Genomic DNA, 72089 nt, shown 5'->3' with positions numbered 1-72089 from the left:
GAATGCTTTTAACTACAGAGATGCAATCAAGTACCAATTAGACTGACCTACAAGTTACCTGGGAAAAAACCCAGAATTTGATGTTCAGTTCTTGAAGTAACTACCCGGCTCTAACAGGCAGGACTTGGACTGAATCTTGCCTCCGGCAGGCTTTTCTGACACAACAATTAGCACAAAGTAAAAAAACCAAACCAAAACCAAAAACCAACAGATACATGCAATCAGAAGAGGGAAGCTAGAACTAGAGTGAAAGAAAAGAGTGCTCAGGATTTTTCTGTCTCAACTAGACTAATTTTTCCATGTCACCGTGCATGCAGCAACAGTGCTGTGTGCCACAAACAGCTTGGTGGTGACGCTCACATAAGCCTTGAACTTTTAATTTGATTCTTTTTCCTATATAGAACTTCACTGAATTCACGGAAGTAAGGATCTGTTTACATGAAGCTAAATACAGAATCCCAGCCACCATAAAAGATGTTGATATGTATTATTTTCAATACAAACAAAGAGAGAAGAAAAATCCCTTTCCAATCATTAACATTAGATGGAAAAACAGGAAGAAACTTTGGGCAAGGACAGTCTTCATTTTATGTGTATGCAATACTGAGTGAGGATAGTGGAGCATAGATCTCTAACTGATGCCTGAAGGTGTTGCAATGATTCAAATAATATTGATAAAAAATAGCTGTCACTGACTTTTTTTTTTTTTTTACTGTGGAAGACCCAAGGTCACAAAGCTGTTTGGTAAGCTGCCTCCAAGCATATGACTAGTTGTGAGATTTTGATTTTTTATTATTGTACTTCTCTGCTTGTAAGTTTTAAAGACATGTAAGGCCAATAACATCACAATCTTGCACAGATGAAGACGGAATTTCATACAAGGATGAAATTCCTGTATGCAGAAGCTGGCCAAAACTCAATAAAACCATAGTGTCTGTGACTAATACCAGATTTGTTTGCAAACCTGAGTTGAAAGGGACTGGTATTCTCTAAATGCATGGATTTGTTACAGTTTTCCATTTGTAATTTCACTTTGTTATAAAATTCATAATACTCTATAGGCAGTCGCGTTGATTTCTTACTCAGACCAATGTAGATGAACACTGGTATTCCCCTAAAATTAAGGGCAGTATAACTGCTTTAAAAGATCAGAATCCTTTGGGTGCTCCATTTGCTGGACTCCATGAGGGTACAGGAAGAATTAAGACAACTTTGCAGCACTACATCATATTTCCCAGGCCACTACAGTAGCAAGTATCAGTTGATTGCCTAGGCATACTCTAATTTATGGCAGGTATTTTAATGCACTCTTAGACATTAAAGTAAAGTTTGGACTATTGCCATTCCTTCATACTCCTGCACCTATGGCAGAGGCAGAACTGGAGAGTATTACTAAAGAAGGGTAAGGGGCTCAGGCAGAAGTGGTATTCTAGAATGTAAAATATGATTAAAAATAATGGGTGAGATTTTGAACACAAGAAGTCTCTACAGATGAAACTAACTGCAGGACCATTCTGTGGTGTGAAGAAAGACGCACCGATTCTGCAGTCAGAAGAACTTGACTTCTAACATTGTCCCAATAGCTGCATAAACTTGGAAAAGTAATTTGTCAGCTTTTCCATTTATAACTGAGGATGATGATTATATTGTTATAATTTCACAAGTACAAGGAGACAAGTAATTTGTAAGTTTTTATAAAATATTTTGACTATATAACTACGATGTCTGATGGGAAGCTGATGCTAGACAGCTCTTAATGCAACAAAGTACTTAAACAATTACCTATGTTTAAACATGGGATGTTATGCTGATGAAGGTTTCAGATCTTCATGTCTAATATACAAGGCTGCTAGACACTTCTGATGTCTAAATAATATCAAATTTTTCTGAGAATTATGTGAACAGAGAATTATTTTAAACTGTTTTTATTGCATTGCCACAACAGTTACAAAATCACTTTTATTTAAGTCTCTGTACTTATAAATCAGGCTAATTCAGCTAATTCAATGCTGTAAAATAACTTGTTTGAGTTTTACACTGTAAGAGTAGAGTAATGCTTTTCCTATCTGCTAGTTCTGTGGTAATTCAATATCACCACATCTCACCCAGCATGGTTTGTCAGTGGATGATTACAGAACTGCCACAGAGAGGAGGGAGAGGGAGATTTAAAAACCCTCAGGCTGAGAAAGACATTAGTCCTCCATCTCCTATGTCCTAAATAATGTCATTAACCATTATCACAAACATAACCGACGAGTCACCTTCTGTTTTCTGTGTAAGAACGAGTATAGGATCATCTCTTTTAGAGGAGGCTCATGTTTCTGGAGTGTTAATGGACAGAGACTGAATTTTAACATACAGTCTTACTGCAAATCCTACAGATGGACAAGGTTTCTGGAAGATCCAGTAGAACCAGAGCAAATATCGTGGGAAAACACTGAGAACATGGCAGTCTGAGCACTGAGATTTGTAGTTCATCTTAACTCTCTTGCACATGGCAAGAAAGAAAACCTATAGAAATATTCACCATAGCAAACCATCAAGTGTCACATGGCTTAAAGCTGCTTAAGGAATTTAAGAGAACTGCAGATCATTAGCCAGTTGAATCTAAGTCCATGGCTAGCATTTACTGTTGTATTTAGTTTTAATAAGGCACAGAAAAAAAGAATATATTCCTCCTCTTCCTTTTTTTTTTTTGTAAGGCAGAAGAGACAGCATTCCCTCTGTAGTTTCAACTTTCACAAATGCCAGAGTCTTGTCAACATATTGCATTACTTTAAGTTACCTAACAGCTGTTTTTGCTGCTCCTCTAATCACTTAAAATCTCAAAATTACACCCCTTTTAGTAGGCTGTCTTTCATGATTGATTCTTGCAGATTTCCATTTCCTTTTCTAGGTATCTTTTAAAGCTGCTCCTAAGTAGAATGTGGGACCTTGATTAGGTCATTACACTCTACAAAGTAAACTGTCCTTCATGAAATACAGATAGGCAGAAAAGTAACAGAATTCTGTTCTGAATCCTTTTAGGTGAAAGTATTGCCCTTTTTTGCTAACTATGTTGCCACGGGGCAATTATTTTAAAGCCATCCTTCCATTTAGATAAGTGATCAACTCAATGGAATCAGCTAAATCTAGTCACACATGTAAGCTTTATGAAATGAGAAAACATTTGCTACACCAATGCACCAGCACCTCACTTACTTAAAATGATAAAAAAAAAGGTGAGCTTTATATAACATGAATACAAATTAAAATGGTAAAAATGGAAATTTTTAAAGTTTAAAAAAATCGTGCAGGTAGCAAGTGTTTTCTGAAAAATTCCACCTAATGCTGGCAATTTAAGGAAGTGTAAATTACTTCAACTTGTAATAGCAACTTGTTAAATTAGTTGGCCAGTTAAAGGAGCCTCTGAAATTTGATCCTTAATTAAATGCCGAGATTAATTATTCTGACAGTATTAGGATATCTGTATTTTGGTTTTGATCTATGTTACATGATGCAGTAAATACTTTTTCTGCACAGAGGTTATGGTAAACTGTTAATGGTATATATGCATGGCTGCCAAAAGCAGCAAGTGAAATGCATAAAGGCTTTAATTCCTTGTAAAATCTGACTTTTACACTCTAAATGGATCTGCAAACTGTAGACAAACACTAGGTTAAAGGAAATGCTGATTTGATATTTTCATTGTGATGAATAAATATAGGTACTTGCACTGGACAAGTGCAGCCCTTGTTGTTATCAAAATGAATGCTAACGATATTCTTAAGTACAGAGTTTTTCCCTTCAGTAAATGTAGCTTTAGCTGGGTTTCAGATGCTCCTGTAATTCGCCCTGTATAATCTAGTAATTGCCAACAACAAAGAATAGAAGACAAACCAAGTGGCATGGCAACTTCACAGCTAAGGGGGAACAACGCGTAGTGGTAATAATGCAGCACCGAAAACCATGTCTCCAGCTGAGTTCTCCCTTATTGGTTTCTGCTCGTTTGTGTTGCCTCCTTGCTTGCCATCAGTCTGACACAAATCTTCCCAGCCAAGGTTTCCATCAGAACATATTGATTGAGTACCAACTGACAGACACAAATCAGGGAAGGTGCACTCCCATTGACACTGAGGAAGCAAGGTATCTGCCGTAACTTTTCTCTGAGCTGAAATTGTCACTAGACAAGTGCAACTGTGTTCTATGTTTCATCAGCTGGGGACAAGAATTGAGATGATTGCCTGACATACCTTTTCTTTTGTGTCCTCGAGTCTTATTTTAGTGGTGCAGGGACTGGCTTCTCCTGGAAACAACCGCATGGGAATGATTTAGCCTACAAACTATAGAACTGTTACTTCTGTCCTGAAACTGGGGACTCAGCAGGCTCATCCTGAGAAGCTTTAGGTAATATGAAGTTGATTCCTTTAGACTCAGACTTCTGTCTTCTCATGGATTGGCGAAAGATATTTTAAACTGGAATATGTAACTTTGAAACCAAGTAAAATAATGTCTCCCGTCATTACAAATACTCATGGAAATGTGTGTGGAAAAAGATGAGGACTCTAAAAAAAAGTATGAAATCAGCAACTTAACAGCTTTGGAATCATCTTATTCTTTGTTTTTTTTTTGTTTTGTTTTGTTTTGTTTTTACAAGAGTCAGAAAACAGGTATAAAGAGAAAATCATTGGTAACAATATTAGAATCATAGAATCATTTAGGTTGGAAAAGACCTTTAAGATCATCAAGTCCAACTGTAAACATAACCCTGCCAAGTCCACCACTAAACCATATCCCTAAGTGCCACCTCTACACATCTTTTAAATATCTCCAGGGATGGTGACTCAACCACTTCCCTGGGCAGCCTGTCCCAATGCTTGACAACCCTTTCGGTGAAGAAATTTTTCCTAATAGCCAATCTAAACCTTCCCTGGCGCAACTTGAGGCCATTTCCTTTTGTCCTATCGCTTGTTATCTGGGAGAAGAGACCAACACCCACTTTACTATAACCTCCTTTCAGGTAGTTGTAGAGAGAGATAAAGTCTCCCCTCAGCCTCCTTTTCTCCAGACTAAACAACCCCAGTTCCCTCAGCCGCTCCTCATAGGACTTGTTCTCTAGACCCTTCACCAGCTTTGTTGCCCTTCTCTGGACACACTCCAGCACCTCAATGTCCTTCCTGTAGTGAGGGGCCCAAAACTGAACACAGGATTCGAGGTGCGGCCTCACCAGTGCCGAGTACAGGGGCACGATCACTTCCCTGCTCCTGCTGGCCACACTATTTCTGATACAGGCCAGGATGCCATTGGCCTTCTCGGCCACCTGGGCACACTGCCGGCTCATGTTCAGCCAGCTGTCAACCAGCACCCCCAGGTCCTTTTCCTCTGGGCAGCTTTCCAGCCACTCTTCCCCAAGCCTGTAGCATTGCATGGGGTTGTTGTGACCCAAGTGCAGGACCCGGCACTTGGCCTTGTTGAATCTCATACAATTGGCCTCAGCCCATCGATCCAGCCTGTCCAGGTCTTTCTGCAGAGCCTTCCTACCCTCAAGCAGATCAACACTCCCACCCAACTTGGCGTCGTCTGCAAACTTACTGAGGGTGCACTCGATCCCCTTGTCCAGATCATTGATAAAGATATTAAACAGAACTGGCCCCAATACTGAGCCCTGGGGAACATCACTTATGACCAGCCACCAATTGGATTTAACTCCATCCACCACAACTCTTTGGGACCAGCCATCCAGCCAGACTTTTACCCAGCAAAGACTTTTAGCCCATCCAAACCATGAGCAGCCAGGTTCTCCAGGAGGATGCTGTGGGAAACGGTGTAAAAGGCTTTACTGAAGCCCAGGTAAACAACATCCACAGCCTTTCCCTCATCCACTAAGCGGGTCACCTTGTCATAGAAGGAGATCAGGTTAGTCAAGCAGGACCTGCCTTTCATAAACCCATGCTGACTCGGCCTGATCACCTGGTTGTCCTGTACGTGCTGCATGATGGCACCCAAGATGATCTGCTCTATAACCTTCCCCAGCACCGAGGTCAGACTGGCAGGCCTTCCAGCCCTTCTTGTAGATGGGTGTCACATTTACTAACTTACAGTCAACTGGGACCTCCCTGGTTAGCCAGGACTGCTGATAAATGATTGAAAGTGGCTTGGTGAGCACTTCCACCAGCTCCCTCAGTACCCTTGGGTGGATCCCATCCAGCCCCAGAGACTTGTGGGTGTCTGAGTAGTGTAGCAGGTCACTAACCACTTCCCCTTGGATTATGGGGGCTTCATTCTGCTCCCTGTCCCTGTCTTCCAGCTCAGGGGGCTGGGTACCCAGAGAACAACTGGTCTTACTATTAAAGACTGAGGCAAAGAAGGCATTAAGTACCTCAGCCTTTTCCTCATCCTTTGTCACTATGTTTCCTCCCACATCCAATAAAGGATGGAGATTCTCCTTAGCCCTCCTTTTGTTGCTAGTGTATTTATAGAAACGTTTTTTATTGTCTTTTATGGCAGTAGCCAGATTAAGCTCTAGTTGGGCTTTGGCCCTTCTAATTTTCTCCCTGCATAACTTCACGACATCTTTGTAGTCCTCCTCAGTTGCCTGCCCCTTCTTCCAAAGGTCATAAACTCTCTTTTTTTTTCCTGAGTTCCAGCCAAAGCTCTCTGTTCAGTCAGGCTGGTCTTCTTCCCCGCCGACTCATCTTTTGGCACATAGGGACAGCCTGCTCCTGCGCCTTTAAGAACTCCTTCTTGAAGAATGTCCAGCCTTCCTGGACTCCTTTGCCCTTCAGGGCTGCCTCCCAAGGGACTCTGTCAACCAGTCTCCTAAACAGGCCAAAGCTGGCCCTCTGGAAGTCCAAGGTAGCGGTTCTGCTGACGCCCCTCCTCACTTGTCTGAGAATCAAAAACTCTATAATTTCATGATCGTTGTGCCCAGGAAGGCCTCCAACCATCACATCACCCACAAGTCTTTCTCTGTTCGCAAACAACAGGTCTAGCGGGGCCCTTTCCCTAATGGCTCACTCACCAGCTGTGTCAGGAAGTTATCTTCCACACATTCCAGGAACCTCCTAGACTGTTTCCTCTCTGCTGTATTGTATTTCCAGCAGACATCTGGTAAGTTGAAGTCCTCCACGAGAACAAGGGCTAGCGATCGTGAGACTTCTCCCAGCTGCTTATAGAATATTTCATCTGCCTCTTCATCCTGATTGGGTGGTCTGTAACAGACTCCCACCATGATATCTGCCTTGTTGGCCTTCCCCCTGATTCTTACGCATAAACGCTCAAACCCTATCATCACCATCATTAAGCTCTAGGGAATCAAACCACTCCCTAACATACAGGGCTACCCCACTACCTCTCCTTCCTTGCCTATCCCTTCTGAAGAGTTTATAGCCATCCATTGCAGCACCGCAGTTGTGCGAGTGTCACCATGTTTCTGTGACTGCAACTATATCATAGTTTTCCTGCTGCACAATGGCTTCCAGCTCCTCCTGTTTGTTGCCCATGCTGTGTGCGTTGGTGTAGATGCACTTCAGTTGGGCTATTGATCCTGCCACCTTTTTGGGGGGAGAAGCCCTCATTCCTATGCACTTCTGTGGTTTCTAACATATCAATAACCCTTGTGTCTTTGCTGCCGGATGGATCTCCATCCCCTACCTCCACTCAGACGGCAGACCAAAGGAAGCCGCTAGCACACTGTCCTTCAAACATTGGTGTGCCGCCCCCAGGCCTATCTCTAGCGAGCCTGGTTTTATCCTTTTCCCCCTTCAAATCTAGTTTAAAGCTCTTTCAATGAGCCCTGCTATGTCTAGTGCAAAGATCCTTTTCCCCCTTGAGACAGGTGTACCCCGTCTGTTGCCAGCAAGCCTGGTGTCGTGTAGACCAACCCAAAATTCTGCTGGTGACACCAGGCTCGGAGGCAGGTATTGATCTGCTGGCTCTTCCTGTTTCTTCCCTCATCATTCCCTGCAAGTGGAAGGATAGAGAAGAACACTACTTGTGCTCCTGATCCCTTAACCAGTTGTCCCAAGGCCCTGAACTCTCTCTTGATTGCCCTTAGACTTCTTGTTGCAACTTCATTGCTGCCTACCTAAAAAATCAATAATGGATGATAATCTGAGGGCTATACCAGAGTAGACGTTTTCTCTTCTCATCTTTAACCCAGGCCCCAGGGAGGGAGCAGACTTCCCTAAGAAGTGGGTCCAGTCTGCACATTGGGCCTTCTGTTCCCTTCAGAAGGGAGTCTCCTATGACAATGTCTTTTTTTTCTTTATGAAAGCAGTTTTGACGCAAGGCGTAGGCCGACTTAACCTCAGCGACACCTCCAGGCTAGAGGAACCATCGTCCTTGTCATTGTTCGGTTCCACTTGCAGAGCCTCGTACTTATTATGCAAGGGCACTGGGGAAGGTGGGGTAGTCGCAGTCCTGCTGTGCCGGGCAGGAACTTGTTGCCATTTCCCCCTGTCCCTTAAGTCACTGTGTTCAGCCAGGCGGAGAGAGGATAGGGAATCCTCCTTATCGTGTATCCTCTGCCTGTTGGGCCTGTCTCAGGGAAGGTAGGGTGCGATTCCAGTAATCTATCTCTCTCTTGCACTCAGCCCGCTCACCTCCTCCCAGAGCTGTGTCACTAAGCAGAGTTGCTCCTCTGCTGGGGCGCAGCTCCAACAGCTGTGCTCACGGCTGCCGCCTGGTACCCGCGTAAGAGCAGGGCACAGCCCACAGCCTGGCTGCCAGGCGGCAGCGTGTTGCCACCGGAGCTCTGTCTGGGAAGCTCTGTCAGTCGTGGTAGGTGCAGAGCTTAGAGAGGACATGGCTCTCTGCTGGGTGGATACCATTGCTCTCCGGTCACGCTGGCAGAGCTTCAGCGCCCTTCCTGCACGCCCTTCCGCGTGAACTGCCATGTAAACTGCCACGTGAACTGCTGCCCCACGCCCTTGCTGCCGCGCCACGCCCTGTTTGACCGCCTGGAAAATATTATCCAGGTTTCATTTGACACTACACGGTAATGAAGTCAAACAGTGCAATGTAGTTAGTCAAAAAAGCCAGAGTAGAAAAGAAACAAGGATGGTGTAGAATGGATTGTAAAATAGCTCCACTAACCAAAACCTGATAGGTAGTTTTTTTTACCAATTATCCAAATTGCATACAGGATGCTCATAGCACAGTGTAGCTGAAGTCAGTCTGGGGTCAAAGATTTGAATATCTTGCTCCTTAGAAAGAAAAATTCAAAGGATTTTGTGTGTATATGTGTATGTGGGGGGGGTTAAACTGACTTCAGTAAGAGATGTTTTGGTCTGACATAATTACAGAAATATGATATAAGAAAATGAATATAAGACATTATTGCATTGATCTTATTTTTAATGTGGGTGGCAATCCTCCTTTTATATGGTTACTGCCTTATGGTTTTCTATTTTTGCTTCAAAGGTTCCATGAAGAAAACAGAAGTGTCTGTTCTAAGTCATGCAGACTGGCTACAGGTCAAAAGCATCCTGCCAAATGTGAAAAAATTAAGGCTGCTGTTCTTGGTGTTATTTGTCAGTCACAATATTAATCTTGGGAATTCAGCTTGTCAGAAATGCAGTTCTTTGGTGCTACAAAAGAATGAAAAGATGGCATTTGGCTGCTGCGGAATGGTAATAACGATATGCACAATGGAATCTCAAGTCCACTTCTTGGATAAGTTTTGCCTCAGGAGAACTTGAAAATTACTTGACAAGAACAAATAATGGTAAACATCAAGTGCTTTTCAGTGAAGTTGGCAATGCTTTGAAATAAATCTTTCCTGATACACGAAAGAAGGGGAACATGTGGAAGAATTTCAATCCAATAAGAAGTTCATTCAGAGTAGTTTTCAATACTAGCACCAGTTGCTTAGACAATCTTCATGAAGTTCATGACAGTTACTTTTTTCTGGTAACAATTGCAGACCTTTTCTGAAAAGAAAAAAGAGAAGAGAAGAGAAGAGAAGAGAAGAGAAGAGAGAAGAGAAGAGAAGAGAAGAGAAGAGAAGAGAAGAGAAGAGAAGAGAAGAGAAGAGAAGAGAAGAGAAGAGAAGAGAAGAGAAGAGAAGAGAAGAGAAGAGAAGAAGAGAAGAAAACTATATGTGGGATGCACGAAGTCCTAAATATTTAAAGCTAGATCATTACATAAGATGCAAACTAAGAAGAATGAAGGTTTCTGACATCTCATATACATTTTTATATACAAGTCTATGATTTCCATGTGGAGGTTTAGAAAAGTCTGATCTTTAGTCTTCTGGAGTTTGAATTAATGTACTTTACTTAATTTGGCTTGGGTGAGGAGTTAGAGCCTTCCTCAGAATGCAGAGATATTCCAACAGTCTTGCCAGGGTATCAGAGCCCATATTTCAGCATGTCTAAAACTAGACTGAATACATAATAAACATAATAAATAAATATAATTTGGTGATTAAATTTAAAAGTAAATATAATTAAGGAAGAGCTTGAAAGGGTCCAGACTAAGTAAGTATTAGGATTTTTCCCCAAGTTGAATTTTTATGTTTCTATGAGTACAAAACTATGAATGAATGAGATTCTAAGTCTCATCATCTTGTCTTGATTTTAAAATAGAGTCTGTGGTAAAAAAATGGAATCAGATTTCAGACCTTCAACAAGGCACATATATGTGTCTTACTATTGCCATCTTACTTGAACCTTCATCGTTCATCTTCCACCGTTTTGAAAGAACATGTTAAGCGCTTCCTGGGGAGTGCTGAGCACCTGGACTGCCCCCAAACCAGGACTCAATATACCATAGTATCATAGGGCAGCAGTTGCTTGGACTATCATAGGACTATCAAGATCAGGGCCTACTTTGTCCTTCTGAAAGCACTTGATTCATATAGTGCTAAAAATTAGATTCCAACTTGAGGAAGAAAAAGGAATACAATAGTAATAAAGAAAATATTACAAGTTTGGTTGATAAAGGTTAATAACATTGCTAGAACAGTTTTAAACTTTTACAAGGCATTCAACTAAATACTGAAAAAAAAAAGAAATTAAACAGTAACAGATTGTTCTGTAAGTACCACAATTAAAACAGGTTGGTTTTCTGTGGATTTATACATTGATAGATGTATAGATGTATGTTACCTCCATACCTCAGGCTCCTCCCTACATCTTACAGCATATCATTGCTCACGACACTTTCTGTAGCCTATAGAACTATGCGATTAATGTATTTCCTATGTCTCTGCTTCTGTCCAGGATATCTTCTGGCTATTTTTTCCTAAAAGGTACACCTTAATTCAAACAAGAATTTGGTCAGTCAGAGAAGTTCTCTGTATCATTAACAAAGTAAGACTAGATGATCATAATAGTCCATTTGAATCTTAAAAATTTCTGAATCAATAAATCTGGTCACTGAAATATGTCATTCTTCCAGTGAGATCAACTGTAATTATCAAAGAAACTAAAAGTGATTAGTAAGAAACTGGAAATATTTAAGAGAGGGAAATTATCTTTTAATAAAAAAACAATTTATTTTACTCACACACACTACAGAATAATATAGAAACTTTGCTGTTTGAAGTGTAAGGAACTACTGAATCCTAAAATTATCTGAAGAAACATTTGCAAATGTAAAATCCCCAGAAAAAAAACAATTTCCTAAGGAAGGAAGTTAGGAAGAACAAGCACAGAAGAGACATATGAATAAAAACAAATATAGAAAGTACTATTTTCAGATACTCATGAAAAAAACTAAACCAACAAATGAGACACATCTCATTTTAAAACATGATAGCTCAATGTGAACAAAAATACTCCTGCACTTGAAAAAAAGAAATTAAACATAATTATAGAAAACTTACCATTTCTTAGCCTGATATATTTTCAGGAGAAGAAATAGTGGATTTATGTAGATATAAATTCAGATGCTAAGAAGGAAAAAAGATGTTAAACTAGTAAAAGCCAGTAAAGAAAACACTTTTTCAGAAAATGCCTCAAAGTAAATCACTGAATTTATTCCACTGTCATGCCGTACATGATCAATAGTTACTTAAAATAAAATAAAATAAAATAAAATAAAATAAAAGGTATTAATGGATGTTTACCAATGCACTGCCTTCTAATTTAATGGTGTGACAGAAACCCACAAAACAATCAGTGAAAAGTAGGCAGATTATAAATGTATTCTGTGCTGAGAGATAGCAACTAAGAACATACTTTAAATTTATACTGATTCAAAGATTTAGAGGATAAAATCCTGGATGCACTGAAGTTGGTGTCAAGTTGCTATTGATTTTGATGGAGCAAGGATTGATCATTTGTTTTAAAGTCTTCATGGCACCAGAAGACTTTTTTAACATTAAATTTTTAATATTAAATTCAATCTTTTGCATGATACAGCCATGGAATTTAAACATAGAGAAAACCTTAAAAACACAGAGAAAGATAGAATACTTTCCTCTAACAGCTTATAGCCCCATTTTTGAGGAAAGGGCAAACGAAAGAAAGAAAAAACAGGGGAAATAAAGAGAACAATAACAAATCCAGCTGTTTTTTAGTTATGGCAGTGTACATAGCTTCAGGCTTGTATCCTTCAAAGGAATTAAAAAATATATGAAAATAAATAACAGTTCCACAAATATGCAAGCTATATATTTATGAAAAAACACTTCCTTAAGAAGCATTAGAGAATGAAGAAAGATTCGGTGTTCCAAATCTACAAAGTCATTGCAGATTATACTGATGACAGAGGTGACATGGAAATGAAGAAAAAGTGTAAAGAGCAAAGAACAGTCTGTAAGACCTCCCAGCTTCCACTGTCAGTTCTACCACTTGCTTTTTTGTGTGGCCTTTTGCATATGGGCTCCATTTTTTTAACCACTAAAGGGTCTATTAGTACCTGATTTTTTGCTTTTGGTATGTGGAAATAGAAATTAAATTCCTTAGTTGAAGCTATAAGATAAACACAAGAAAAGCTTTCGTCTTAAAGCTTTTTTCCCCCTGAATGTTCCGTGCCCCACACTCTGTGTGAATCCATAGTCGAAACCAAAGAATGACATAGGCAAACCTGAGACCCACACAAAAGTGAAAGGCTGTTAATGAAGTTTCATGCTTGTGACCATCAATAACTGTCTGATGAATCCCAAAGTCATTCACATGCTCTGGATGACAGTTGAGAGCAGGATTTGTGTAAAATATCCTATTCATTAATATGTAATACAATGTTAAATGAAAAATTATCCCTCTCCCACTAGAAAAATATAGATTTATGGAAAATAGATTTCAATAGCTGAAGTGTGTACTGAAAAAGTGTGATAGAATGTGGATACAAAAAAGTGTCTTTTGATCAAAACATGATATTTCATAATACCCAATACAATAATACGTGACACATGATGCACTGGGATGTTCTTTGTAGTAATTAATCAGTGCAAAAAGCATTCATTATTTCTCTCTTTTGTAGATACTGGAAAGCATTTTTAAAAATAAATAAAAATGCCTTTTTTTTTTAAGATGTTGAAATCTCTCTGCATTATTTCTACAGCATAACATCTTCTTTTTGTTTGGTTAGTGATTTTTGAATTAAACTAATGAAGATGATCTTCATAACTTGGAATGAACCACAGTGCTTCTTGGTAGGGCCAGTGGTATTTTGTTTATGAGTATCATAGTTTATTGCCAAAAGCCAGTGGAAGCTAAATTCAGAACTTGTGAAATGTTATGTACAATTCGTTCAGCATGCAGGCAAAGAATATTTTCCTAGACATCAAGTAACTTAAAGAGGAGTTTTCACTAGGGACAGCTACATACTACAGAGACTGGCTAAAAACAAAGTATCACCATAAAATTAGAGGATTATTTTGTACAGATCAAATGTCTGAAAATTCTCCTTAATGCAAAAATAATTCTACTCACTTTACTGAACTGAACTTCTTTTTTACCATCCAGTTTCATTTCATCCCTAGGAAGCTTAAGGACTTCATGTAAATGCCCTGATCCCTTATGGTGAATTTCTGGTTCTGCTTGTCCTAAAATACTTGGTAGTTCCCAGTCAGTGATGAAGCAGGGAGAAACAAATGAACAAAGAAAAAAATCAAAGGGCTCTCACACAGTTTGTTCCAGGCAAATGCTGCTGGCTCAGGCAGAAAAATAATTGCAAGTGTTCTTATGAAGACAAATGATAAAATGCTTAAGCAGACCCCTAAAACTGTGTTTCTCACACAGAAACTGTTCTGAATAAAAAGCAAAATCAACACAACATCAGTTCATGTAGGTACTTCTTGTGATAGATGGACATTCTGCATTTGGTTTTACTTTTAAACATATCACCCAAGATGGTACAAGAATAGGATTGCAGATTCTGTTTCTCTGCCTTTGCAGAAGCAGTTCAGAAGACAGACTAGACCCTAAAACAAGCCAGGTTTTTACTGGTCTATTCCTTCTCTATATCAAGCCATGTTAGCAAGCAACTCTAATCACAAGTAAAGTAAAAGTATTTCCACTTTAAAAGGTTCTTTTGTTGTAACTGTGGCTAACTCTCAATTCTATTATAAAGTGGCTATTTATAATGCATGTAAGCAAAAAAACACAGCAGGATGTGGGTTATTGGGAGATAACCACATGCCCAGTGGCTTTCCTTTTATACCCATAAATATTCATTTAGGACGATCCTTTCTCATCTAAGTCAGTGACAAAACTCCCACTCATTTCAGTGGGAGCAGACTCGGGCCTTAGTGCAAGACACACATAAGCTGCTATCTTCTTCCCATTATGGAAACCTCATGGAAGCCTATGGGATTTTTAAGAAAACTCAGGACCAAAGTACACAGATTGAAGTGATTTAGTTTGTACTAATAGGATGGGAAGTTCTTTCTAATCACGCTTGAGCTGAATGAAAATCAGAGCGTCATCTGTTTGAGACTAATACTGCAATACATTCTTTCATGTCAGAGTGAAACAAAAGCTGAAATTCCTATTTATTGTGTTGAACAGAATATTTTGAAAAATTTCAGTGCAGAAATAAGGAAATACTTAATTTCAGCATTTTCACAACTGAAATATTTTCATATGGCCAAACTGAAGTGTTTTGCTTAACACACAGGTCATGTGTCTTTGATGAAGCACCATCCATCTCATTTGAAAAGAGAGAGTTTGGCCAGGAAATACTAGCTCGCAAGAGGGAACATGGGTATGAGACATATATAGCAAAGCAGCTGCAGAGGGATATGCATTTCAGTATGTGCTGACTTAAAATGAAACATTTCAGATTAGTTCAGCAAACCAGAATATTTGGTTTCATATTCAGCCGACTGGAAAGAATCTATTTCTTTTCTTGGTTTTCCTGATGGGAAAATGGAGAGAATCTACGCAAAAGGTTTCTCTTGTGGAAAAAAAACCCAGAAGATATTGTAACAGTATATTTTCTATAAGGAGAAAAAGAAAGCACAAACCACTTTGCTATACAACACTTTGTATATACAAAGTCCTTAACCAGCTCTAAGGTATATGAAACCCCATGATAGTTGTGCAGGCCCAACCTGTTGGTAATAGCACCCAAAAGAAGTTGCTTCTTGACTGCCGCTTAAAAGTTTTCACCAGGCTAATGAAGATACAAGGTTGTTTCTTTCTAAATTCTTTCTAAAAAGAATTGAGTTTCACAGCTTCATTTTTTTTGTGTGAGCAAGATGAAATATACCAGGAACTTCTTTTTAATGGCCAATAATTTTGATGAAATAACAGGTAGAAAAGCTGGAATTAATTAGCACTTTTTTTCAGAGGTGTTAGTCACTGGTCAGTCACTGGTCAGTCACTGCCTTGGAGACCTTTCTATGGCAAGAGATCCTAGGGTAATTTTTTTCAGGTAATTAGTAGACAATATCGCAAAAGGTTGCATTTCCATGACTACTGCTTTGATTCATTTATCTGAATAATGGCTAACAAAAGAATTTGTGTCCCAAGGATTGTAAATCTACTGGCAACAACTAGCATTAAATATATTTATAGATAATCTGAAAGGTCAAAAGAGAAGAAAATAGAATAGATGGACTTTTCATTTGGTTATGCTCTATAACTTGGTGAAACAAGGAAGACCCATTCCTTGCCCTTTGCAGCTCTTTAGGCCAGATGAGGATTCTTTACTACAGTAGCATCGTATTGGTTGCATCATTTGGTTTCTTAAATGCTATCTAAATCTTAGCTCTTTTTTTTTCTTAATCAAACTCTCCCCTCCTTCCTATACCTCTACATTACAAACACCTAAAAAGAATTGAGTTGATCACTTGAAAGTATGACGGAAGAAGGAGAAAAATCAAAACAATCAGACAGCTTTGCAGCCACTAAAATTTGCAGGCACTTGTATAGTTGGACAGCACTGCCTGTATTAAATTCCATTAGAATTCACTGACTGTGTCTGTGCATCCTGCAAGTATAAGACTGCCACATCATTGGGGCTTTCTTTAGCAGAAAGTGTTATATGTGAATTTTGTTTGGACACTTGTGTGAGAGATCACTGCTTAGCAGCCGTGTAAGTGTGTGCCTTTCAAGTGCAGCCTGCAGAAGGTGGATTTCAGGAATAAAAGTTCAAATACATGTGTGTGTATGTGTTTATGTCTAAATACAGGAAATGGGAGTATCAAATTGAAATAATGAAGGATAAATCAAACATCCATGGGTTGTTTTCTTCAACTGCTTATTTGCAATTTATCTTCACTCTTCTGGAGGCTGGTTCTGAAGGGTATAAAAGTTGATTACCCAAATAAGGGTAATCATTTATGCAAATGATGAACCCATTTCAATTACGGATGAGGACCCTTTATTCCTTTATAGGGAATATAAGAAGTGTAATAGAAATAAATCAAAAGTCAGAAGTTTTAGGCAATATCACTGTTAAAGATTATTCTGCAATCTTGGCTTGGAATGCTGATGCAATTGTTTCAAAAATCCTTATTCACACAACTAGAGGACTTCCTAATATAGGACAATGTTGCCAGGTAAGGTGTAACAGGATTCTGCCTCTTGTTTGCTGTAGGATACATGATTCAGTCAGTAACAGTACTCTCAATAAATCTAGCTATGCCACTTAGTCTAAGGATAAGTATACTACAACTTAGAGCTAGGTTAAAAAGTGCAGAAAAAAACATTTGTCAACAGTCCAGTAATCTTTCTATGCAATTATGTGCCAGCTAATTTTTGCACTCCATTCAAATTGCTTTGTTCTTTGGAAAATGCTACTGGACAAATTATGTTTGGTCAGTAAAGAAACTAAGGAAATTATTGTGTGGAAATAGCTAGATCAGTCTACCTAGAATAAAATTAACATGAAATTCAAACCAACAGGGAGCAAATCTAATCTCTTAAAAATGTTTTGTAAGCTATTGCAAAGTTATTTCTCATGCCTTGGCACTTCTCTGTTTCAGCCAGAACTGAAATCGGAAATGCCAAAATACTGTGAGAAAGGCTGTTCTTGCACTACAGCTGACCTGAATGAAACAAGGAAGTACTGCAAAATCACAAAACAGACTGTTTTTAGGAGATTGCCATCTAATTTCCAGACTGGAGAAGATGAGATCAGGTAAGCTCTGGAAACTGCTAATGTATGTATATCTGAACTGAACCACCAAATCTTTGTGACTCATCCTTTACTGACATCCACATTTTGTGGAGATGAGTATAAATAAAATAGTTTTTCTTTGGGAAGGAAAGGAGGAAACACAACATACTACAAAAATCAGAGGTTTGCTTGCATTATCCTTCAAATTAGAACTGTACCGTACATCCAATTGCACTGATCATAGTAATTTAAATAAAGAGTATGTCCCTGAAGTCACTGGAGCTAAACTGGTTCAACTGGGAGAAGATTTCTGCCATATTTGTTCATGACATGTAGTTAAACTGCAGACATACTAGGCCTTATTCATCCATGATATAAACTTCCATTCCTTCAATGATGCTTCATTAGGAATAAAGTTGATCCACTAATCCTAGCTTGACTCATCTTTCTCTTTAATCGCTGGCTTCTGGTGTTGTACTGGCACAGTTCATAATGGTGACTCTGTGTTGAAATGGTGTTTATGGTCATGGTGGCTTAGCCTCTTTCAGCCATATCTGTTGTTTATCTACAAAGCAAAGCCTGACTTGCAAATCTAGTACACAGGTACTATGTAATTTAGAGCTTGAAAATGAAAGTTGTGACCTGGTTTTGCTCATTAAAGAAACAGATGGGTTGGAGGCTGGCATGAGTTCTCGCTAAGAAGTGTTAAGCATTTTATGAAGCTTTAACAATTTTTGTAAATTTTTCATCAACTTGAAGTCTGAAAATGAACAAACACTATGAATAAGCTGTTCTTTTCTCTTTAAACACCTAGTTTATAACTTAATCCTATTTTAATTATTTAAATCAGCAAATGTCTACATTAATTTTCTTAAGCAAAATCATAAACTAAAGTAAATTCTTTTATGTGCATAACCTAGGAAATAGATATGGGAAAATACCTCATTTATATACTTAGTTTATGAAGTCACAGGGGGTGGGAACTTTCAAGGGACTGGACCGAAACAACACAAAAGTCAGGAAATGACCCCTGCAATGGGGTTTCAGAGGTGGCAGATTAGAAACAATGTCCTCTTACAACGTTTGTAACTTTGGAACATACCATCCTAGAACACAGTTGGGATAGTGGAACCAGCCACCTGAGCTCTAATGAGCAATAGTTTCGTTAAGTACGATCCCAAAGAATACATGTCTGTATGTAAAGTGCGGGGAAACAAAAGCAAGTCACAGCTGACTCTCTGCGCTCACGCCAGCGCTGAAAAGGAAGTCTTCATCCCACTGGACTAATTCAGGACGCCGAACGGGCGTCCTTGGGGAGTTTTGTTCAGGCAGCAAATCCCATGTCGGTCAGATAGCGTGCTCCAGCCAGCATCGCCGTGGCCAGAGAGTGGTGCGGAAGGGAAGCTGCTCTCCATGCTGAATGGCGTCTTTGTTCGCCCCGCCGCAGCAGTTACATTCTGCAGGCCCTGCAGATACAACAGTGGCTGTATGAGAGCGGAATGGAAATGAGATGCTGGCTTCCCCGAAAAAGTCCTGCTTCTTTCCATTAAAACTGCAAAGGAATTCTGGCAACCGAAAAATAACCCTTCCTATCGAGCAATATTTTCCTGCCTCTAAAAGCCGAAGGAGCCAAAAGCACAAAGTGAAGCTAAAATACAGCGTAAGATGGGCATACGTGAACATTTTATAGGTTGGTTACCTTGCAAAACAGAACCAAGGCCTGCTGGTAAATTAAAGGCAAAGATCATACAGTGGCTGCAAACTATCTGCAAATCTGTAAATTCAGCTAAGCCCTGAATATCAGTAGAATTGCAACGCACCCAGGACTGATCTGTTTGCTAAACAAGTTCTTTAGCATGTTCCAGTTACAAAGGTAAACAGTTTAGCCCTTGATCTGTACATCTTTTTCGATCTCTTTCTGGGCCAAAATCCCTGTCTGCTAATAAAGAGGGCTGTCATAAAATGACCATAGATTGAGTTCTTTCAAGTTGGGGTAAGCTGCCAGCAAGATATGGGATGTCATATTATCTTCTAACTAGAGGTAGGGAGTCTCCTCCTGCTTCTGTTTAGTTGGAATTAGCCTATTCATAAAGAACCCTCTCCTCTGTTTTCATAATTCATTTCAGAAAAGCAATATTGAAAGCTCTTTTTCATAATTCTCTTTTTCCACACAGACCTTGCTCATCTTCATAGTGACATAAAATATTAACATTTCTTTAAAAGTGAGACTTTGGGATAGTCTTGTCAGAGAAACCAGAACTGTATAGCAAATGTGAAGCAGGAACTATATCATACATTATAACTGAACTATGTTACTACTTGTGGCCTCATTTGCTTTTCTATCCTATTTTATGTAGTAAAAGGGCAGTTTGTTTGCATTAGCAGAGCTATTTGCTGTTGTCATCATTGGTTTGCTCACCACATAGCTGTGATTTGCTTGATTCCAATGTGTGTATTCTAGTTGTAAGGCTCACAGTAGTTTTTCCGACTCATAGTCGTTTCTCAGCCTGTATGATTTCTTTTCTAAATTTTTCAGTTAAGAGTACTCATGAAAAAAAACCTACAGTGACATGGAAAACCTTACAATTTAATTTTGGAAATGCTTATGTTACCAGCCCTTATTCAAACAAGAAGTCCCATTGGTGTAAATAAATACAGGATGTAGTATAGTTAGAACTCTTGCTTTGTAACAGTTCTCTCACAGGCCCCAGCTCTGTGTTTGCTCAGGGAAATAAAGGCAAAGTAAGAACTCTTATATTCCCCTGCATGGCCTAAGTATTTCGCTAGAGCAAGCACAACTACTGCAGCAGTTCTACTTTGCAACCTTTAAGTAGCCATCAACATGTTGACCGGAGCAAAGGCATTCACCACCTTCAAGGAGGTGCTCAACTGCCCAAAAGATCAGGTCATAAATATTTAACTGTTCATAAGCACAAAATAACTGAAACCATTTTATTATGTACCTATAGGAAATACCATTACAGTGAATGCTCTTAGTTAGAGGTGAATGGAGTGCTTGAGAGGAAATTTTTCTGCCCACTAGACATCAGCGTTGTCAGTGAATGTGAATTGCCGGAGAATTTGAACCTGAGATGGCAGAATTGCCAATGGGGTTTCTGTGAAACTTTAAAGCTATAATCAAAAAGAGAACTTTTCAAAGGTAACTGGTATGTTAAATGCTAAGTCTTGAAAATCTGGAACATAGCAATCAGAAATGTATTTTGAACCAAATCCATTGAGGTAGCTATCAACAGACTGCAACTTAAACACATATGTTCATATCCATCCCTGGTTAAGTATTAATGTCCTAAGCTATACATGGATAGAAGTTGAAGTGAAATAACAAAATAAACAAATGGTAAATATCCATTCTTTCAACTTAAGGGTAAGCTGGATGCTAAACATTTGTAACTCAATGCTAAGCATTTGTAGCTCTTAAAGACACATAAAGATAAAATACAACCTGAAAGAATTAAGCAAAGCATTCTTCATAAACTGGTGCAATCTGTAATATATTCATGATAACATCTGCTACAGTATCTAACACAGATAATTTTTGAAAAGTTAAAAGCTTTATTTTCTTATTAACTTGTGGGTGCTTTTCTACACTTATTATTTACCTGGAGGCTAGAAAAGTAGAACAAAGCCGAGCCTTTATTTGCTTAGCAACCTATCAAGCAATTGCACAGAATTATTTTTAAGTAGGTCCAATGGCAGCTCTTTTGAGTTGCGTGTTGAGTTTTTGTTTACTTTGCTGTTACAGCAATAATAGCAAGGTGGGGTCTTATTCACTCAGTAGGTAGGACCCTAAAATTCTGAATGCTTCACTGTTTACCAAGTCACCGGACACATGAGTGCTGGGTTGGACCATGTTTACCCAAATCCTGGTCCACTGACAACTAGGTGTGGCTTTAGTGGACTGTTACTCACACAGCTTTGACAGAGAAGCTCAACTTCTTAGCTGCAGTGCTTTAAGGAAATTAAAGAGACGTGCAGGATGAACTAATACTTATTTATGGCAATAGGTATTAATTGGGAATGTTTTGCTTATGGAAACTATATCTGGATGCAACGACCAGAGGCCGGAAATTAACAGGCTGTGACAAAGGAAAAAAAATCTATTTGTGCTAACTTTGCGGGCAGCAGTTAAATAAAGGGAACATCTGTTTATCAAAGGCAATGTGCTGCTTCTAATTAAACCATCATCTTGCTTGATGCTAAATTAGTAACTAGGGATGCAGATCACACCCTTAAACAGACAAACTTTAAGACTTCTCTCTCCAGTCTGCTATACTGTCAGAGAAAAAAAAAATATCCTGTTTCATATTTTGAATAGGTGTTGTCTCATAATTGTAGTTGTAAGACTGAGAGAGACATTATGTAATGCAGTTCTTGCCGCAATGTATGTTTAAAGTTACAGCTTAATAACTTAAGGGAAAATTTAACTGAGTAGAAGTTTAGCTGCCATGACCTTTAACCAAGGAAAGTTGTCATATTGTTTACAATGACAATAATTTTCAAATACTTTGAAGAATGAGGAACAGTTTGAAGTACTCTAAGTATTAGTTATGATGATAAGGCCTGAGCCTTGGAAGTAAGTTATTACAGCTCTGAATGTCTCATGTCCTTCAGCTAAAATAGTTTCATGGCATGGCTGATCTATTCCAAAGGAATTATGGCATTTCCAAGAAAAAAGGAAAATGTTTTTTTAATAGTCATCATCTACAGCAGTAAATCATGACAGATTTTTTTTTTAATTCCCAATATGCTTATTCATTCAGAAGAAAAAAAGTTATGGAATCTGTGTTCTGTTCTCTAGCAGTATTTGGCAGGCAGGTGTGATGTTCGGAAAGATTTTAGAAGGCCTCTGTTTGGGCAAAGCTGATATAAAGTGGCTACAGAACACAGTAAACAATCCTCTTTTCCCCGTCCCTTCCCTCACCATGAGAAATGTCCTGCATAGCCAAATCTACAATAACACAGGTCATAGTACAGAACATATCTTAGGGGCACTACATGTCCAAGAATACAGTTTTCAAGATGTTGGTAAAGTCATTAATTTTAACGGTATGATGTCCTGATCTACAGCTATTTCAGCCTGCTTTGGAGACTGCCTGCTTCAAACCCTACCCAAGCAATGATGAACTTCTCCGCTCCTGTGCCTCCTATTTTTAAGAGGACATGTCTGTCTTGAAGCAACAGCCATATACAAACCTATGATTGTCTTTTGTGATGCTGTTGCTGTTTGTAATGACAGTACCCAACCAATACATGCAACACTTCCTTCAGTAGGGTCAACCCTTGGGATCTCAAGCAATTATTAGGTTTTCTTTGCCTTATATGTGTCCATAGCCATGGTGATCAAGACAATCATTTTCCACCCATGTTGGCATTCTTGGATTTATTTTCTGAGTTTGTGTAGTTTCTACTTTTTTTTTTGTTTTAAGAAACCATAATCTGATACCTTTAAAGAACAGCTCACACAGTGTTAAGAGATCCTTTTAAAACTATCTGAAGGGGATAGAAATATACTGCACAAGTACTAGGTATGAATAATCTCAGTCTACTGACTCCAGAAACCTCTTCTCAGTAGCTGCTCTGGTGGTCATAGTCCATGCTTTGTCAAACCTTATAGGCTTATTTGAAATCAGATTTTTTACTAGACTCTGTTGCTCTGTTTATATTTGTCAAATACTCCAGAATGGCTACCTGGAATCATAAAGTCTCTCCCATCCTTGTATTAAATTTACAAATCACACCTTTTTTTTTAGTTTAAAAAGAACCTGCTTTCTTGGACACAGTTTACAGTTCAGTAACTGGGTTAGCATTCTTCTCCTACAAATACACCCTCCTCCTATAAATGAAAGAGGAATAGTAATAATAAATGAGGTGAAACTTTCCATGGTCAGGGATTAAGGCCAAAGTCATCATCTTCTCTGTGAGTATACTGACAACTAATTATTATTAATGCCTGTGATGCATAAAGTATTGGCCTCCACTTCTGATGAAAGAAAGGTACTATAGCCTGAAATTGAAGTATCCATGGACAATTTAGTTTTGAACTATCCAGTACATTAGCATTACCTTCTTGCCTCTTTGAGTGCTTCAAGACAACATTTTTGTTACGACTAACTCCATATCTGTTGAACATCTTTGCATACTAATACTCCCAGGTTGCTAATTTGATGGCTTTGATTAGACACATCTTTTCTCTTTACAGTTCATCACCCCAAGAAATCTTTTTCCTTGTTATGTTAGTTTTTTTAGATGGTCTACTTTTGCATTCAGAACACCATTTTTGTTTTGGTACTATGTGCTGTTTAGAAATTACTCAGAGCCAAGGAACTGAAGGATGTCTGCTTCATTAACCATCTCAGTTCTTACTAATACACATTGCATAATTTAAGTCTCTGCACAATATAAAATCCATTCTCACTGGCTTATGCCAGAGCTTTATAAAGGTGCTATTCCTCACAGGATGAGAATATATATATTTACTGACTATCTTGTAATGGAGAATTCACAAGGATGCAAAAATGAGATTTAGAATACAAACTTACATCATTAAATTATTCTTAGAAATATATGATGGCAGCTCAGAATTGATAAATACCTGCCTATTCACTTTTTTCATAAAAGGAAATTTTACCTTTGTTCCATGGATCAGCAAACATCCTTTGGAAAGTGGGACTTGGATGGAGTGAAAGGTGAGAAAATATATTAGAACACTGAACTTCTAAATCTCACATGGTCCAGGAACTAGGCAGGTGATTGGTAGCATTGGAAATGGTGAAGTTTGAGGTGGACAGGGTTAATAGCATAGTTTAGGGGAGTCTTTTTATATGTAAAAGCCTGTCTACATATTTTCCAAAATGTAAAATGGTAACTCAATTCCACAATGTACCTTTGCTAGCATGCTTCCTATTACTTCTCTTAATGGTGGGCTGATTATTTTTTTGTACAGTATAAAATACATGTCATTTGTGTCACGCCTATTGAGCTGAACAGCAAAGGCGGGGTTAGCAGACACAAGATCACAGAAGACATGTAAAATTCACAACTCAGTTCCCAAGTGCGGGTTCAACAACAATAACACTACCTTCCTCTTTCCACTTCCTCCATATTTTTGTTTCCTTGGGAAGGAGTGTATAGGCTAGAAATCACAGCACATTCCAGGCTCTGATCTGAATTGCTGCAGGACCAGGATTGTTGGGTAAGTTGTGGAGCATGGTTCAGGCTAGACACAAAGAAAAGCTCCAACCAGTTCAACAGCAAGTGAGATGAAATGTTTCTTCTGGGAGGAAGGGACGAAGGATTCATGGAGAGATAGTTAAGCACGGTACACTGTGCAAATGCACCAGTACAAAAAGCTGCGCCAAAGCAATTGATGGCTGGATCCTTATTATGGCTTTGTACACCAAGATGAAGAGAACAAAAGTACCATGGGAGAAGATAGCAAATATTCTCAATAGACAGACAGTACTGCATACCATGAACTGTTTGCATGAATCAAAAATAATTTTTTGTTAATCTGTAAGTGATAGCATTGATTTAGCTCACAGAAAGACAAGCTGCATGTAAGGTACCACATAAAACTCAATGGATAAAATTTCTGAACAAAAAGTATTCACTGCAAGCTGAAATCTGAATTTGAATGAGCGTTAGTATTGCTGGTGTCACAGGGAAACACGTACTGAAACATACACTGAAAAACATGTTGATGGATAAGCTTTCCATAAATATGTTCTCTCACTGTTAAAGACAGTGTTGAAAAAAGCCAAATCAAAAGCAACAGATGGCCAAACAATCTCACGTGAGGAAAGGGAACAGCATATTTAAAGCAGACAGGAATTTACTTGAAAACATGATAAACACTGTTCAAAGCTCAGACTTGGACATTAAAGAATTACTGGTATGCACTACCAATCCTCTACCTGATGCTAGAAATGTATGGATATGTACAAAAAGTAACCAAGGGAAGCATAAGTAGAGAAAGAGAAGAACAGTTCCACTGAAATTCTCCCCATGCTATTTGTATTCTTGATGGAATGAGTCTGGTTCAGAGAGGGAAGAGTGTTCCTGACACATCTGGAGAATATGAAGAATTTGTTTAGCATTTAGTACTATGTAAAGGTACAGAAAGCCACGGAACTTAGGCTGTGTTTGATATTTACTGGAAAAATACATGTAAGACCTAACATCAGATTTGCTTCAGGAATGTAGCAGTAGAGAGAAACCTCACCAAATAATTATTTAAAGAATGAAAAAAGTTTATAAACACAGAGTGCATGACAGTTCTGTACACAGGAAGCAAGCTTCTACATAACATGCTTCAAGCTAACGAAAGACAGCTCTGAGGGATATAAGAACCTCAGGCATGAGCTTTTCCTATCTACTGCTGCACATATGCCCATGTTTGAAATTAAAAGTTAGTCACACTTAGCGGTAAGGACAGAGACATCCTTGTGTGCTGCCTTGGGTTTGACAATGAAAGGTCTTGCCCAATCTATGACAAAGAGTTGGACAAGACTCATACACTGAAACCAGTATGATGTCTCAGGAGTCAGAGAGCACTGACTGGACTGCATGGCCTTTTTGTTTTGGTTTTGTGTTTTTTGTCGGGGTTTTTTTCTTGTTGTTTTGTTTTGTTTTCTTCAGGTTTGGAACTATAACTTTTTTAGGTCTTTTGTAGGCAAAAAAATGTTTATGCAAAGGGAGCAGAGTCCATACTTTAGTTTGGGCAATGGGAGTTCTTACCACATCTCTTTTAGAAATGGCAGGCATCAACATGACTTCAGCATGTCTGCAGAGGTCTGACGACTGATTCAAAGTATACTATTATCAGCTATTATCAGAAGATGTGAAACTGATTCTACATAATTATCACTAAGCAAAAACTGTCTATTTTACCATGCATTTATGCAAAAGCTCAAGCAGGAATTTAGAGACAATCTCTGCAGTGATATACACAAGATATGGCTGGATAACTCAAGCAAAAGTGAATTTCAGAAATGTGGTAGATGACTGCATTTTCAGTACCCAAACTAAACCTGAAGCTTAGAAATGCAAGTGTGTCCATTTCTTTCAAAGCAATACATTTCTATGCATTAGTAATAGACTCAAATGTACAGAAAAGTATGAGCTTAAAATAAGTTTCATCAACATATCAGTGATGAAAACTCAAATGTCCATACACTCAGCACAATAATTGCAGTAATCTGTCCTCTAGTGTACTGAATATGCTTTTATGATGGGATAATATTGTGTTATGTATTTATAGCTTTTGGTACAGCTAAACAATGAAAATATTTTAGTTCTTTATTTCTTATAATGCAAAAACATTTTTAGCATGATAGGTGGTTGTTGTTGTTAATGTCAAAATTACCACTGAGCAACCACTCAGCCGAAGTTATTACAACTAAGAAATCCTGCAAGCAGACATCTTCAAAATGTACCACCAAAATGTACTTCAGGTGGATGCATCAGCTAATTTTTTTAACCTTGATTTATTGACTAACACAGTGATATATAGTAGGTGAAGATTTTCAGTAATGCTAGTATTTTCATCTTTTACGACGTGTGTGTTTTAAATAAATCTGCAAAGAAATAAGAGTTTAAAATGTACTTGGTTGTATTGACTTCTGTTTCTCAAATGCAAAAGTGAAGATAAGGTAGGCCTCAACTCAGTTATCCATCACGCTTAACTTTGCTCCTCAAATAATTCTATCCCTTTCAACAAAGCAGTATACATTTCTTCTGTCAACACTGATGCACTTCAATGTTAACCATGTATTGTCTGAAACCTTAAGCTGGTGAATCTCTTCTTTGGGTTTATATCTACTACAAATGAATCTAAGAAAGATTTATGACAGTATTTTTAAAACGTATATGCAAAAATGCAAGTCATTTCAACTACTTTCAGCTGTGAAGAGATATGTATGTAGTCAACCAGCTGTCTATGCTCATGGTAGGGGCAGGGAAAGACAGAGATGGCAATTCATTCCATCTATGCCAGGCACTTATCTTCAGATGGGATGAATCACCCTTTGGGAGTCTCTACCTCTCTTCATTTACTACAGAAGTGCAGATGACTAGCTTAGACTTAATGTCTAAATTTAGATTGCTAAAATTAGATGGGATGCATTCCACATTCATTCATTCATTTAATTAATCCAGTTAAAAGAATGATCTATTAGTTGTACTGGAAAAAAAGTGGTGCAATTTTGTTGAAAGCTGTGATAATACTGTCCTGCCTTGAACAGTCTGGAGTTTAACTAATGTGTGGGTGAAATGAAGTATCATCACCGTTTTACACACAGGGAATTCAGGATGCAGAAAGACTATGTGAATCACTCTAACTTACACGAAAACTTTGTGTCAGAGTAAAAAGACAGTGATAGCCTGTTAGGCAGCATAGAAAACATTAGTCAGTTCTTCAACAGAGCCCCTGTATTTCAGTTCACAAATAGATACAATATATGATGTAAAAGTTCCGTTCTCTTAGAAACATACTTGCAATGGCTTGGACCAATGCTGTCTAAATGATCACTAATCTCTCAGCATTCATTAAAGTAGTTACAGTCAGCCTAAGATCTTGAGCCCCCACTTGAATGCTAGAAGCCTGACGACACCAGGAAATCACTGTGTTGCATTTACAGAACCAAAAATTGCTGTATAGACTATAGACCTGTATTTATTCTAAAGCTACCCGAGGCAAAAAATAAGCTTTTACATTTTCATGGTTTTGTAAAACATGGTATTATGCTTTCAGATTTGAAAAAAGGGAGTTATCTTACTAATTTTAACATTTAATCTTTGACAATGGATAGATGTTATTATTCACAGATATTTAACATTGAGAAAATGGCTTCCTGAATCTTATTCATTACCCCTTGAGAATGTGTCTGGTAAATTCATAACATAATGAAGTCCTATAAAACAAGGCTATAGCTATTAAAGCAATAATGTTTGTTGGAATACTATTTGGAAATAGTTGAAATTACCCTATTTTAAAAAGTATTTTTTGCTTTTTAGGACCTTTGTCCCAGTTATTAATACAGAACAATGTTAAAGCAACAAATTAAATCAAGATTTTGATATCAAATAAACTAAGGTCTTTTGGGTTAAATGGGAGATTTATGACAAATCCTAAGAGTACTGCACTGCCACTCCAGAATGATTATGATTTATAATACCCATCTCATTCCTCCATTTGTTCACGTGTCTGTATATATGAGTGTGTGTGTGTTTGTATATAAGTGTACATACATATGTATATAAGTGGATGAGCTTTATGCAAACTATACATGCCAATTCCAAGCTCAATTAATAACTCCAGCAAGCACAGCAGAGTTTCATTCTTTTCAGGATAGGAGAGAGAAAGGCCAGACACTTTCCTGCTATTAAATAGAAAATATTTTGGAACATTAATGGAATATTTAACTTGAGCTGTTACATATAATAGAGGTAATTAACAGGTGTGTGAAGACATTTTGGCCTTACTCATCTGCATCCTTAATTTGGTCTGCTGCACACCATATTAACAAGGCTGCTGCATGCCATATTGATGAAAAGTCATAAAAAAGAAATATTTTTCTCCTCAAATATGCAATTTTACAACCTGCTCTGTTTCATTTTAATCTTTTTTTTTTGTGTTAAATTGTTCACAGTAAGCATAACTTGCACGGATTATCAAAATACCAACATATGGAAACATTGCATTAATGCCTGATTTTAAGAGCAAATGGTGATGATCATAGATTTTTATAGGGGCTGCATTATCAAATGAAATATAACAGTTGTCTGTTGGTTAGTGTAATGTTAGAAATATATTCTGGACTGTATTCATCTGCAAAAATCCATATTATTTTTTCACCTCTGATATCCAGAGCTTTTTCTACCAGTATGTCAAGCAATTTGCTTAAATCAAGATTAGTAACAAAATGACAGTGGCACAGTGTATGTTGCCAGTCTGAACCTTTTCTTTGTATTGTCTATGAATATCTGAAAGAATGTATAAGGTAGAAGAATTGCATTTTGGCAGACAGCTTGTGTAAACCACTGGATCATTTGCAGAGTGGCATTAAAACACATTTACAATGGAGCCACGGGCAATCTTTCGTCAAATCTAATACATGCCGCTAAAAGCACTATCTTGAAGACCATCTGATGACAATCAACTTGGTCGATAAGGCTTACTTTTACTCTAAAACTGGTTAGAACACATTTGTTACAGTGACAGTTGGCTATAATCATAATAGGCCTGTATTCGTGCCTTGTTATACTAGTGGTCCTTATTGTTACTTGGCATTTATTCTTTACTTTGCTACATAGGCAATTTAGCTAATGATATTGTTTCCCATTTCTTTGATCTTTTTCTTCAGCTTTTTTTGCAGCATCTACATTACCACAGACAGCTGGTTTTCTAAAAGAGGTGCCACAAATATTCTGTGTATTTTTCTAGCCTCATGATCTTTGTCACTCAGAATAAAATAAAATAAACATCTATACTCTCAAAGATGCAGTGAAGTTTCTTGTTCAAGCCAAACATGAAGATGTAGGATCTTTTGGTGTTCTTTCTACCTCTCTTAGACTTAATTTGAGTATGTTACTTAATCTTTTTTATATAATTTTGATACGTTAATGTATAACATTGTGTAGTAGAATAAAATATTTTTTCTCATGTGTTTGCTCCCAATATTCTCACAATGTGGTAGCAATATTACGTTTCAGCATACACCATCTGTTTCTCCTCTTTACTTGGAGGGTCCAGTTTATGCAATCACATACATCAAACTGCAAATCCATCTTTGTACCAGTAAGACCTTGATACCCTGATAGACTCTGAGATACTCTTTCTTGTCAATTTGTCCTTGCTTTCACTAACATGAACATACAGTAAGTAGTAACTTTTAGATGCCAGTGAAATGTTTCTCTTCTCAAATGCTACCAACAGAACAGAACTATTTCAGATCATCCATCAGAAGCAATTTTTACATGTGTAAAACATGTATGGCTTCAGTGAGAGTGAACAATCCCGGAAAACCTCTTCATTTTAGATGAAAGCAATCTGCAAAGCCACCAGTTACTGGTGACACTATTATGGTTATTAAATTCCACAGTAAAGGTGGGCAGATATTTAAAAAATCCCAGTATTGGAAGAAATTAAACCACCAGTGATCAAGTAAGTGAAGAGATTATCAATTTTCAACAGAATGCAGTTATGTAAGATGAACTGAACAGAAAAAAATACCAACTCTTTCATATTGTCTCTTCTCATCATATTGTAGCACTATTAGTTCAGTTTTGGCAGATTTGAATGTATTGGGATCTACATAGTTTCCTTAGGAACCTGGACCGCAGAAACCCCCTACACCCTTACCATGGGCAGACAGGTACCTGTGTTCCACTCCAAGTTAACAATCCCTTTTGGACTAGTATTTGCAGTGCAAATACTGCAATACCAAGTTGACTGTGCTATCTAGGGATTTATACAACTACTGCACTAAGCTTTAAGCTTTACTTTTAGATCTTGGTTCATTTTTCCCTATCTACAATGGCTACCTTAATGCCATTTTTCTCAAAGTTTTGAATTACAAGAGGGCCAACTGCAGCATTTTTCTTCCAAAAGATCCATTTAAATGAAAAAAAAAGACTCCCTTATTGCTGAGACTTCTGAAATCAGAAACATGTATACTAATGTTATAATCCATCTTTGTTATGCTCTACATCTAATTCTTACTTGCTCATAGGTGAGCCTTTTTGGGTCACATCTGATTGCTCTATTTGCCCATGCATAGTATACTGAGGGATATATCTATTCAAATTGGAAAGGGTACAGAGAAAAATCCATGAAAAATTAGCTGAGGGGTAAGAAACATGACTGACAATAATAGATTTAATCTATCAATTTATTTAGCTTATCAGAAAGAAGTTGGAGACAAGAGATGAATGTGATGTGTAAAAAATACATTGATAGACAATACTAACTATGAAGTTATTTAATCTGATGAAGAAAGCTGAATAATCACTACATAAATATAGTGAACTATTAAACTAGAAACTTACTCACTTCTTATAGATCTCTTTTTTCAAAAAATTTATAAATATTAGGGTGAAAATACATGCATAAAAATTAAGCCTTATGATATCTTGATGATAAGAGCTCAGCCTTGATGATATAATGGTAGCTTCAAAATTTTACACCATTGAAAACAAATGTAGGTCCTATTATATTATGTGGATGTCAAAGAAAATCTATACCATCCACCATTAACGATGCACTCTCACCTTCCTCATCGCTATCCGCAATTTTAGGTTATATAACATGAGTTTTAACAGCAATGGGTTGCTGTCAGATCTTGTCACATCAGGTCAGACCAGATCAGGTCAGACCTGATCTTCTAAAACTGTAAAGCAGTGACTTATTTTCTATTTTGGCATCTACTTCAGATATAAAGACATTTGGAGGGGATCACAATCCACCAAAAATCTACAATAGTCTTTGCACCCTCCATCCCTCTCTTAAAACAAGCTTTCAATTTGGCTTAAGAAAAGATGAATTTTCATTTGAGATCTTTAGTGCCTGTCAACACTCCTGAACAAGGAGCCATTTTCCTTACTTAGTGTCAAGGACACACACGCTAGTGATCTACACCCTAATCCTCCTCTCCACCCATAACAGCTGTACTGATTATAGAGTGAATGAAGCTGTAAGGGTAAGTTTGCCAGTCATACTTTAAATATTGTGTTATTATGTATGTACTTTGATTGGAGTTACTTGTAATATTGAAAAAAGGGACTAGTCCATTGCTATATTTGGGGGAAATAACATGGAAGTATTACGAGACTAGTGTATTAAAAAATACATTCATAGACTGGTCTAATATCACTGTGTGGTGAATATGGTACACATCTCCCATCATTGTCATATTTCTACAGTAAATTGATATAACAGCAAAAAAAATGCATTTAAACTAATACAGTTTAAACATAGTTCAAGCGTAGCTCTGACCACATTTACAATAAAAAAGAAGTTCTCACTTCATAACAAGGTTTATTTTTATTTACTTAATCTAATTTTTATCACTTATCATTTTTATCCCTTTTTAATCTCTTTCCAAACTTGTTAGGATATCTGTAAATGATAGTGAGGGCATCATAAGGTGTCGAAGCAACTTGCATTAATTTGCTGGGATAACCAAAAATGTAGATGATTTTTCAGATGGCATTTATGCTAAAGAGTCTTTGTTTATTTTTCATAAGCGCTCCTCAGATGAGAGGATTCCTGTAGTGTGAGAGCTCCCTGATAAATAGACTGTATACGCATCATATGCCATATGATCTCCTGGTAAAAGCAGGCAGAAGCCTCCCTGGTTGAAACCCCAACCAAGTTAATAACTCATGTGTACACTAGGGCACATCATGTGATTTACTCGTGCTTTTAGTTAATGGTAGTGAAAACTGGCTGAATAGGAGAACTGAAAGAATTTCTTATAAACATTATATTTTGGTTTCTAGAAATTATCTGAAATTACTTCAAAACATTTGAGAATTAGTTAACCTGGGAAACCTTAAAGTTTTGGTAAGCACTTGAGACCATCTTGGAAAAATTCCTTATACTCAGTAATGAGTAGACATTTTGTGTTTCATTGACAGAATAGAAAAACTTAACTTCATTCACTTTCAAGAATCTCATAAACTTGAATGCCAAGTGGTACTTCATCATTTTTAGAACATGAAAAGATAGTTCCAGATTTCTATATGAAGATGCACAATTGTTCATCCATTCTTTTGTTATAACACTCCTAGATTACTGAAAATCTTTTTAGAAATATCCCACAGAATCTTTACATTCATTCTTGCAGATTTATAGTCTCCCCTAAAATTTTTAACTGAAGTGTCTTCTCATATAGGAAAAATGATGACACTGACTTCTCCTGTCACTGTAATAAGGATATTAAAATGATTAATAGATGTGTCCTTTATGTTTAAGGCATTTGTCCTTTCTACTAAATCCTGCTTACAACTTTTCTGATTTATCAATGACCTAGAATACTGTTTCTCTTCCTGAAGTACCCAAACCAGCTATTATTTTCTGCCAAGTCGTCTACCCACAATTCATTAAAGGTTGTTATGCCTAAGATTGTGGAGCTTGGTAATTTCTGGGCATGATTTCATTGTTTATATATTTTCAAAATCTACCATTTGGAAATATTTTATAAGAATATGAAGGAATATGAAGGAAATACGACAGCTAAACACGAGCTGGGCTTCTGAGTCATAGACAAAAGGAAGCTACAATCTTCTTTTCCACTCACTCCTGCACTCAGTTCTAGGGAAGACAGAGCATAAAGAAGATGGAGGAGCAATTCAAAAGCAACTGACTATAACCCATGCCTCTCTGTCATGATGCTTGCCAGTTCCATATTATCTGTAAGCAATGCCTTTGCCAAAGCACATCCTGTTGGTGCAAGACACGACTAGCAAGTGCAAAGTTTTCCTAGTATAAATATGTTAACAGCATAAATGATGGCAAATGCAGTATGTATTTTGGGCAACTCTGACACAGAAACAGCCCAAGAGAATGATATGAGCATTTTGTATTTTTGCCTTTTTCTGGAAAAAAAAAAATTACTTTAGACTACCCCATAATCACAGATAAAAATATAAAAAATGATAATGGATTTTCCATGTTTACAATCCTTAAAATAGAAGTCTTTAACATGTCATAACATAAGATGGCATGCTTAAATCCACCTGGAAAGAAGTGCTGAGATTATTTTTATTTCTCAGAACTGCAACCTCATTAGCAAGAATTTATGTAAAGCATAAAAACATATACAGATATGCATACATTCAATCTCTGATTTTCTTAGTTTGTAGATAAGCTGCAACTTTATATAGTGTTCATCACTTGAAATTCTGCTCTGGTTGCATTTTTATGAATAGTTGGTGATCTATCATTCATATGTAGCTCATTGAGAGTATGAGATATTTTATATTCAAAATACAGATTATAGGATAGTCATCTGTATGAGCTAGTCAGTTTTCATTTGTTTTAGAATCAGATCTGTGTAACTAACTTGCAAATATAAATACAAAATTAACTTTTAACACTGTGATTTAATAATCACAGCAACATGAATACTGATTAGAACATGTATGGTGTATACAAAAAAAGCTCAGAAAACAATAAATCAATCTAAATATTAGTTTTTCTTCTGGAAAGTAGAAAGCTTGTAATGTTTATCACCAGAAAAGGGCTCTTCCCACTATATTTTGCTTTACCAGGTCTGCTACTCTATGCACTCTGAGATATCGGCACAACAGGAAATACAAAGGAAGCTAAACTTCCTCTGCAGCCTTGCAATTTCAAATATGCAGAACACAGATATAATGACAAAACAAAATTGATGCTTCTCCCTTTGATTTCTCAGGACAAAATCTATTTCCTAAGCCACTTTTTGAAAACTCTCCAGTTTTCACATTCGTATTTATGGCATATAGTGCCCCACAAGGAGATGGAATTAGGCTTGAGAGACTGCTTTCTGGCATAAAAATATATTACCACAGCTATTTATTTATATTGCTGTCATGTGTAAGAGTCCTAGTCTAAGACCATGTCCCAGTTGTGCTTGATGCTGTTCAAACACAAACCCAAAACAATATCTTTTTCCAGCTTACAATGTAAAGATGAAATAAGAGATAACAGAAATATAAGTGAAACGATGAGACAATATTCTTCAGAAAGACAGATGGTAGTTTCAGCCACTGAACCACATCCCACTTTTTCTAGTTTTGACAGAGGATAATATATTAGCATACATGACAATCTTTGAATGGCTGTGGGTACTTCCTCTCAAGCATGAGAAACAGCATGAGATAAAACACAAATATGTAAATATGTTAAAAATGTTTCTGAGTCAAATGGAAGCTAATGTCATGGACCAGTTAAATGCAGGACCCCATATCCTCAGGTTGTGAGGCAGAGCTTATGAAGAGCTTAAAAACTGCATGCAAATTATTTGAGTTGGTACAGAAGCTTAGACATGGCCAAGTACTGAACTAGGGGAATGATTTTGCAGAAACATTCTGTGTAGGTGCTCAGCTGTAAAAACTTGCATAGGGAAAAGCGTGAGAGATGGCTGAAAGCAAAAAATTAATACAACATGATGGAAATAGGGGCAAGAGTTTGCTGTGTGAATGGACAGAATTGTGTTAATTATGCAGAAAGAATGAACAAAACCTAAGCACTGAACTAATATGAAAACTTATAAAGAGGTCAGAATTGAAAAAAATGCTTAGGTTAACAGCTTGAACAGGCAGGATGTGGCATTGCTCAGGATGAATGACAAAGGAAGTAGTGAGGAAGGCTGTGGGGAAGGAATAATAAATTCTGGTTTGATCACGTTGAGCTTGAGCTGAACCTCCGTGGATACATCAAGGTGAAATTTTAGTTTGGATAAGAAATAAATTTGTAGTAAACAAAAGGCAGGTAATCAGTATGAAGCATCAGTGAAGCAAAGTAATTGAATTTGTGCTTATGTGTTAGACTGCCATTAGTTAAGGTACAAAGTGAGAAGAGAAACTGAATTCTGAAAAGACTGTTGGTGAGGGCATGTGAAGAATGTCTTGAGAGCATGCAGTTCAAAGGAACTCTCATTATACTTGTCTCAAAGAAGCAAAGAGAGGACAAGATTTCAAGAGGCACATAGGTGATATTGTCAAAAGTGGCTGCCAAGTCACAGAGAATGAAGTTGTAATACTAATCCTGAGTTTTAGCTAGGAAGATGTAAGTATAGGCTTACCTGGGAGCACTTTCAACAGAGCACCATGGCAAGAAACTAGAGAATATCTAGCACAGAACTGGAAGAAAAAGTATAAAGCCTCAATTATTTAGATATAGTACATGAATATATATTGAGCTTAGCAATAATGGATGAAGGACAGCAAGCAGTTGGAGAGGCAACTAAGAACAAAACAATTTTTTTGGATGAGAAACATTAAGATGACTATATTGTGTATGAGACACTGAATGAGAGTGAGAAATGGAGAAATAAGAGAGGTGGGAATAGGTGGGATGGGAAGGAGATGGGATGCATGCACTGGGCTGTGTAGAGAAATTGGAAGAGACAATCAGGTATTTACTTCTGCACGAGAGAGACAAAAGATGAAAGTGTAGAAAGAGTATGATGAGAAGTTAGGCCAAGGAAAGAGGGAAGGTAATTTGCATTTTGTTATCGTCTTCACTTTTTATGGGAAGAGTTGTAAAGGCAACATAGAGAGAATTAAAACAGTAAGTGAAAATGTGAGAACTGGAGCTTGGATTGTAGATTTGTCAATTAATTAAACTGAAAAAGTAGTCAGTCTTTCCAAAGGAAAAACTAGCAAAGACGAAAGAACAGTGAAATGAGAGAAAGTCTGGGTAGTAAGGCAGAGGTATTAGGGCTTCAGCTTGGAGCTACTGAGGCTGCGTGTTGAATCTTAAAGGCTTTCAACTCCTGCTGAAGTGTTGGTTTACAGAAAATCTCAGAATAGGGAAGAGACTGCAAAAGACACAAGAAAGGAAGGTCTCACCTTAGCCTGTGTGTTCACAGCATACAAAGTTTATACAAAAATAGCTCAATCAAAATCTGAGGACCAAGACTAAACAGAACAGCTGCCTCCATCAGCCTCCCAGCAGGACCTGTACGACACGCACTGCTATGTTATCACAAATTTCTGCTCCCTCAAAGAGATATCTTCATATCTTTGTTAAGACACACGTTCAACATATTCAATAAGTGATTGTATTTACAACATGAATAAAATGCATCAACTGCCATTTACTATCTGAACGATAAATGTTTTCATACTTAAATGCGGAGTGCTGAGAGTTGTCTTCCCAAATTTAGTGACCAGCATTCTAGTACAGCTAAATTCGTACCTGACTCAAATCAATGTACTACATATTCAAGCAATTCAGGCATGCACTTAGCAAGAAATTACATTAAGATTCTTACAACAGATTCAAGAACAGAACCTCAGCTGCCAAATGTAACAGTGACAAAATTAAAGGAAGAAAAGGTATTAAGTTTATGTTAAGCACATATACTTACCCCCTTCTGTGGTCAAACATTAAGACTATCTAACCTTTCTGGAGGTAGGTGGGCAAAATTTTGAAAGCAGAAGTGGAAAAACTTGTGGACTTGTAAATAAAGAAGTGCTTGAAATACATTTGACTTTATAAGTCAGTATCTGTAAGTGTGCACTTCATAATCTGCATTAATTCTGTTGCTCAAACTACAGTCAGGACTAGTCTCAGGAAAATCTACCCGATCTAAACATAATTTAATGTGCCGAATCTTACTGTATGTACCATTCTTGGACTTGTATAATGGACCAGCTACTTTAATAGCTTCCAAACTAACTTCAAAAGTAATTGTTCTTTTTTAAAGTGGTAGAGTTTTAGGCACTCAAATGTACTGATGCCTTTGGCTTTTTACAAACAAAATGTTTCCTGAAATCTAAGATAATTATTCCTTAAAAAGGTGAACATCTCCTACTTAATCATTCTATATGCACTGTACTAGACCTTGTAACAATTAAATGCAGCCCTGATATTGTCAGGGATTTATACCACAAAGAGTGATATCATATTAGAGTAAAGAGTACAGAAAGATGAAAGTCCAGGTCACAAGTCTTGAGAGCACTGTCATCCATGGGCCTTTGATGTCAAAGGAAATACTGCATGTAAGTACAACATATGCCAAAGGTACAAAATCATGCAGTATAGGCCTCATTTGTTATGCAAAATTTCCATCGTTTTAACCAGTAAATTAGATGAATTAGCCATGGTGAAATTTTGCTCTGCAATGACACTAACTTCTGTAAAAGTTTCAAAAGTGCATGTGCACTTATATGTTTCAAGAATAGACTAAATTCTAGTTCATTTGGGATAAAATTTATAAAAGTTCTGCAGAACATACACCTTACTTTTTTACTGCAAGAAGCAGTTCTTACTCTCTAATTCAAATAATGGTTGACAGGACAAAGGGAGTGGTCAAAGATTATAAAAGAGCACTGAGAATCAATTTATCTGTTGCCAGATCAGCAGAGCTTCCTCCCCAGAGATAGGCACTATCTAGTTTTGCCTTGATCCATTGCAAATTGTTGCCTGGTAACTTGAGCTGCTTCTCTTTAGGTCAGTTTTTATTAGATGAAAACCTTTTAATTACAAGCTTGACTGCTGTAATATTTTTGTTGTAAAAAAATATGACCCCAAATGCTTACATAAACAATGTGTAATTCCAGGCACTGCTTTCCCACTACTACCTCTACACCTATTCACTGTCAGGATTTCCCCTATCTTAATAGTTCAATCTATTTGTTAGGCTAAAGTAGCAGCTTTGAAACAAATGGCTAAACATTCTTGCTTTCTTCTGAGAAGTTTTTCTGACCGTCTCCCTGTTCATGGGATGCTTTCTGCTCTGTGCCAGTCAGGCTTCTGCCCTTTGCATTGAATGCATTCCTTCTTCTGCAACCTGCCTGGAGAAGTCTTCCCTGGGAACAGTGTGTAGCCAGGGCGTTCTGGGTTAAAGTCCTAATCTTACTACTGCACATTATTTACTGCCCTAAATATAAATGTTGTTTGTTTTTCTTGAAAGTTTCCCTTATTTTTCCAGTAATATTAAAAGGTCAGAAAACTCAACCTACCTGTAAGAGGCACAAATTAAGAGCTCTGATCAGGTCTTTCTGGCCAAGCTTTAGTTCAAGATTCAATATGCCACATTTTTCACACAGTGAAGCTCATACCGTGTTTGAACAGAGCACGGGAAAGATGTTTCCTACTAGTAAAGATGCGTGTGCCCTACTGAGTCTTGCAATAATCAGGGGAGATTTCCTGATTCCCTAGTGAGGTCAAGTCATTACCACAACAGAGCTCTCCGCTAGCATGAGGCAGCTCCTCCTCCACTCCATGTGGCACCGGAAGAGTAAATGTCACGCTACCATATGTGAGGCTGCATATTTCTCAAAGCTTGCTGAACTGGCGCAGCTTGCAGCATAAAGGAAATATTTTTTTTAACTGCACATTAAATATATTAGGACATAAGGACTGTTTGTGTTGACTTGATGAAGCCCCAGCTGTGTGCCACTGGGTGTTGATGCACAGCTTCATTATCTATCAGTCTACCAGCATATGAGAGTACTGATTCAGGTGATTAACGTCCACAGCCCGACAATAACATAAAATAGCATTCTCTTACCGGCACTGTCATATTTACTTTGCAATCAGTCTGCTTTTCTGGTAGAAGATTAGAAGAGCCAAACATGGAGCGATTTACTACACAAGTAACATTGCAGGCCCACATGTGGAAAGTCTTTATTCTTTTCCCTTTGATCATTATCCAACTTCAGTCACAGCAAACATGACTCAATATGTAAAAAACCGCTTCTAATAGGACTCATAACATACAACAGATTATACAACCAAATTTACCTCAAATGGTTTAGAAGTTGCCTAGCTACGGGATTGGAAAGGTTGAGGAACTCCCTGCTGAAGTGACAGGAAATGAAACTGATGAGCACTTGAGGACTGAAGCTTCAAGCTCCACCTAGTGACAAAACTTTACCATTGCCTTTACAGATAATCCCAGGGAAAGCACAGGATGCCATGAAACGTTTCTAAAACTCTGCTGCAGTATTGGCAGGGAATAAGAATCAGAGCCAAAAGAAGCACGTGGTTTTAAAATACAAATACAACTTAAAAACCAACACAAGAGGCACTAATTGGCAAGGGACTGCTCAATAAAAGTAACCCCCCCACTCATGAAAAATAAGTCTCGGGCTAGTGCTACATAGGAGAACAATGTGGCCATAACGATAATAATTCGCGAAATTACTCCCCTCCTTGGGAAGGAGATTTTTGCATGAATAAAGACAAGAGACAGAGCTCTAGTCATTATTAATATTTTTCTCCATAACAAGAGTATCTTACGCTTTACACCACCAGTTGCCTGGTGGGATAGCAGTGAGATTTTGTTCACCAGCAAGTCCAATATTGTCCAGAAAAAAAATCTAGTGAAATGCTTATTGTATGAATAGTCATTTTATTTTATGAACATGCCAATATAGGTGTTCCCTCATAGCAAATAAAATAAGATTTTAAAGGTTTTTGAACTGCCCAATCATACATAAGACTGTGTAGGGCAAGCATGATTTGTCAGAGAAGTTACTGCTAGCTTTAGAAAAGAAAGCTACATTTTGGTGTATTCTTTGTATTTATTTTACCTGTATAAGATGACATTCCAGGCTGTCTTGATGATCTGAAAATAAAAATTACACTAGATTACCCTGATGGTTATAAATGTACTATATATTCTGCCAGTACCAATGCTCTAATGCTTCAATTAATTTTGTTATACAAAAACAAAAAATATGCATACTTCATTTTTTCCCCTAAAAATAAGATTTAGTAGCATCTAATGTTTTGATCTTTATTTTATCTTCTGTTGAATATCTGAATATTTGTGGTCTGCAAAAGTAGGCAAAAATTTTCTTGAAGAAGAAAGCCTTACGATCAAGAGGAGTCTGAGGATGTGGATTGAATTGCTGGCTTGTTCACAGATCACTATGTTACCTTAGGTTCAATAATGAGAATAGTAATACTTTGATATCGCAAAAAGTTAATAAGGGTTATTTCATTCATAAAGTGCTTTGACATGGAGACAGTTCTCTGGAATATATTATTTTTTTCTGGAAGTTCCACTTCTGGTTTTGATTGCCATCAGAAAATCCAGTGTAAAACAAAACACTTAAGTTAATAATTCTTCTCCAAAGAAGAACCTGTTCAGATTTAGATGGGGAAAGGCATTAATCTTGTTTTATTCTGACTATCCTCACCAGAGTTCTGTGATAGTAGATGACAATAAACTGACACGATAGAGCTTAAGACACACTTGTATTGGGAAAGACAGTATTAAACTGTGTTTGGAAAACATGTAATTCGAAAGAAATGCTGACAAAATTTCCTGTATATGTAATATCTTGAAGCCATTTACCACCCTGAATGTTGTCACGTTTCTTTGTCTCGATTAAGGAAAAGGCTGTACGAGCAACGTATTTACATGACAGAATAGAAGAGAAGCACTTACTGGAATAGTGTTTACTGTTGAATTCTGCCAAAGTTTCTTTTAATTTGTGGTATTTTAATTCTATTTAGGGTGGCGCCTGCTAGTGGAATCTGGCGCTGGGCTACTGTACTTATGCTGTTCATTAAGCAAAGTACTGTGTTAAGGATTGTGATGTAAAGTATGGATAATTGGGAACTGATCTGTTACCATGTTGGAAAAATATGCAATGCAGGTTTCAGCAACAGACTTCTACTGATATGCTAGCCTAAACTGTTTACCAGCCTGATTCTGTGTAGAGAAGAGGCTATATTATGTTAGAAGTCTTTGTAGCAATTTGGCTGCTCTCTAAGTTGCCTATATCTATGTGGATGAAGCTACTGCAATAATTCCTCTTTGTGCAGATATAATTTGTATCAACAAAACATGATTTTGCAGATTCATCTTGCCAGGGAGAGCAAAATAAGTTACGATGATGGCAAAAAGCACATTAATGTTGTACAACTGTAATTACACTAGCGATTTTTCTTGAATAAAGGTCTTGCCAAGAAATCACAAATGAATCAGCACTGCTAGAACATACCAAAATATTTTAGTTATACAAATACTACTCAGATCTAGCTTTAGGGTAAATAGCTAGGGTACGTACTTAGGCAGAAATAGGTTACATTAAGCAGAATGGCTATTCATTCAGACCACAACAGCAAGAGAAAGGGGCTAACACAGGAGGATCTGCCAAATGTCGCCAGTGCGTCACACGCCAGCTCTCCCTCCACCACAGCTGAGCTGCAGAGGAATGTGGTGAATCCCAATGGCTTCTCCCTGGACCCGCTCTGACAACCACACAGTCCCCTTACAGAGCTGGCTTTCCTCTCGTGGAGGTCCACCGTTGTCTCAGAGCTCCCAGGGGCTCATACAGCGCTGGGTCTTTCATGTCCAGGAGGAGGTTTTTTTTAGCTTTTGAAAAACCCAAATGCAGAGCCCAGGTTCTGCAGCACAGTGCTGTAAACTGCAGAGCCCTGACTTTTAATGTACATTTTTCTTTCTACCGCTTTGCTTGCTGTGTTCCTCCGGCAGTAATCATATGATTTGGGCCTAGCGTACAACCTGTCTCAAAGTGAAGCGTGTACCTAAGCGTTTTGCTGGATCAAGGCCAGAAATGGCGTCTCGCAATGGCGTAAGTCGGTATGCGTACACGTCAGTGATGCACTGGTGCTAGGAGGGAATCTCGCAAACTGGAGTGAGCCCAAGGGCAAGCAGGAGGAGTCTAAAATAATGTCGTCTTTTTTTAACTGAGGACACCAGAGAAAGGTCAAAGGCCCTATTACAATTCACTACTACAATTCATTTACGGGTCCCGCCAGGCCTGCGGGTCTGAGGCCGGGCCTGACCGACCGAGGCCGAGCGGGCCGGAGAGGGCCCCCTCGCTGTGAGGAGCTGGGCCTCCCTGGCCCCGGAGGGCCTTGCCCAGCGCTCTGACCCCATCCCCCTGGGCCCGCCAGAAAGCCAGGCGGGGCAGCAGCCGTGCTGGATGGCCGCGGGGCTGAAGCAGGGCCTTCCCTGGAGTCCCCAGGAAGGTGTGTCCCCTTCCTGGCCAGTTTGCTGAGATGTGGAGCTTTCCTTGCCTCGGCCTGTCCTCAGGTGGAACTGTGGCACCATTGCGTGAAGGGACCTTGCAGTGTCCTTGCGCCAGCAGGACGGGCACCGTGGGCCAAAGGCTCGCCCAAAGTCTTTCATCAGGGGCAGTTTCTGACACTGGAAATGGTTGTGTGGTGATTTTTAGTGAAACTGCAACTGCTTCAATTGCTGAAAAGTTTCTGTTTGAGAGACTAAACTGAAAAGGAAAGGCAACAATCGTTACATACAATGATTAATACAAACGTGGAAAGAGGTTAAAATCTGAACAGAGCACTGTTTTTTGTCAAAACATTGATTTAGAGCAATGTCAAGACATAAAATAGCAAACATTTTATGAACTATGAACTATGAATTACTCATAATATACAGAAGTTCTATATTCATTTGGAGAGTAAACAGACTTTTAAAAGCCCTCCTAACTATATACAGTGTTACAATTAGCAGCACTGCAGATTTATTTTATAATCTAATCACAATGATGAATTTCAGTGATACAACACTGCTCATCCACAGATCACAAAGCACTTCGATAAATACAATTATTTTCATTTCATAGAGATAGTTTAAGACAAGAAAGTCTTTGTGACTTGTCTAGGAAAATACAGAAGCTCATTTCCTGTTGCCAGGGGCAAGTGCACTAAGAAAAGATGAAGACATGCCTTAGGCTAGTAGACACATTTATTTTGTACAAACCAGCTGAGTCTGGTCAAGGTTTGTCAGCTTAGGTGAGGCTGATGCCGCCAGCCCCCAGCTAGGCTGGACTAGTTCGTGCCTCGTGTTTCTAGTTTCTTGTGCTGATGGAGTGAACTCAAGTCTGGCTGTACCTAGCAAAATACACCCAAATCTGACTTCCATTCCTGACACTGAAAGCACCATGGTGGCTTTCAATTGTTCGCATGAACAAAATGAATCAGCAGAATTACCGAGCATGGCTGAGTATGGGACTCACCCATTTCGACCTGAGGGCCCACTACAGTCAGTGTCACTTCGTGCTCCAAGGATCGTGGTTCCTTTTTAATTTAGGGTTTAAATGAACTCAACATTCAAAGCAAAACACTGCGAAAAGCATTGACTGTCACATGGTTTCATGTGGTTTTGATGAAACTCTCTAAACGGGACCAAGCTCACACAAAACTTACACCAGGATTTCCTGTAAGGGTTTGCTAATGGCAGCTGAGTTCTGTACTTCTGACTAATCCAAGGCCAAGCTAGTTTCACAGGTGCTTAGAGTCTGTGAAGAATTTTTCTGAAGCTGTACTTCCAATCACCATTAATTTATTATGAGAGAAGTGACAAGGACAATAGTGGCAACGGTGAAGAGCTGATAAAGTATCAATACAGAGAAGAAGTTTTGCAGAATGTGCTGTTGGTCCAAAGCATCAAAAGTGCATTTTCAGTCCCATTTTGCGACTTAGCACATGCTTCTTTTCTCTGCTGTCCTGACTCTGCCTATATACAAGTATGCTGATCAGAACACCACCGATCAGTTCTCCCTACATGCTGAGCTGGATAGCTCTGATTTGGGTTTGTGCAGCCATGGGTGGAGACATTGCTTTAAATAATAAGCCAACTTTCTCATGAGACCAACAGCTAATTCACTGCTGATCCGCTCCTAGCTCAGGTCAGTCTGTACCCACATGTGCAAGTGTAGTTTTAGTCTCTGTCTCTGCTTGTCTGTTTCTGTCTCTCTCTCTCTGTCTCTCTCCTTTACATGCCAAGTCTAAGACTAATCTGGACTTTTAGTAAACATCTGGTTTTCAAACCCCCAATGCTGGAGTACGGTTTAGACTTGGGGTGTTAATTTTATCCATTATAGAGCAGTTCTGCTTAGGAGTGAGCTGTAGTGCTGTTTTAGTAAGGGAGGGTAGAGGACAGCTCAGGACAGGCTGCAGAGGGAGGCGATTAAAGGCCTAAAGGGATTACTTTCACCTCCTACCTTGAGGAAGGAATGACGATAGGAGCTGTAAGTGCCCTGTTTGGTAGTACTGTTCAATTATATTTGTTTTAGTCTTTCAGTTATAATTATTCCCCTTCCCTCCCTTCCTCCTTCCCCCTCCCAAACCTACTCCAAACTGCCCAACAAGGAATTAACACCCGTAGAAAGCTTTTCTTTCACAAGAGTCAGCTGAGATCCCACTAGGGATGTGGGGATGTGCACCGTTAGGTGTATTCTCGCCACCTCTCCAGCCCCTTAGTCATCCTGTGCTGCTGACACTGGGCTCTTGAAGCCGAAGTGGGATCTTTCGCAGCAGCCTCAGTGCACACAGAAGTGAAGGTGAGCTTGCAAGAGTGTCAGCAGCAGCAGCAGTGACTGGTCTGCCAGAGAGCCACTGTAAAAGCCCATGTCTGCCATTAAGCTATTCTTAAAATAGAAGGAGATTTTATTGTTGTTCCGTATTGGTTTTCCTTTAATCATGACCGGATGCTATGAGCATCATGTTACGCTTATGTAGCTCTTGCCCTAAGCTTAGATTTCAAAATCGTAAATAGACAAAACAACTTTTTTACTGCTGCTTACTCCTGCCCTGGGAAAAAAAGATGTGCTACTGCCTGACAGAGAACAAGAACCCTAAACATTGTTCGCAGAGGATTTAAAGCTGCTTAAATAAGAAGCGAAAACAGTTTTTATTTCTTTTAAAGTTTTCTTACGCTACATCTGATTTTCCCTAAAATTCTCAAGAACATGATGATGTTGCTGGAATACTTTCAAGATTTGGCACTTGAATAGTTGTAAACAGTTTTAAACTGTCTGTACTGTTTTCCATTTACAGTACCAACACATCTATTTTCTTAGAAGTTTTAAGATAGATTTGTTAGCCAGCCACATTTTGTAGATTGTTTTCCACTTAGAAAATCTCATCACATTTTGGGAAAGAATTACAAATTCAGAAGAAAATTGAAATAAGAACAAAACATTTTTCTTCCTACATATGCAGTGCATTTGATTCTGACCTACGGGTTATGTCAGGAGTATATGACTTTTCCTGATTCTTTCCAAGCCTTTGCTAACACTGGGATTTGGATATTGCTGGTAGGCCTAAAGAGTATATTTTATTCTCAGTGTCACTGGTGAGCATGGGAATTTGGGAGGAACACTAAGCCCAGTGTTGCCTAGCATGGAGACTGGAAGATTCCTTCCCTAGAAGAGCATTTAAAAGTCACAGATCATTGAAAAATCAAGACAGAGATTCACAGACACCTTGAGATTAGCCTAATTATTATGGCACTCAGAAGCAAATAACTAAATAAATAGATTTTTCTCATTTAGCTTCTATGGTTATTTGGTTTTGAAGTTTTCTGTGTAGACGTGCAGGCTCAGAACTCCTTGTTTTCAAAAGGAAACTGAGATTCTCACTTAAGAAATTTAAATCCAGGAGGTATAGGTTTAGTATAAATGCCAGATACTATGTAACTTTACAGTAAAGTGATGAGTCAGTGACATCATTCACACGTGTTTTAAAAATAGCAACCAAATCATAGAAAATGAGCTACTGAAGACTATAATCACTTAGTAGTAATTCATGATGAAAAATTCTTGCCATCTTCTTATGATTTTGAAAATCTATTTTTGTGCACCTTGTGCTCCTTTGACTTAGTACAGCAAGAGAAACGGCGTTTGATATATCCGTGTATGGATTACAAGACTAAGCAGCAATTATATCTCCTCATGGTTAGTGGGGAGGATAAGCAAAGAGGTCAACTACACTTCGGGTGCGTGTAGCACTGTAATTGAAACATTTTTCAATTCTGATGATGCAAGTAGTGAAAGCAGACTTCTAAAATGCTGTAAACCACAACTGGTGTCAAGTAGCTACTTCGGAAGTGTGTGGAGCTGTCCAGATTCACCTCATTATAAAACTGCCATTTTCCTTTAGTGCTTTTGCCATTTTCAGTTAATCTATAAATCTTTTTTGTTTGATAAAGAAGCATCATGATATGTTTTGTGGTGAGCAGAATGATGGACATGAGATGATTGAGAACTTAGGTAATTTTCTGTGGAAAATTGAAGGGTTTATGGTACTCCTGCTGAGATGGAAGGAAGTAGATTTGAGATAAGAATTCAAAAAAGGCAAATGGGACATATGAAAATACAGTAGATGATCTCTTTGAAGCAAAAGTGGTTAGAAGGCAATTACTATGGGTTTCACAGTATGCTGGGATGCCCGGGAAGCGTATGTAGGTGACAGGGCAAATTACCTCATATGTGGGTGAGAGAGTCTGAGGAGAACCAAGAAAAACTGACCAAGTTTACTATCCTTCAAGTTTGACTTACTATGTCATGTTTAATCTACTGAAAGTGATTAAGAGCTACACTCCTTTTCATTATTTAAATAAGTAGCTCTTACTAGCAGCTCTATGAGTAGCTATTCATACGTTATGGAAAGTATGCTCTGAAATCACACTTGAATTTGCTCTGAAGAAATATTCAAAGCCTCACTGCTTTGACAGAAAGGACTGCACTGAAACCTTCTGAATCCATGTTTGCTGACAAGTCAGGTGATAACCTTGTCTAGATGGCCCATCATGAACTTTTCAAAAACACTTTTATGTATGAAAGATTAAGACTGCAACCAGCATCATCAGCCAAGCCACTTCAAGTTAATAAGATTAAGAGTCTCAAGAAATATTCAGAAGTACACGTGAACAAAACAGGACCCACAGAGAAGAGCAGATACCAGACGGAAAGCTTTATCTCAAATAGGGATTCTTGTTTAGAGACAATGTGCTTAGATGTGTCTTGTCCAGGATGCCAGAGGTCTGGTGGTCATGAAAATGGTGTTGCTAGTCCTGCTATTCATGCCTGGTATCTTCTGGCTGAATGAGACTCCATGAGGATCCAAAATTAAAACAAAGCTGCATATTAAAGCACATTATTGTTTTTGTTCTTGGCATTTGTTTCTGGATCTAGAGATCAGCTTTTTGTCAAATCTTTCCTGGCATTGAAAGTGATTTCAGAAAGGTCTGGCCAATACAGGGGAAATGTCATTACAAAATATTAAATTGTTCCCAATTAAGTACTCCACACAGGTTTAAAAGTCCTCAGGAGCCTGCAGTCTTCGCTAAGATGCAATGGCCTAGTTGTAAGCTGGTAATACAAAATACAAATTAAAAAAAAAAATCTCTTAAGGCAAATGTTAACCAGAGCCTCTGTAAGTGGGCAGGAAGTCTAGGACTTGTCACTCAGAGCCTCATTACTTATTTCCTGCCTCGAATCCTCAAAACCAAATAGCAGTTCTGTGCTGATGAAAATACTAGTGGAAAGAAACCACAAAAAGGTTGCATCCTAAAAATAAAGCATAGGTAAACAAGGCTTAGAAACTGTAGTCGACTAGTGGTTGGTGACACCATGTGAATCTTTTCAGAATACAAAGTTCATATTACCACTGAATATTTTAATCTAAACATTTTGAATAAAAGGTCAGTGGGATTTTAGAAGGGAAAGAAAACCTATGAATGGGGATCTTTCTCACTCCTTACTAATCTGAGCATATTACTATTTTGTTGGAGGTCAAAACCTGTCTGGGAGGGTTTCGGAGCAAAGTGGATGCTACATGGCACTGGAAGCAGAGGAATACTTTATCCAGTCCCTCTTCCTCGTTCAGTCCTTACCTGGAACTCACATATCCCATATCTGTGGCAGCTCTAAAGGAGTGCTGATTGACAGAGGAAGGGAAATAGAGCATGACCAACCTTCGGTTCCTTTCCCTCTCACTACTAGTACAGTAAAACCACACGAGTAACATTGAGAATCTCTAAAGGCGATAGAAAGAGAGCAAAAGCAGAAGTACAGCAGGGTGCAGAGTAGGTTCAGCATAAGGAAAATGGCATAGGGTAGAGTACAAAGCAAATGCCGTGGCTAAGTCCATTAATAACAACAGCAGTATTGACACCTAATACCATGTGGTATAATATATTTCAGAATCATAGAACTGGGTGTTTTATGGGTATGCAATCCATCCCTATGCTTGGCCCAAGGGTGGCTATTGCAATTGTATAGACCCATCAGTAGCCAAAGACTACACCACAGTGAGCAAGTGTGCTTAAGCTGGGTGAGAGTTCAAGGAGCTCTATGTTCATGGTGCCATTCAGGACCAGATAGCAACTCAGAAATCCAACCTGGTAACTGTTCTAGCTTCCTTACATTAAAATCTTTATAAGCAAAAATGTAAATACAGTTATAAAGCATATTTTGAAAGGCTTTTTGTCCAGTATTGATATAAGTTTTGCAGTTATCAAACTGAACATTTAAGTAAAATAAATGTGCTTCAGCGGTCTAAAATAGTAGAGTATTTGATTAACAGGCTTGCCATACTCTCTTAGTCATCATGTTAATTCTCCCATCAATAGTTGTTTTTATTATTGAAAACACTGATTTCAGTTGCTGGTATCCATTTTGCATTTGCTATTATTTGTCTTCTAAAGAATACAATATAAAAATGGAAGCTCAACTAACCCCAAAATGTATGTTCATCTGCATGCTACAGAAAAGATGGTAAATGTAGAACTCCATAAAGTCAGAAATTCTGTCATAATGAGTTAAACATATAAATAAAAGACATTCATAATTATCAGTTTAGGACTTTAAACCAGGAAGGAAGTGAAGAACATTATGTTTAAAAATCTTATTTAATAGTAAAAATAATAATTTTTTTAAAACATATTTTCATCTGCCTTGATTAACTTGCATCCTTAGTAGCCATGGGCCATGTGTATACAGAAGCTCTGCAGTAACTTTTCTCATACCCAAATTTATGCACTTCCTCAAAAAATGGAGAAATGACTACTGGACACAGTCAGTCGAAGTTTAAAATGCAGAAATATTTTCAGGTTCAGAACTAGCTTATGGCCATATGGTTAATAAATGAGAAGCTTGCAATTTCTTTACACTGTCTGCGTTAGCAGGTGCAGAGGCAGTCAGAAGGAATGGTAGATTTTTTAGAATCGGGGACAATCTAGTAAAAAATACTATTCAAAATGTTGTAATCCAGTCATATTGTTTTAATTGGGCAACATGGCATTGTGATAACAGATGGCAACTCCATTTGAAAAGATTCAGCCAGACTGATAGCATTCTGCCCCGGCTCCTCTGAATGAAAAGCTATGCACTTTCAGTTTATATTGCAATAGCTTCATTCAGATTTCACACTTGGATAGACACTGTGCTATTATGAAAGCAAATACCACTTAAGGCTCTATGCAGTAGTGTATGGAGATTTCATGGTAGTTTCCGTTACTAAAGTGTCAAGTTAGCTGGAGCTGTAATAGCTGAGCTGCTTTAGAGTTAAGACGTTACTGCTGGTAGCCATCTACCCCACCCCCAGCCAAAGGTTACAGTTCCTGGATTGAAGTTAGCAGAAATAACATGCCTATATCTTAACTACTGCATCTAGATGGTGCCAGCTGACATCCATCTTCCACAGTGGTTTACCCTAGGACACCGGGCTTTTTCAGCGGAAGTGCTACACATGTTCCCCTCTGCTGACTCTGTGGTAACTCCTGGCAGAGGAATGGGATGGACAGCTGGAGGCAGAAACATCTTTAATTTCAGAAGAAGGATTTGCCAGAACATGCTTCTCAAAATTCTAAATGTTAGTAGCTTCCTTCTACAGACATAAAAGTAGTTTCTAAGCCAGTGGATAGCTAATATGGTGTTGCCACTTTGGAGAGGGAAATATGTTAATGGGGCACTTTGTCAAAACATGCAGGAAGATCAGCTACTGTGTTCTCCATAACCCTCTTCATATCTGTGCACTTCACAAAACAGCAAAGTGCAGGAGGGGTGGAACACAAGTTCGTCATCTTACCCTACCCCAAGGGCTATACACCCCTTGGGATATGAGAGCCTCAGCCATTTGCTTCCTCCTAACAGTAATGATTCGGGGCGGGGGGAAGAAACCAAATGTGAACAGACTCTGGCTGCCTCCTGTGCTCTGTGTGCTTTCTCACTCCCTTGCTGACCCTCTCAAGACCAATTGTAATCCAGCTGAAGTTTTTCCTGGCTCTTGCCCGATTTAACAGATGTTTAATAATGGTTCTGGATCACTACTTACATGCTGAACAGTTTTCTGTTAATCTAAAAAATTTCTAAAGAAAAAAGACTAAGTAGGAGGGTGGTGAGAAAAAAAACCAAAACAAACAAGAAAAACCCCCAAAACAAAAAATATTTTAATTCTCAGGGTATATATATCTGGTCAGCAACAATTTAGCTGCTTCCAGAGTGACTTTCTTAATGTCTCAGTACTTGAAATGCTTTTGTAGTACACTTGGCAGGCACCACTGTTCAGAAGATCATGATGTACAAAACCACATAATTCCAAACAGCAGGCTTTTTCTATCTCAGCTGGCCCTTATATGGGGGCCATACTCCACACTATAGTAGCTAAGCTCCTCACAATCTTTTGGGCATCTGTCCTCAATGCTTTAGTGAAATATAGAAGTGCTATACTCTGCACTCTTCTTTAAGAATGGTCTCAAGCATGGCTATAAACATGACACTCTCCCTTTTCTCATGTCTTCATAGTTATCTTGTAAAGCTATAAAGCTTCCGGCAGCTGCTGACATCCCGCCTGATCATAACAAGCCACAGAATCAAAGCCGTTAGGTGATACAGTGTGTACTTTAAAGGTGACCGTCCAGATGTTCCAGGGGCCACACTTTCAGACCTCCTGCCCAGAGCCTCTCATCCAACTACAGGTCATTATAGTGAAGACTGAGGTTCCTTACTAGTCAATGGAGAGTAATAGACAATTTTAGGGCATGAATCATCTGCTTAAAGAACAGATGAATCACACTCAGATCAGATGAATGCCTATTTCTCTTCATTGGCTGTAGAAAGTCTAGACAATTATTTGGATAAAGAACTCTACATCTGGTCAGACAACCTCATGCCCTAGTCCGGTAATGAAAACTGCCATCAAAAGACAATATAGGCATACCCAGACTAAAAGCAAGATCCACAGAGGTTGTCAGTCACCTGAAACAAACTACGTTCAGTAGGTACTCCTAGGTATCTTTGAATATCTGTGTCAAAGTGATTTGTTTGAGGTCTCACACAGTACAGACACAAAGTCTGCATCTCACAAGCCTCAGGTCAAAATGTTGTCTATTGATCTGTCTTCCCTACCAGTCTGGTGGAAATGAATAAACATTATAATTGCCACAAATTCAGACGCTGCATACAGAAGGTCTTTTTGTTAAATAAAAAAGTCCTAATGATTAATTACAGGAAGGAAGTGAAATCATGCATGCCTGTGCCCTATGGAGCAGTCTAACAAGAGGGTTTGAAGCTATCCTTGTCTTTCACTGTCCCAAGAAAACAGCATCTTTAAAGCTTCCTTAAAGATTACTCTCGTGATGAAAGGAGACCGTATGTAGGCTACTGGACACACAAATGTAGGTTTTACTCTGCTTCTCATTTGGTGTGTATTATACTGTGTTTGAAATGGGGATTTTGTTGTGTTGCTATGAGGCTTCCCAGCTTGTAGGGAACGTCCCAGTTGAATGTCTTCCCCATTCAACATAGAGTCTTTCCACTTGAAGCTGGTAAACTACATTACCTCCCTTTTTACTTGCAAAGGTGCACAGAAAGGCACATGCCTGAGAAACAAGGGACAAAATACTTGTACGAGATTAGGAAAAAGAGCCATCGTTTTAACTGCTATTTAGACACTCAGCTTTCACTTAAAGAAGAAAATAATCCTTCAAAAGCTATGGTCTTAATGAAGATCATCAAAATGTGGAGGGAGTATAACAGATGCAGAAATGCCTGAATTTGCTTAAAGCCTGGAACTACAGCTCTAAGAGATTAACTGTCCCATTAACTGTCACCTCATCCTGAAGATAATGTTTTTTGAAGGGCAACACATTGTTATTTCACCATTTATCAAAGTAACAAAGAAAAGGAATAATTTATTATTGTGGTGACTTGTCAGAAATATTCCTGGACATCAAGGGTGGGAAAGAGGGAGAGATGAGACAGAGACAGAGAACAAAGACAGATTGCCAGAGGTGGATCTGAGGATGTTCCTAGTTAGGAGATATTAATACATTGCTGATTAAAATGCTATCAAAGAATCAAAAAAAACCCCAGTTTAGTTCCTATTTCATAGTCTGTAATTCTTGTTCAGCTAATTTTCCATTGTGTTCTATTAAACAGATTTTCCACCAGTTCAGCTCAAAAGATAAGAGCTTCCTCTGGGCTTTTTGGCACTTTTGGCTTTGGCACGACCTTTGGCACAACCTTTGGCACAACCAGGGAGTGCCAGGTAGGTGCAGTTGGGTATGAATTCATAGGCAGCACTGTGTCTGCTACATGTAAGTGGCAACCATTTTGTTCTCAATCAGCTCTAAAGCCCAGCCAACTTAAAGCAAAAAAAAAAAAGCCAATACCAAAACATGCCAGGGTTGGGAAGAGAACATTTTCACCCTTTATAAAAGTTTGGCTCTAAAAACTTGGAGATTGCAACTACCAGCTTGTAGAGGACACATAAACGTTTGACTTACACTAAGCATGAGAAGTAACCAGACTTAAATACCTGAAGCAGTCTCAGGCCCACAGGTGGAAGCCTGGCATTTAGAACACCAGGTCCCATAAGCATACTTTTTGTGTCTGAACTGTTCCTAGAAGATGTCATTTTTGTAAAGGGAAAAAGGAGATGCATTTTCCTACATACCACATCCAGCTGTAGTTTCTATCACTTATGTTTGTAGGAAAGGATACTAACTTTTCCTCCTTTCATTGACAAGGTAGATATATAATAAAATGCAGATACTTTGTAAGTTTTTGTTGGTGTTACTATTCAGTTGGTAAAATTTCCCTCAGACAAAAAAAGGCCCCCTGTCTTTCTGTGCTGGTTAGTAGAAAAGGAAATATTAATGAATTTTACCCCAGATTTATCCTAGTGAAAGCAGAATCAAGACATCATGTATTAGGCACCTAATAACCAATGAGATTACATAAAACTGATTTGAAACTTATTTTACGTTGTTTTAATTCCACTGACTCCAGAAAATATTTATGCAGGTAGAAGGGAACAGGAACAATCTCCTACTCAAAACGTGAGAAAATGACAGTGCTTGAATTGTAGTTTACACTACTTAAAATTAACCATAAACAATTATATATTTTTCTAAAAGATTCAAGAAAGTACAAGTTTAGCTTCTCTGTTGTAAAAAATGACATTCAGTTCATTTTCCATCCTCCTCTTTTGAAAGAAAATATTAAAGGTCTATGGAAAAAATGAACAGGCATTTGGCAAAACTTGGCTTCTGACAAACTGGCAGCAGTTACTGCATTACTGAAACACATTCATAAATGCTGGCTGCTTCTTCCCTGGAGGAATGCCAGTAAAGTACCCACCCTGGCGTCTCCCTTTCCAGATACACCAATTCCACACTCTTAGGTCTTGCTGACATACACCAAAATTCATTCTAAAGTAGGCCTTTTGTGCCATCCCAACTAATCTAAATCAAGGCAAATAAGGACCACATCAGTCCATCTAGGTTGTATCTGTGGCTTCAGGTATCAGACAGGTATATTCTGATCTTCAGCTACATTTACAAGATACAAAAAAAAGTGTAAAGCAGTAAAACACAGTAAAAACTAGCATATCCCTAATGCCTATCATCTGAGGAGCTCAGAAATTCTTTATAATCAGAAGAAACAACCTCTGTTCCTTAACTTTTTAATTTTACTTCAGTGCATCCATGTGATTCCAATAATATTCTCATGTAAATGAGAGCAAAGTTAAAGCTTTTTGTAAAGACAGGCAATAATGTGATTTTCCGTAAGTCTAATTCTAATCCTTTTTAATACTGAAATGTATCAGTAAACATGGACAGCTGTTGATACATATAGACTCATTCCACCCACGCTCTGAGTGAGGCAGATGTTGAGCAGCTCCCATTTGGGAGTTCAAGCTAACAGGCACAATGCTTAAGTTAACAGACTTTGCTTCTCCTTCTGGCACATGTGCACTCCTAACCACCACATCCTGATGTACCCCCCGCCAGAGGTGCAAACAGGACAAGCAGGAGACTGTGTGACATAAGATCTTCATGGAGATTTGCACCCTTCCCAAAGATTCTTTCTGCTGGACAGAATGATCATTGTTGTTGTTGTTGTTGTTGTTGTTATTTTAGTTATTAGTCATTAGCAGTGACATTTGCTCAGTGGACCCAGTAAGAATCATGGCTATGATGGCGTAGGCACTGTAGTTACATAAAACACTAACACACAAATACTTGGGCTTCATCTTATAAAGAAACTAGGCTATGTGCACTAGAATTTTTAGGATGCATTGACATCTTGTGGACAAAAAGAATATAACACATCAGTACCTACTGCCAGGATACATTACGGTAATATAAACACAGTATTTGAGGACATACATAAGCTAAGTTCAAACTACCTAGCTCGACGCTGAGAAGATTGTACTCAGAGTAGTATGGACTTCTTCTGAAGGAAAACATTTGAACATTTATCTGGTTCATTTGGATACTTTTGCTGTCTGCAATGATTTCTGTGCTGCTGCAGCTAGACTTCTATTGGTACCTAAGATACTGTGGGTAAACTAAGTTGGCACTACTACACAAGATGGTTCCAGGAGCAACAGCAGAATACAGGTGCTCAGTGTGTAGGAGCCTAAGAAGATGCACAGTTGTGACATCTTCATGATTGAATAGCCAGCTAAGGCAAAGACCTCAGTTCATTCACTGTGGAAGGGCAGACTAGTATTGCAACTAAGTCATTTTACTTAGAAATTAGTTTGTTTCCGCATCACTATTATTTCCTTCCTCTCATGCATTCATTCCTTCACTCTCTGTGGAGGGTATCTCCAAGAAATAAAAGGGAACAGAGGAAAGTAGATTCCAGTTGCTCCACACCGGCTACATTTGCAGGCCTTCACTTTAAACAATAATTTTTAAAGGGCTCTTTTGCACCAGCATGATTTATCTGATCTCATGTCAAACAAGCCAGCCTTGAGTTACCACATGGAGATAGTGGAGTTTCTGGATCTTCTGCCATGACAGAACCTACAGTAAGATTTCCCCGTCCCCCCCCCCCCCCGATGAGTGGTTGACAAGCTGTGGTCCTGGGAGAGACTGATGAGCAGCCTGCTGAGAACAGTTGCACAGTGCTTGCTCTTCATTTTTGTTTCTTATTGCATCTCTATATTAAAAATATCTAAAACTAAGTTTAATACCTTTTTAACAAAAGCTGTCCATGGGATTAATTGCTGGAGTTGTGATAAACAATTGGTGGAAAAAGCAGGTTGCTGACTCACCAGAGAGCACAACAGAAACAATTTTATCATAAGATGAACACTGAGACTGGATGCACTGAATGGTTTGTATGATAAGCAATAGGAAAACCTAGGTCTTGCATACTGCTTTCATTGGCCAAAAAGTTCTATCTCAAAGCATTTTTATCCACAGCATTTTATCAGGGTTGTTACTGAGGCCATCCTTGTTTTACAGATGTCAAGACTAAACGTGGAGACATGGTGATTTGCCTAGAATCATCGAGAACACTAGTGTCAAAGAGAAATAGCATCCATACCATCTCATTTCTTCTAAGTGCTCTTTTATACTCACTGTTGCCCTTTCAATGCCATGTCTTGCACAGGAAGCATATATTCTTCCTTCTTTTGGCCCCCACTTGATGCTTCACAACCATTGCACCTGCATTTCACATATTTGCAGCATATCTCACTGTTAGTCTGGGTTCTCATAGGCCAAGCACAAATAACCAGCAGATCCATGATTCTCGGTAGAAGAGGTATTGCAGCTGGGGAACATGCTAAATGCCATTTCCTAGCATCTCAATTAAACTTTTGCTTGTTACATGATCTGAAAGTCCAGAACCGTATTTATCCAAGACCATAACCTCTCCTCTGTCTTGTGACCTGATGCTGTCACACCATACAGTCAAGATGCCACCATCACAACAGGTTTGTGTTCTGTCACTTTCTGAACTGTTTATGTTTTTGCAAACTTTGCATGAGTTGTGCCGAGAAACCATTTTTATTGCTGTTCTCTTTGAGCTACTGAGTTCAATCAGACATTAAAATCAAAGGGAAGCTTGAGGGCACAGTAAAGTCTGGAAGGGAAGTTTCAAAGGATTGCTCAGTCAAGCAAGCTACATAGTTTTCCTGCAAAGCAAAATTTCAGAATTTCCAACTCTGTAGTAGAAAACATGGGGGGGGGGAAGGAAACTAAACCCCAAACAAACTAGTTTTTTAGAGTTCAAAGTAGAAATCATGTTTCTCGGTGTCGTGGTTTAACCCCAGCCAGCAACTAAGCCCCACACAGCCACTCGCTCACTTCCCCCTGGTGGGATGGGGGAGACAATCGGAAGGATAAAAGTGAGAAAACTCGTGGGTTGAGATAAGGACAGTTTAACAGGTAAAGCAAAAGCTGCGCACACAAGCAAAGCAAAACAAGGAATTCATTCACTACTTCCCATCGGCAGGCAGGTGTTCAGCATCTCCAGGAAAGCAGGGCTCCATCACGCATAATGGTGACTTGGGAAGACAAAACGCCATCACTCTGAACGTCCCCCCCTTCCTTCTGCTTCCCCCCCAGCTTTATATACTTAGCATGATGTCATATGGTATGGAATATCCCTTTGGTCAGTTGGGGTCAGCTGTCCCGGCTGTGTCCCCTCCCAACTTCTTGGGCACCCCCAGCCTGCTCGCTGGTGGGGTGGTGTGAGGAGCAGAAAAGGCCTTGGCTCTGTGTCAGCACTGCTCAGCAATAACGAAAACATCCCTGTGTTATCCACACCGTTTCGAGCACAAATCCAAAGCATAGCCCCATAGTAGCCACTATAAAGAAAACTAACTCTATCCCAGCCAAAACCAGCACACTCAGTCACTGCTAGTTACCATCGCTTTGTCTTTACAATCAAAACCAACTGAAATACTTTACTAAAAGAGGTTGCAGTTAATATTGTACCCAGAAAGAGGAATTAGACAATATTAGGGCTAGCTTTATTATTAAGTTATTAAGTTTATTATTAACATTATTAAGGCTAATTAATCTAGGTGTAATACCAAACTGATAAACTTAAATTATTTTCAGGACCTGAAATGATATCTTTTCATAGAGCTATACCGTACCAGATGGCCACAGCAGATTCCCACTGGGATGTTCTCTATTGTGTGGAATTGACACGTTTTTAAGAGTCAGTATCTGAGTAGTTTCCACACAAAACCAGCATCAGCCTACTAAAATTCTGAGTTTACTCCTAGAATATGGCACTGTCTCAATCACAGGCACTCCTTCAATCACAGGCACATATTTTTGATTTATTTGGTTTGTAAAGGTTTTAAAGTGTTTTTGTTCATGGTAGTTTGGATTTGAAGTTTTTGGTAGGAGAGTTCAAGGTTTGTGAAAGACCTGTAATGCCAATTTGCAAATGCTTTGGGACAGTCAAATCAGTTATTTAAAGCATTTTTTTAATTTAAACAAATATATTTCTTGAAAGCACCTAATTTAGTCTCTGTTTTCTTTCATTGTCTTTCACATCTTTCACTGTCTAATTTTTTTTTTTTTTACTCTTCTTTTGGTGGAAAAGTTTAACAGCTGGCAATATCAGCATTCTCCATGGTGTACAGAAGTTGTTGCGGGAAAATAGCAAAGGTAGGACAAATCTCCTGTAGTAAGGATAGTGTAACAGGACAGTTGGTCACCTTAAAAACACTGTCGCATGTTCACGTCTGGGGGCTGGGTCTGCACCCAAAGCTGTTGGTGTTTGGTAAGTAGCTTAGCTTCTAAAGAAACGATGTGACAGCACACTACATCCATCTGCAAGGTTTCCTTCTCCCAGCAACTTTGTAAAGGCATAATGATACAAGTTCATGAATATGAATAGAGCAGTAGAGGAGAGAGACCTAAAACAGCGCTCCCACTGACAGAAAGGCAGGCAGAATTCAGCCCATTGTAGCCATTTACAGTGTCAACAGCTAAACATCATACACACTTACAGGGAGCTTTGAATCAACCTTACTAGATGTGGCCATTGGAGTCCCTCAGAAGGAACTGGAAAAGTTTGGCAGGGGACAAAGAATTGCTGTGGAAAGTGGAAGGAGCTGAGAAGGGGGTGGATTGTATATGGGTGGCACAGACTGAGAGGAAGCAAGGCTTCTTTAGCTCCTCTGATCATTGAATAACTGCCTAGTTTTGCTCCCAGTCCATATAAATGATGTGAAGTTTCGTGGCCCGTGCTACTACAGGAGGTCAGAGCTGATGATGGTTCTCCCTGCTGTTAAAAGCCCGTGAATTGTGGCTGGTCTTTTGAAGTTGCATAGATGACATAAGAAAGCAAAACGAGGTGATTTTAGATTGGACTAATCTTTACTCTTACTTCTATAGCAGTGAGGGATGTTACGTCAGAGCAAGCATTTTAGGGTCATTGCTTTTTCGGTTGCTCTAGAAGGCCTCACAAGTGCGCCTTAGCGACAGTGTTCTTTGCAAAGGAAAGACAATGCTAACAACATGATGTTAGCCTTACTAGGGATGACAGGCATGCCAGTTAGCACCATATGTGATTTTGTGAGGAAGACAGCTGTTATCACTGGGAAGTGTATTGAGATTACTAAACTCTTCCCCCAAACAGCCATCAGCCAGTAAAGACTACTGGCAGTCAAGCTTGAGTGGACAACTGAGTCTTTATTTGATACAGCAAGACAGACATAATGGATGATAAGAAATAATTCATCTTTGATTTTAAATACCATACAGGCTACTTTTTCTCACTTTCAAATTTCCAGCTTTTTGTCTCACAAACCATTATGCTAATTATTAGAAAAATAAGTGATATTTTAAGTAAAACTTCCCAGAACTATTAGCCAATAGGCAATCTTAGGCACTGTTAATGTCTGCAAGCCTATATATGTCCAGTCTGTGCCAAATGTAAACAGATTCTCAACTGATCCAAGCTGCAAATGCGAGCATACGTACTCTAACATCAAAGCAGAAACGTACAGAAACTCAGTGTCTAGGAGTTAAGAATCAGCCCCCCATACCTTTTAGAAAGTCTGTGCCATGGATAGCTGCATCCACTACCTTGCCATGTATCTGCAAATAAGGGATCCCCAAAAGGTAACTCAGCTCTCCAGCAAATAAATAAGAATACAACCCTGCATCATATTTTGTATTTCTGGAGGTTTAGGTTGGGTAAGTCCATTGTCCCCCTAAATTTCTGGGCTGGCCTCAAGTCTCTGGAAGGAAAATCGGGCTGCTGCTAGGGAAAAATGCAAAGCAGTTCAGAATTAGGGTTTATTCCTGGCACACAAACTCCGTATCTAATCCATATCTAACAAATCAGGTATTTGTTTCTTTGTGCCTCAACCTCCCTGCCTATGAAAACGAAGCTAATAGCTCCTCACCCATTCTCAAAGTACTTAGAGAATTAATTTACATCTAAAGTGCTTTGAGCTCCTATGACAGGAATCATTACAGAAATATGAAATGTTCTTGTTATTTTTCCAGGCAAATAAAAGTATCCAGTCGCACAGCCAATTGGCAAGGCACTTCAGATGCTTTTGACTGTGGATATCTCTGTTTTCCAGGCTTCAGAAGGGCATGTCCAACACCTGATAGCTAGGTTTGGTTTCCCTTCTCTAAAATGAATGATAGCTGTGTTTTTAAACAGAGATAAGGGGAAAGAGGACAGTGAAGGATAATGGCAGCAGTTTGGGCTGTCTCTTTTGGCTTGGCCTCAGCCCTCTTATCTCACCTAATGGCAGAGTGAGTGCCAATGTTTATTTGGCCATTCTCATTCACCAGCTGCTCCTGTACCATAGTGTTTTTCTTCCCAGATGGCAGCACGATGTTCCACGATAAAACTGACACAAAAAACAATGCAAAATTTGTCTAAGAGAGGTTCAGCAAGCATGAGAAAAACAGCTGATATCTTTCAGAGCTAGCCAAGTTGCCTGACCTTGATGCCAGAGTAATTATAGTCTGATTTGAACAGAGGGTAAGAAAAGAAAAGCCACCGCCAGATTTATCAGGTACGTTTCTGGAAGAGGAAAAAAAAATATTAAAACTCCTCTCCACTTTTTGGCTCTGTGACAAAATCAATTGCTGCAATCTGAAAAAGCTCCCAGAAGTCCCATATATTAGCAGGTCTTGTGAACTATTACATGCTAGCTAATTAATGCCCTTCTAGATACATATTTTATTCAATTATACTGTGATCTCAATCAAAGGAACACTGAGATGATATAAACAGCTGTATTTTCCTGGTTTTCGTCTTTCATTTGTCAATATTTAGAAGTATTGAATAGAGATTTAATATTTAAGTAATATTTATGGATTTTAAAAATAAATAGTCTCTCCAAACTCCTAGTTAAATTATTATAGGAGATGTAACGAAATTGTTTTATTAATCTAATTTCTCTGAAAGCAAGATATTTTTTCCCTACCAGACAGTACACACATGTATACAATACTTTGTCCTGCCTTAAGATCTAATGATTTTAAGATCTAATTACTTTAGAATGACACCTTTTTAATGATCCTTAAAAATAACCAAAAATACTACTTCACTTAAATGATGAATCCTTCAAAAAATCTCCCTTTTACATCTTGCAATGGCAATATACTCAAATATATTTTTTTCTGCTGGATTTCAATTTTTTTGTGTTGTATGTTCTGATCTTAAAGTCAAGTTAATCATGTCAAATTCTGAACATCTATTGATATACATGTGAGGATCCAGCTGCAAGACTGGGATCTTGGATTATAGGTTCTTCGGGAAAAGACAGCTTCTTCAGCCCGGATGCTGAGCCCTCTTACTCGCTCCCCAGACCACCTAGTCACCGGCTAGTCAGACTGATGCTCACTAGCAAACGGAAGCATGCACTCACATGCCCATCTGACAGGCACTCCGCACTGATGGGTCACCCCAAGTGCCAGCACTGATACTCCTGCCTGAACCCTGGGCCCTCTACTCACCCACTAGTCCCCTGTCAAGTTTGCTAGCAAATTACACACATGCACCCTCACATGCACCCTCACATGCACCAGGTTTGGGGCAGACACAAACACTTCTCCCTGCCCTGATGGCACCAGGCACATGGGCTGTGACTCCAGCCACCAGTGCGGGGTGCCTGCCCTTACTCACTTCACTCATACTGGTCCCCCCAGTAGCTGGCATTCGGGACACACTGTTCCCATCCCAGTAGCTGGAACTGAGGTCCCCACTTGCTCCAGTGGCTGGCATCGCAGGCGAGAGGCATGTACAGCCCCGGTCTGACTCCAGTTGCTGGCACCAAATCTGCCGTAAGCCGGTTCCACCAGTAGCTGCCACTTAGCCCTTACAGCATACACATGGGGTACAGAGTGAGATTACACAGAGAGATAGTTAAGAAAGTATTTATTTATAAGAGAGGGCAGACTGCCATGATCAGGTGCAGGGCTCAATCAAACAAGCAGCAATGATTTAAATGTGGCAGGACCCTTTTGGTCTATTCCACCCTTTGTTCCTCCCCAGTCTCCTTTTCCTAAACATTCCTGCATGAATTTTGCATAGTCCCACAGGACCCCCCTCAAATATCCCAAATCCTCATGTTCCTCTTGTTTCCTCCTCCTCCTCAGTTACAAAGTCCAAGCTGGCCCCCTCTAAGGTGATGCCTGGTAGTTTCTTAATGGCCCATCAATTAGTGACTGGAGACTTTTGGTCTTTGGTATTGCCTTGTTATGCCTTGTCTACAAGGTCTGTGCTCTGTGAGTTCTTGTTATACCTTTCTGCATTGAAAGGTCCTTGACTGAATAACCTTAATGAAGCAGATGCTCTCACCTTCCACATACCCTTACAACAGTGACTCGCTTTCTTTTAAAGACAGACAGAATTTCCCACATGCTGCTTTTAATCTTCTTGAAACAGAGCCACTAGTAGCTGCCCTGCTGTGTTTTTAAGGGAGCAGTGAGAATCAAATAAATTGGAAGTACTAAAGTCAGAAAAGTAAAATTAATGTTTCACTTAAATAAAATACTGTGCAATAAAAATCAATTCTTCTAATGATAACTCAAAGATCCTCACCCAATTTTTGAATATTTTAATCCAAACCCCTCAAATTCATACTGTTAACCTCTTCTGCTTCACCTACAAGTTGATACTGAGGAATGCTAAAGAGGACTGCAGGAACAGGGAGCATGCAGAAGGAGACCAAGGCCATGCTCTGCCAATCGCTCCGTGGGTGCTTGTCAGACAGCAGTGGAACAGTTCAGTGTTCCAGTTTCTGCTCGTGGCAGATTGCGGTTTAGTGGCTACAGACAGCAGAGCTAAATGTCACAGTGCTCATGTTTGGTTCACATGTGGTGCCTGAGCTAGGCATCTCTAAATTAAAAAAACATTACTTTTTCTTGTTTAAGTTAAAGAGCAGAATTTTTGTTGTGGAATAGCAGTTACACAACTTTATGTGTAGCCTAGCCTTTATGAGAATTGCAGAGAAGCTTAGATGGTGGGTGTGCGTCCTCTTCTAGCTCCATCTCTGCCAGACAAAGAAATGGCAGTTCCCACTGATTATCACTGCCCTCCCCTGATTACCCCTGTCTTCCTCAGATCTGCCAGCTGAGCACTCCCGTGCCAAAGCACTTCCATTGCCCTCAGAACAAGTTAGCTGATGGAGCTCTCCTGATATATGAGGGAGTCCTCATACCAGTAATTTAGGTGATGATAGATCTGAGGGACAGGTAACATGCAATTAGAGATAATAATGAAGAGACTGTAGAAATAGCACTCTTCAGCCGACACTGGGAAAAGATGGATTGTGTCAGTGTAGATTACAGGAAGAGTTCATCTACCGTGATGGCAAAGAGGATGACGTTATTTCAGTTGTGGTAAGGCTTTCAGCTTTGTATGGCTCAGAGATAGGTACCAAAGGTACTGAAGCATTAGCAAAAGTTTTCAAAAGGTGCTAGGGCAACAGTTCCTGGTTCCTGCCTTTCCAATTTATTGAATGTTCCCCAGGCTAGAAGGAATTATGCGGGAAAACTTTACTCTCTCTGTTTTCTCCAGTCACTTTATTTGCAGCAAATGCCAGTCAAAACACCAAAATTACCACATAAGCCTCTTTGAGCCTCACTGAGCTTTTGTGAAAAGAACCAGCACAGATAGGTCATTGTAGAAATCACCATTCCTGGAGTGTGACTTCTCTAGCAGAAAAAACAAAAGGTCATTCCCTTTTTAAAAAATGGATTCACTTTGCAGACTACTTTCCTTACAACATCTGTATCATTAGCTTTTACTTACAAGATTTCTAGTAAGAATCTGCAAAGCCATCTGTGCAGGACCTAACTGGCACAGTACTAGGCCCCAGTCAGGTGTGTTTGAGCACTGCCACCCAGTTATGTACCACAGTTACGTACCACTTCAATCACTAACACCGAAGTAAAATGATATGGGTAGAAAACACTGAATATCTGTAGAAATCTGTGATTCAAGTATGGAGAAATTAAAAAATTAAAATAAAATCTGTGAAATCCTTGGATTACCACTTAAATCTGTGTGTTGCCTTATATAATAAAGAACAATGCACCAGTAAGAAAAAAGGCTAAATTCATCGGGTAGATGATGTATTTTTTGTTCCATTCTGTTGCACAGCTTTTTACGTTTTAGTGACATATCAGATGCCTGACAAAAATATACATTCTCTAACTGTACTATTTCAATTTAATGGTGATATAAGCCAACATTAACTTTTTGCCATCTCTTGTTGTTGACTAGACTCTGGACCAAATACCTTTAGCCAAACCTTGTAAGCTTTTAATCTTGCATATCTTTATCAATGGAACAAAATAAAACAATAGAAGATCAGTAGAGCAACTGAACTTCAGTTTCAGACCGTTTGACGTACAACAGCCTTTCCTGGCTTGCTAGCCTCAAGAAGGGGTGTTTTACCACATGATAAAATGTGCATCAGCTCCCTCTCTAAAAGCACATTCTTCTTTGGAGGGCTGACAAGGGCCACTTATCTTGTGCTATAATTCTGTCTGTGCCAGATTCATAAATGAAGTGGTATTTCACCCTGGACTAAGTGAGTGAGTTAGATGTACTTTCCTGGAGGAAAATCAAATATCCTAAGGCAATGAACGAGTTAAGAAGGTCATAGGATTTGCCAAGCATCATGATGTAATTCTTTGAGTCTACTCATCTCAGAATGACTTAAGACTTTGGACAATGTCCTTTTTCTTGAGATTCCAATAGGATCAGAGGACTGTCTCTACAAACAAGATTAAGCAGTAGCTGACTTAATGAAAACTTGGTGCTAATTCAGGAAGTCATTCTAAGTTGCTGTGGATTTCCTAGATTCTCAATTCCTTCCAATACGAACGAAAATCTTTTCATGAATATTATGGTTTATATCACATTTATGCTTAAAAAAAACACTGTGTAAAAACAACTTCTTACTCAATTGATCTATTCATGGGAGTGCCAAAAATACAGAGTTTTTCCCCTTTTCAAGCCCCTTTTCAAAAATGCTCGGCAAAGGAAAAGAATCATAGCAGCTATTGTGGCTCATACATCACCGGAATTGTCAAGTAGGAACTAAATGTAACTGGTGTGTTAAAAGTCACCTAGTGAAATAACTTTTAAAGCTGAATATAAAGCAAACGTTTCAGTTTCTAGACTGACAAAAGATTTGTTTCACATCAACATTAACAAACATTGATTTTTTTTTTACATAGACCTCAAATTAATCACTGTTCTATTAAGTTCAGATCTGTAACAAAGGAGATTCCCTTCTAAACAAGACTGTGTTTTCCCTTTTCCTAGAAGACCCTTACTATCTAGTATTGCATTAGCGCATAAGATGTGCTGAGGAACATAGTTTATATATAGAAAAAATTATTTATTTGTTATGTTTTTAATCTTTTGTGTTCACCCATGAATGCCCACTGTAAGCTTGGAATCTGATCTCATATTTTGAAAGTAAAATTATTGATGATACAAGCAGAAAGTTATTATAAAGACGGTTACAGATTCAGAAATATCTTTGGTAATTTATCTTAGCACCACATGAGTGTTTTTGTCCTAATTTTTTACAAAGTCTCCACTTTGATTCTAGGCTTTCTTACCTTCTTTTTATTTCACATGAAGCACTTAACTGGTCAGAGTTGTGAGTAATCTTTGACCCCTGTAGAAATCTCAAAAGTCTTGAAAGGTTCCCTTAGGGCAGCTCCTGAATGTGTAACTCCCAACTCCTGGACGTTTCATAGCACACAGTATATGCTCACAGAAACTTAATTCAGTTGTCAGAGACCAGGATTTCCAAGTTTTGGTAGTAATTACCTTTCTGAGCCCATACAGCAAAATGAATGAGACATAACATCTGTTTTCTGGTTTCTTAAGTAAACTTATATCGAGTGAATTCAATCATTGATTAACTGTTCAAGCCAATGAGACATCACATTTTTCAAAGTCAGAAATTGTTACAATTTCCATTGAGCCTATGATCTAATTAGAACTGAGTAGAAAACAATTTTCTCAGCCTGTTAAAATGTTTGAGATTTCAAGAATTTTCTCAAACCAAGGAACCCTGTAACAGCCTTCCCAGAGGCTGGAACCCCCAATCTACCGTATGGAAGTTCAAAACCCTCCTACCGTTAATTCAAATCAAAGAATGTGGGTTTCCCACATCTTATTGATAGCCAAACCGCTAGGAGGTTAGCTATGACTCTGCTGGTTTTGATCTGAAATGGCACCACAGCGGTGGGGATGGGTCATGACTGATGTGGGGTCTGGGAAGCAGGATTGATTTTGAGGTTTGGGGATGGAGCAATACTAATTATTGGACAAGGGAATTCAAATCACTGTACTCCTTTACTATAGGGATATGAGAAGGGACTAAAGTAGATTAAATCTTTGCTGAAAAGAAGAGTTCTTAATAAACCCATCATTTCTGAGCTATAACTACCACACATCTGTATTTTCTAGGAATTGTTCTTTCCTAGCTCCAACAAAGTTTTCTGGAAATGGATTTCTGATAAGTACACCCCATGTCTGGCTTTATGAAACTCCTGCAAAAAACATTCTGCTTCCACGGGATGATGCTGCATCTCCTTGTAGATGAATTTTGATTCAGTATATTAGAGAGGTAGAGTTGGGAGAATGAGGAAGGCTTACAGATGGATTGGAGGCTCAGAAATCCATACATAGGAAAGAATAGGAGTCTAATGTGGAAAGACCGGGGACTAAGAAAGATGTGGGATGCATGAAAGAGTATTGTGAAGGATGTAGGATAGGCTGGTAAAGGGGTGGGAGCAGTTTGGCATCTGAAAAACTTTGGAACAATAGCTTTGGTTGAGCATGTAAGATCTAAATTGTTGATGTTGAGATGGTATTGGGAAATACTGGGGATCTCTGGAGCTCTGATCCAGGATGGGTGGAGTTACAAAGGAGTGCTATTGCATTTGAATACCATCAGCCCTGATTTGAGACAAGGGGGATGTATGTGTGAATGATGTCTTCTCACTTCCATCATTTTCCTTCTTAGCCTGTATTGCACTGTCCTCTTTCTTGGCTTCATAAAATACAAAGTATTTTCTCTTATTGTCTCATCCATTATGAGACCAAAAGGACAAATCTGTAGTGTTGAGTCCTTCTGTCTCCTCTTAAGTGTCCGTCCTTCCTTCTTGTCATCAGATTCTTTATAATCACCGCTACAGGCCACTGCAGTCCCCTTTCTTAGGATGCTTAAGCTTGTAGTACCCCTTTGATGAACCCCATGGGGAAGTCAGGTATTTAGGTACATCATTCTTTTGCCCAACTACAAATCTTTCTTTATACAAGGTGACAATATCTTGCCATGCTAATGCTAAATAGCGAGTATATATTCACTCTCTAAAACACACTCACCTCTAGGTAAATTTATTGCTCTCTTTAGAGTTTAACTTGGATTTGAATTCTGGTCTTTGCTAGTAATCCATTGAAATATATTACAGAACCCCATGAACCCCATGCTTCATTGCAGACAACCAAGTCATAGAAACTACAGAGAACAGCAACTAATTCCTGCCTTTAACCCCAAACATTTATCTTCAGTCAGTTCTGCCAGCTTTGTAAATTCCTCACAATTCTGATGGGTTTATGGGTGATCTTGGCCAGTTAGAAATTCGTGCCAAAATCCTCGTGGACTTCACCAAAATAAAAATTTCATTTTATCGTTTTATTAAAAAGTCAAATCCTGGAAACTGGGACTTAAATGAGATTCTTGCCTTTCATTCACTCCAACAAAAAATTGTTAGGCCTCGCAGTTGCTGAAATAGATTGAGAATAAGAACTCTTAACACTTTGAAACCAGAAGAAAAATAACCCTCCAAATGTCATATTTTTGTAAATGTAATTCCCAAAACAGTATCAATACTTTTGGGCGGCTGATCAAGATTTTGGAATAGTTGAAGAGCCAACACTGACAAATCATTAATTGCAGAAGGCAAGAAGTAAGGGTGATGCAGTCAAGCACTCAGTACTAATCAAGACTTGGTGTTTTAAGAACATCAACCAGTGTAGACGAAACTAATACTGCTTCCAAAAAAGTGAATGCAAGTTTTGCTAGTCTCTGCAAAATCAGCAGATCTGACCCCCAAACCCTCTCACTCTTGCAGACACTCATGAAAATTTACAGACAATCTACTTGTATCTATGGGATTGAACGATTCAGATCTCTGACACTGAATGGGAGCCTGTCAAGAATTTTGTATCTTCTGAAATATAAAAGGAAGCATGTCCAGTCCACCTAGCTTTAACTTGTCAGTTCTAGATTATTCCTCATTTTAGGGGAACAATTTCTAGACAAATATAGATTCCTCCAAACAACTTTATGCTCCTCCTCACAGGAATGCAGCCCTTTGAAAAAAGCTAATGAGAAATGGGTTTATAATCCTGACTGACTGAACAAAAAAACCTCACAATGAAGGCATGTATGTTTAATAATTTTTCAATTTATATTAGACAGACTAAAACTTGGGATGACTTTTTTTTTTCCTTTTTTGGCTTCAAAGTTAGTTGCTGAAACACACTTCTCTTGGTCTGCAAGCAAACACTCCTGTTATTCACAGCTTTAAGGGCTGAACTGTTTGTTGAGAACACAGATCCACTAGTAATCCACATGGTCTAAAAAATCTTGCTAACCTCTTAACTTCAACCTTTCTAAAGTTTGTCTTAGGTCCTGAATAAAAGTATTTTTAAAATGCTAGTGTACCCATAAATAAATCTCTAGGTAAGCACCAGTAAATTCTCCTTAACAGAACTACCCCTTTTGTTCTTTATTAGTTTCTGCTTTGCTCGAGGAACATTTAAAACTCTGTCACATTCCTGACAGCATCATTATTTCTCTTTCCAGCTATTGTCCACACCATGGAATGGTCATGTTTAATCTTTTCTGGTTTTACCTAACACTAGATAACATTGCCATATAATAGTCCTCTCATTCTCTGCCTCATTAGCATGCAAAGCCAAGAAATATTTTGAAAATTCCCACAATACTAGCTACTTGGAAATGGTATGGTAAAGATCTTATAAATAATTTTTTTTTCAAAAAAAAAAAAAAGTGCCATTGCACAGGGATATCAGAAAAGGTATTCAAATTGCTTAATATAATATAATGTAATATAATACTTCTTGCTTAGCCAACAATGATTTGTGACTATTACAAATTACTTCTCTGTCTCCTACCTGCTTACAAAACTGCCTTTTTTGCTCCATACTACGTGGCTCTTCATCACATTATGAATAATACATTGCATCCCGTATTATAGGAAATGTATTTACAAATGGAGTCTAACTGCATCATCAGATGTGCAGTTTGTAACTTTGCGTTTTAGAATGAGCTAAATGATTGAGAGCACTTGAAAGCAACTGCCATTACTTATGTTACATTCAGTCTGAATTTGACTATCCTCTAAATCTGTTGATTTGAGCCAAATACCGGGCTTTACTGTACTATCGCCTTTTAAACAGTACTGTCCACTGATTTAATTGGAGAATCCTGATTAAAAATTGATGTGATGATGTGACAATATGCCCTATTGCCCTCAGTCTGCACATAAAGCTAGTACTGATGTTAGGTCTGCAAAGTTATAGTCATTCATATTCAACCGCTGTTCAGCTAGTTGCAGTTAAAATCGCAGCTCATGCTTCTAGAGATAATACCAACAGCAATGAGCAGATACAAAGACCATTCCTTTTACAAGGAAGGGCTGGAAACAGATCTTGTGAGCCATATTCACTTCCTGCTAAATCTTCATACTTTTACCTGTTTGAAGAAGATTTCTGATTCAAAAACCCCTCACGGGAACAGAAATTGGGACTCAATAGGACTATCTGCTGAAGAAGAGCTGAATCATTTATCTCTTGGCCAGTGCTGATATAACCAAAGAAACAAGGTTGACTTGTGTAGAAGGATATAAGAACATCTGTGAAGAATATCTAAGGCCCAGTACAAAACTTGTAAAGCATTCCCTTGTAGTTTCTTGCTGTATTTGTTGAGCATGTATTTTCAGTACACCTCTTCTTTCCTGCAGTGACAATGTTCCATTAACTGAAAGGTAAAATTTAAAGAAAAAACACTGTCCTACTGATGCCCTCTAAATCAACAATTTCTACTGATTTTCTCAATGTACTTGGCAGCAAACGTTACTTAAAACTGACATTACCTACTTTGTTAACTACATCTGAGATTTATTCTCACACAGCACAAATTTGGAGTTAACTACTAGAAATAACTATGAATATATTTCAAAATATCATAATAGCAAGTGTTACTGAGGAAGAAGAAATGAGAAGATAGATTCTTTTGTCTTTATAAGACAGGTTAAGGACCCAAACTAAAAACAGAAAGGGAACCAGTAGAAAGGAAAGTTACAGGGATTAGAGTATCTCTGGTCTAGACAGCCAGAAACATGGATAGAAGTATACTACATATAGCCAGATGGCCCAACACAGAGATATCAGCTAAACTTATACAATCTCCATTTGTACCTGTATATTCTAAAAGAAATGGTTTTGACCTTTTACTACATTGTAGATGTTGTAACTAGAACTTAGCTAGTGTTGATAAGTGAGTCCCCATGCTACAGAACACCATAGAGACAGTATGACATGACTATAATGTTCAATTCAGCAGAAAATATTCTGTGAATTATAATTCTGCTTTCCCTGCACATATGCATGCCGGGTATGTTGCCTTTAAGCATAAATACTTCTTGAAGCATCACAACCAAAACCCAACACTTTGAGAATTTAATGGCAAAGCACGAACTGATTATATACGCAATATTAATACTGAAGTACACCAAATAATAGGACTTCATATGAAATGCAATGCTTTTTCTGAAGGCAAATTCCATTTGTATAATATTCACCATAGGATTCCCGTAATTTGGAGAGTTGTGCTTCTCCACAAGGTTGTTTTGAAAAACAAAGCCTGCTTGCAATTCCTACAGAATACCAAAAGAGGGCACCTAAAGCTTTCAGTATAAAGCCCAGGGAAATCTGCCAGAACTTGGATTACTTTCCAACAATATTTTAGAAATCTTCTCCCACTTTACAGCATACTAAGCAGAAATATAAAGTCTGTCACTACGACAACGAGATATAACATGCAAAATGTATATAGTTATTTTTAAGGGAAAACGACATTTCAATATATTCACATATCCACATTATTTATAGATTATGTAGCCAGAAAGGAAAACTGTGATCACCTAGTTTGACTTCCTATACAATGTCCCGCATTAATTCCTTTTTGAATGAGATCATTTGTTTTGGAAAAATTTCCTAACTTGACATTAGAATTGTCAGTGCTTACAGACTCTAAACAATGCATTTAA

Source organism: Calonectris borealis, chromosome 5 (assembly GCF_964195595.1).
Source record: "Calonectris borealis chromosome 5, bCalBor7.hap1.2, whole genome shotgun sequence".
NCBI classification, from domain to species: domain Eukaryota; kingdom Metazoa; phylum Chordata; class Aves; order Procellariiformes; family Procellariidae; genus Calonectris; species Calonectris borealis.
Note: the sequence above shows the minus strand (reverse complement) of the source record.